We start from the raw sequence: 67,500 nt of genomic DNA, 5'->3' as shown, positions 1-67,500 counted from the left end.
CAGGAACCAATGGGCTGAGAGCTGAGAGCCACAGACAGGAAGTGAGACAGGAAGTGAGACAGGAAGTGAGACAGGACTGAGAGACGGACTGACAGGTTTTTACTTATTTTACTTCCAGCTTTATTCTTTAACAAATACAAGACCTTAAAGGTAATTGAACTTAAATTGTATTTTATCTTAATTTCAACACAGTGATTATTTTCTCTAAATTGTTTTTCTTTCATTTTGATTTTGTTTTTATTTTACATTTTAAATACTCATGTTGTCTTGCATACTTATTATTCTTCTATGCCTTTTCTTGTAACTTAAGGACCATGTATGCTATATGCTAATTAATGCTAATATATCTACGTGCATACATTTTATGTATTTTCAGACTAAAATGGGTAAAATGGGTATAAGTATACATATTTAATAAGATGTCCCTCAGAAATTAACAACAGCGAGCAGCTGTTTAAACATGAAACATATACTTACATATATTTAAAATATAAACTCAAACTACTGACAGAGGATTTGCAGTTTTTGTCCTCCACTGCAAACTTATATAAATGAGAAATAACACTTTAAAATGAATAATTTCAAACTGTTGGATTTACATTGTGTCTCCACTCAGGACAAACTTAACTTTCTGTAAAACACTAACAAAAGTTAAATCACCATCAATTATAATGTGGCTGAAATGATCACATTATTTATTAATTTTGTAACACAGTGCGTATTATAAAGGTGCTGCTAGATGGAAGACTTCTGGGGCTGCATGGATGAAGACCCCCGCCCCCCCCCCCCATGTGTTTGCTCAGGTGAGTTACCTGGTGTCAAGTTTCACCTTCACAATACCTCAAATTTAGAAACAAACAACACTCAGACGAGTCAAAGTGAGAACACAAAGACTCGGTGATCTGAATCAGCTGTGCATTTAATGAACTGTAATCTTTTTTAAGCTAATTAATATGTTTGAATGTTTAGAGTAACACTTTTTAATAATGTCACATGAAAGTCAGGAAAAATAAGAAAACAAGTTAACAAGGCAATGATCGTACTGATCAGCGGTGATGAAACATGTCTTAGTTTCGTTGTCTTCTGTAGTTTTACAGGAGACCTGTGTCTGTCTCAGGCTTGATGAGGACAGTTTGGAAACTGAAGACGTTTCAGGGAAGTGAGAACATTTCTGAAAAAGCGAGGACAGTTTGGAACGTGAGGACAATCTTTCTGGTCCTCACTTTGAGGACATTTAGGGATCGTGAGGACGCTTTGGAAACATTTTGTCTGGTTCTCATGTCTTCAGTCAGTCTTCAACAGTATTTTAACCTTGTTTTATATTTCTATGACAGGACGAACCTGCAGGTCCTGCTGTTAACACTTTAACTCCTGAGACCATAAACGTGACTCCTGATTAAAATCCTCTCTCTTCTTCTGTGGTGCTCGGGCCCGTCTGCTGTATTTACACCACAGTGGAAATGAAATTATCTCTGCTGGAACAGAGCTTGATTAGGAGAAGAAGAAGTAAAAAAAACAGAAACTGAATGATGAGTATTTTCAGGAGGAGCTGATCTAAATACTCTGGCGATGTGCGCATTCAGGCCGTTTACACACAGTTCCTTTATTGTCTGTACGTCAATCATCGTCGTTTTTATTAAACGATTAGTTAAGAAGAGAAAAACACTGCGATTCTGCGGCGGGATCTCCAGGAAGCGGGCGGCGGACTGATTGCGGCGCGGCGCGGCCCCTCGCCGTCGACGGCCCTCCACGGCTGAATGCCAGTAATCATTTGTCTGATTTGATATGAGGAGAAATGAAGCGAGCCGTCGTGATTAATGCTGATTTGGACGGATGGATGTACACCCCCCCCCCACCACACCATCACCAGTATCACCAGTGCCACCCCCCCCCCCCCCCCCCCCCAAGGAGACGACAGCCTGCTGGAATATTATTACACATGGACGGCCTCCAATCAGCTAATGGCTGGTTATCAGACAGGAAGGTGGAGGACTGTCAGATACCTGACCTCCTCGGTGAGAACGGCGGCTGTAACCTGAACACACAGCCGCCATGTTTGGATCCAAACAGCCAGAAAACTGTCTGACGGCCTGCAGACAGACAGAGTCACCTTGATCTCAAGGATTCAAATCAAACCTGAAGAGACGACTGTCCCGAGACAAACGTCCGACTGGAGTTCAGGATTTGAGCCAGACTCTCTGAGAGGAAGAAGCTCCTCTTACAGGCCCAGAGGAGGTTCAGGTCTGTGAGGGAATCAGTCTGATTAAACCAAAGGACTCACCAATGTGTCTATTCTCACTTCCTGTCAGTGGTTTCTGATCTTATGAGACATCTGTTTCAGAGATTTTTGCAGAATGACATTTTAAATATAAAAGCAGAGTCCACTTTCTCTGAATAATCACCTGAACAAACTTCTATCTTTCTATCATTTCACTTATTTTCTGACCTTTACATTTGACTTGTTTTGACTTTTCTTGTTTTATTTTTGAAACCCTTTTTGTGTGGACCTCAGGAAGGCCAGCGGCCGCTGTGTGGAAGCTGACGAAGCTTTATGAAAATAAAGAAGAAAGAAAGAACACCGTGTCAACAGTTTCCAGTCTTTTCGTTTCAATGACAACGGAGACCAGAGAGAAAATAGTTGTTTTGTTTGTTTCTCATGACTTTAACCTCAGTAAAAGTCACCACTGCTTCTATAAAAACTGACATTAAAATTGGAGTTTGGTGTTTCATGTGACCATCGATGCGCCTCTTTTTTGCTATTTTTTACTTTGCAAAACTAAATGTGAAAGCCTCTCTAGTTTTTATCCCCTTCAAATGAAAAACCCTGTTGGTCGGAAATCTGGCGGCGGACCCCGCCACTCAGGAGGATGCACCACTCATGTATTAATCTGCATGATATACTGTCACAACTGGACCTAAACTGTATAAACGTTTGCACCAGGATTTCAGAAGTTTCCAACATTGAATCCTGTTTGTTTTTCATGGAATCAGGTCGATTTATTCATTCAGGGCAGAAAGAAATGAAAATATCACAATGTTTAAGTGTCGTACTACAAACGGTGACTCTCTGTCGATGTTTCCTTCTCACTCCTCTTCCTCTTTACAAAATTCAGATTCCCATGAACCTGCTGGCCGATCAAATCAGTGCCGGTTTTGTTGCCGTTTGTCACATTTCTGGCTCACATGGATCCATCGTTCAGCCTCCGTCAGCTGTCAGCGCCGCGCTCCGCAGAGCGAAATAAACGCCTTCATTTTTTATTCAGGAAACAACTTTGATGAAATTTGCTTTACCCAGTGGTGCTTGAATCAAAGTGCAAATCAGGGACACTGAGAGCCGGCTGCAGGCCGCTGATGGAGATGATGGAAAAGACATCTGATCAAGAAAAATCAAAGTGTGGCTGCCGCCTCTCAGAAGGAGGAGAATAAATTCGTCCTGGCTCCTGATGAGGATGATGATGATGATCTAAAAATACCTTTCGGGTACAGAAGGCCTCCGTCAGTGTTACGTGACAAACACAATAGATTTTAAATACCTTTTTTAAGAACGGTTCTGGCAGATCAGACGATTGTAGGCGTCTCACGTCCTCCAAAAGTCCAAATTAACTCTGATTTATGATCCTGTAGAAGAAACAGGAACTTCAGGACATGTCTCCACATCATTTAATGAAAGGATGATTTCATGCTATTTATGAACACAGGTGTGGGTTCACAAGCTACTGTGTGAATGCTGTTTTATTATCATAGTGACAGCTGGTCTTTTTACCTTCTGTAAGTCTAACAAGAATTAGAAATGTGGCCTGAATGTCTGCATTATTAACACACTAATATTATCTTTAGTTTCATTAAACAGAACTGAGCCTGAGAGGCTGCAGGTACGTCTCTAACCACAAGTTATAAAATAAATCAAAGCATGATGTGGCTGCTGTAGCACACACAGTGTCACTGCAACAAGCTCCACCAAACACAGGCTTGAGTGGCCAATATGGAGCCTGAGAGGCGAAACAGAGGGCAAAAACGGCCGACCAAAAAAATAACAAAAGCTTACAATAATATTTCTGAGAGGCCGAGATAACGTAACATCAACCTGAAACTGTAAAGTGTTCACCATCTCCTACCTTCACACAGCAGTCTCACTGCGATCACTGCACGTTAGAGCTGCAACAGGAAGTGACTTCGAAACTCTTCTGATAATCTATAATCATTTCATTTAAAATAAATGTTGTGGTTCCTTCCTGCTTTTCTTGGTTTCACATTAAAATCAATTAAACATTATTAGAGTTTTGAACTGTTGATTGGACAAAACAATATATTGACGGGCATTTTTCACTGTTTTTTAATCTTTTATAGGCCAGTTTATTAATATATTAAATAATCGCCAGTTTAATTAATAGCAAAAAGAAATCAGCATTTCAGAATAAATCACTGATTAAGACTCTCTGGAGTCACTTTAATCAGAAGCAGCTTCATTGCCAAGTAGGTTTTCACATACAAAGAATCTGCCATGGTATTTTGGTGCATGACAATAAACATAAGAGAAATAAAAATAAAAATCAAGAACTGCAGAAGTCAAAAATCATAAATATACAAGAGGAAAAATTACAATACAAATATGAAAAATAGATTTATCGTTTATAGACGACTGATTCACAGAAACAGAAACATTTAGTCTGTCAAACTGCTCAGCCGACAAAATGAATGTACTCATAATGTCAAATGTTCAAATTAGGGCTGGTGTTCGATGGCTAAGCTAAGCTAGCTTATCGCTGCGCCACTCTCTGCTTGTACTGTTGTACTGTTGTTAGCTTTACAGCCGAACATGCTAACTTTACTTGACACTGACATAAATACATATAGTGTATTTATCACACACGTTAGTTTCCGTTACCTGAATGTTTGTTGCAGGTGTCCTGAACATGGTACCTGCAGGTGAAGGTGGAGGCTCTCAAACAGGAAGTGGGAGAATCCAACTGGTTTCATAGGGAGGGGAACCTGGACTGTACTAAGTGTTTTTAAACGTACATTAAACCACATGTATTGTGAACAAACACTCAATATAATGCAGTCCAGTACAACAACACCGCTCACATAAACATAAACTAAACTAAACTAAAAGTAGACGTCATGGCCGAGCAGCTGTTTCAGGTTGAACAGCAGATTCATCTTCAGGTTTTGTCCACAGCCTGTGTTCACTCAGTCTGTTTCTGTCGCACTTTGTCATCGATACTTCAACTTCTCCACCTCAGCCAAGCCCAAAAACTGTTTTGTAATATTTTGACTTTTTGTTTTTTATTTCCTGTGTTTTCACTCTTTTTTTTTTTCAAATCTCAAATTGAAAATGTGGATAAAAACAGGTGGATGGAAACACACTTAGTGTCATGCCAGGCCGGAATGATTGACAGGCATAGCAACAGTAACTAAGGGAGGCAGGGCTTAGAGAAAAGTGCAAGAGACACTTCCACACTCGTTTCATTTGATTTAAATTTAACATTTTCCAGACTAACATTTTTATAAAGTGTGTGAATCTGAAATAAAATGAGATCAAATCACAGCATCTTACTGTCAGACTGAAGCAGTCCGGCTGGAGCCCCCGTCTGAACCTGCCGCAGTCAGCTCCAATCAGCTGCGGGCTGACGGTTGTCAAAGCAACGGATTGAAAAGGTGTTTGATGTGGGGAAACACAACAGTAAAGCTGCCCTCGCTTATGGGACCGACCAATCAGCTGCTGCCCCCGCTGCTGACATGTGACAGCGCTTAGCCCCGCCCGCCTCAACCAGAGGCCCGTCGGGTCTCGAGACCGTTTAATCTGGACTCTGTGAGTGTGTGTTTGACCGAAAGAAAGAGAGAGACAGAGAGAGACAGGAAGCAGACAGACAGGCAGCATGAAAACAAGATGGAGGAGTTTTCCTGTAAACAGGAGGAGGTCACTCTCTCTGTACCTTTAACTTTCACTCAGATCCAATAATATTTGTCAAACTGCGAGTCAAAGCGTTCCACCCTCTGAGAGTCTGCATCATACAGACTTCACAAAATGAAATTCGGAAGGAATTGAAGGACTTTCAAGTAGGCCTTGTTTTTAGCCCAGCAGTTGTTAATTACTTGTGGCCCCTGCCGGCCTAAAACTCTCGGATCTCCTTTTAGTAATTCAATAGTTAGTTCTTGTAGTAGCGTAGCAAGTGTTACTCTGCTGATGACTCACCCGTACTGTCGCTATAAAAGTCCAGTTAATTCTGTCCATGCTGGACACTTTTCGGTAACGGGCTCATGAAGGTGGAGAGGGATTAAAATCAGTTTTATTCCTGCTTGTTTGGGCCGAGTGGGATAAATGTGATTTCTTCTGTTCACTTGTAGTTAAACAAACCAGCAGGAAAACTGTGATCTTTAAGTTAAAAGTAATTAAAAATGAATGTATTGTTTATTGACCCTGAACTCCACAAGACGAAACAGTGGCTTTAATGTCTCATTTGCATACAATCTCTGGAGGCAGAGAAGAATATTCTTTGGAAAAACTCTTCTCTTCAGAGAGAAAAATGCAATAAATAAACATATAATATTGTTTCTGTGCTTTAAAAATTTTGAAAGCAGCAGTCAGCATAATTACAATCTAATTTCCACCAATCACGATCTAATTGAGTGAGAATAGGAGGCTGGTGGAGTTTTAATGACGGTGTTGTTTTTCCACACAAGTCTAAATTTACTTTTGAAATTACTTTTCAACATAATTTTCAATTAAAGCCGAGAAACACTGGAACATTCTGACGTCAGCTGTGATGACAAGTTTCCCCACAGGGATCATCGTCTCATCACACCTGAAAAACAACAAACTTCAGCTAAACTCAACGACGAGAGCTTTTCACATTTATTCACACACGTTTTAAACCTCTCCGTTAGCTCAGGGCTAATGTCTCTGTTAGCTGGGGGCTAGCGTCTCCGTTAGCTCAGGGCTAATGTCTCTGTTAGCTCGGGGCTAGCGTCTCCGTTAGCTCAGGGCTAATGTCTCTGTTAGCTCGGGGCTAATGTCTCTGTTAGCTCAGGGCTAGCGTCTCCGTTAGCTCAGGGCTAATGTCTCTGTTAGCTCGGGGCTAATGTCTCTGTTAGCTCAGGGCTAGCGTCTCCGTTAGCTCAGGGCTAATGTCTCTGTTAGCTCGGGGCTAATGTCTCTGTTAGCTCGGGGCTAGCGTCTCCGTTAGCTCAGGGCTAATGTCTCTGTTAGCTCGGGGCTAATGTCTCTGTTAGCTCAGGGCTAGCAGCTCCGTTAGCTCGTTGTAGCCGGTAGCTGTTGATCCTCCGGTTTGAAGAAACCCAAAGTGACGAGTATGGAAGCAAAGGCAGACCGTATAGTCATTGTTTAAATTTAATACCACTGAATTTACTCAGTTTAGGCTTGATTGTTTTTATTTTTGATATTCAAGTTTGAATTTTGGTGTTTGACTTTCATTAATCCAATTTGGAACTTTTCTGAGTTCTTAAAATGACCAAATGATTTGAGAAATTTGAATATAGCTTTTGGAAAATTTAGCATTTTTTCTATTTTCTATGTAAAAGCCTAAAAAAGGCTTCAGCTAAAAACAGTGAAGCCTGCAAAAAGTCACGTTTACCTACTTGAAATCTCAGTGACAGAATTATAAACAGATAGATGGTTTTCTTGTTTTGTAAACTTTAATTTTTGGTTTAAATTTCTTTTGATATTTTCAGGAACAACGAGTGGGTTGAACAGGGCCTTTCAGTTTGTAGTGAGCTGCATGTATGTAGTCTTTCCCAACACTGTCACAGCCCCTCAGATCTCCTTTGTATACATTTCCAGATTAGATGGGTTTCAAAGTTAAACATTTCGATGCCAAGTTAAGAGTTAAGTATTGATTCAATTTCACAATTAGGTATTCAGCTGCTTATAGATTCACATCCTTACGGCTTTTCTTGGTTTGGTTAATATTCGGACCAAATGATCGAACCAATAACGGACAGTCATTGTGAACTGACCCTCGAATGATCATAAAACCTCCTTGACAGAAATAAATCTCGTGACTTATTCAAATGGTTTTCTATACGACTGTCTGACTGTAGCTTCACAGCAACGCGTAGACGTGTGACGTCATTCAAATGTCAAAGTGCAGTAAAGTGAGCCGAGGCTGTGGACGGCGTCTGGTCTGGGAACAGTCAGTCCAGTTAATTCTCCTCCACTCTTTTCCTCTCAGATCACCTCCTCGTCGCCTCTCTGTAAAGGTCACATCCATTCGTTTCACTCTTTTCTCTGCTAAATGATTTTTTTTCGTCTGAAACACAGCGAGCTTCAGAGAACACGAAGAGGAAAAAGATCCCTGGATATGTCACTCAAGTAGCGTGAAAAGTATGCAGCCCATTAGATATCAACACGACCGCTGTCTCTCGTGGTCTCTGTCGTCCAAATACAAACCTGGATATGCTTAAACTTAGATCACGTGATGACAGCTGAGCTAAGGAAGGCCGCTTTATTTGATTTATTTGTCAAAAGAAAACTTTAGTTGAAAAGTTTAGTTGTTTAAAGTTATAATCCTTGAGCTTTTCATGAAATCAAACCCCTTTTTTGATATTAATTTTCTGTGTTTTTCAGCAATAGTCAACACATTCAGCGTGTAATCCAATTTTTCGGTGTTTCCACACAAATTGAAAATGCACATGAAAACAGGTGGATGGAAATATATCATATATCAACAATGAAAGATGGCATCTGTCTGTCTGTCTGTCTGTCTATACACATATATATTATATATATAAATATAACCAAATGTCACAAATCACAATTTAACAGTGAAAACAATTGAACGTGTCACCGGAATGAAATTGGTTTCCATTTCCTGATTTCTTCTACTTTTTCTTTATATCATGGTCTGCTAAATGTAACACTGCCTCCTAGTGGACACGCGTGTTATACCCTGTAACATCAGTGTACGTTTGCGTACGTGCGGGATAATTCCATGTCAGGCCATGGTTTGGTTAGTGCCGTTGCCATGGTTACCTGCAGGTTATTACTGTATGTACCTTGAGCTCTGGTTAAACTGTTGAACAGAACTATATTGGAGGTGTTCGGATATTAACAGAAACCTGGGTCAGAAACAGCTCCTGAAAGGTACAAGTTGAAAACATAATCCCCCACCAAAGAATTGCGTTAGCTAATGAAACCAAGTTGGATATGAAGGTAATTCTCAGGAGAAAAGGTTATATTAGCTCTCTAATTTAGCAGCTAGCATCTAGCAGACTGAGATTGGCTGGAGGAGTGGAGTCACCCGGAGAGACGCAGAGACAAAGAGTGGGTTAATTCCCTCAGTGAAGGCCGGAGCTGCATGAAAAACCAATCTGAGAGCTATTATCTTCCCTTCTCTCATCAATTTGGAAGCAGGTCTGATTTGGCCTTAATCGAGCTAATCTCCCCCGCTGCTCCTTCACAAAACTGGCTGCAGCTCAAATCATTTCCCTGCCGGAGGAAGAATATTGGTCATTTTCTTTTAGCACCAGGACTCTTATTAAGAGACATCTCTAATTTTCTCTCTGTCTCACCAAGGGGTTCATGGGAGGAGGAGGAGGAGGAGGAGGAGGAGGAAGGGGGCCGGGTGTCGGCACGTGATTACAGTTACCTAGACGACGGTCCAGCGGTGCCCCCGGGATCATGGCCGGGCGGGGTGATGGAGAGCAGAGGGAGAGCTGAAATTGCATTCCATTAGTGCTAATACAGAGACATTAAGAGTCCGTCTGAAGCACGGCCGCTAACGACTGCGGTCACTAATTCATCCAATCAGCTCGTGAGCAGACGCTTCATGAAGTCATAACGACCTCGCCGCCTCTCCTCGCCGGCTATTACTGAGTGACTGACAGCAGCCAGGGCTTTGTTTTAAAGGCAGTGAGAGAGGAGAGAAAGGCTGCTCCTGTTTCTGCTCCGTCCTCGCAGCAAAGCGCCGCTTTAGTTACAGATCAGCTGCGTTCCTGCTGATCCACGTTAAACTATCAGCGTTCACATCGCAGGTCGTCCTCCCAGGCAGCCACATGTTTCAGTCAAGTGAAATGGAAGTTATATATTACACTGTTTTATTCTGCAGATTGGCATCCCTTTGTTTTGTAGTTTACTTGTATATTATATTATATATATTATATATATACGTGTTGCGTCTACGTTGGTGGAGTGATACATGAAGAGATGCTGCTCAATGTGGCTGCTGTCACACCAACCAATCAGAATACGACAGGAAGTGATGCAAAAAACACTGACCTATGACATTTTTAGTTTGGTTTTTCAAGTTTTCTTTGTTTTCTTTAAATGCGATGGATGATGTGTTTCAGCCTTCACACCATCTGACCAGCTGAAGGTTTCTGCTGAGTTTCATGTTGTTCTGTCCTCGGGGGCCGGACTGGCCACCTGGCAGACCGGCCCCTTCCCCGGTGTTTTTATTTTTTTTCTAACCGGCCCATTGTTTTTTCCTAAATTGACACTTGTCCCAGTCTAGCCCTGTCTGTCCTTTGTCCCTTTTGTTTAGAGCAGTGTTGTATGAATAAAGTTTATTATTTACCTTTCAGTCAAAGTTACGTTATAAACATGTGACAGTTGAGTAATATCTTCTTGTTGGTGAATATCACTGTGTTGTGCTGATGGAGTCAGTCCTGTAGGAGCTGATGTCCAACATGTAAACATGGAGGACGTGTTGAGTTTGTATCAACAACAGATTAAAACAGGAGATCAGCAAACAGAGTTCTGTCTCGGCCTGCGTCTCTCTGCTGCTCAGGTCCATTTAAACCTTAACTTTCACCATCATCGTCCCAGTACAGTATATGAACTGGTTCACACACACACGCACACGCACACACACACACACACACACGCACACACACAGATCTTTGCAGTGTGAACAGTGTGAACGGTTGGTCGGTGTGTCTTCAAAACCAAAGTCCTCTTAAATCCTCAAAACAGCAGCGGTGACACTCTAACCCAAGAGAGAGAGACAGACAGAGAGACAGACGGAGAGAGAGACAGACATGTCTTCAGACTCAGGAACCCCCCTCCCCCCCGGTCATTAATCTGCTCAGAGAAGTTCAGGAAAAGACGACTTTTCAACGTCTTCACATCAGTTTGATCACAGACGAGAACTTAAAGCCACATTTAGCTCCATAACTTGTGCAGCTTCAGGGGTTCATGTCCAACAGGTGAGCCTTGAGCTACCTGTCCTCACGCTGCAAGGCAGTCTGGTCTCGGTCTGGTCTGGCTCCTGTGGCTGCTGGATTTCTTCCTTCATGTATCTCTTTTAGCTAAAAAAGGATCAAAACCAAAACTCAGTGTTTGCAGCTAAACAACAGAACATGTTTATCATGAACCTTTTAATGACCTGACGCTGCTGTTGGCCATAAAATCAATGTTACAGAAACGACTCTCATGGTTCCTGATCTGGCACCCCCGTCAAGGTGTGGCGAGGTTTAGGTAACTAAATCTATGTGGTTGAGGTGGAGGAACCGTGTTCGTTAAAACAGCTTCAGCCATTTCTTCAAAAAGGTCTAAAATCCAGTCAATTTCATTTATTCCAAACTCCCAGAAGCCTTTACACGCTGTTTAATAAGTGACAGCCTCTGTCCTTCAACCCTCGACTCTGAGACAGAAAACCTCCACCAAGACTGCCTCCTGCTCCTACAGCAGTCAGTGCTGGTTACTATAAGCTACTATAAACCATACAGGTGGCAGATCAGATCAGAGATCAGCTCAGAATCATTTCTGTGTGAGTGATTTTGAGGACACAAACAGCGTCATTTTGAAGGCAGAGCTCTGTTTGGACATTTAGTTTGTGAAAGCGTCATTGTCTCATGCTGTTGATCTTATGTCCACCTCCACCTTCTAACACCAGCTAACAACATCACGCTTGTCATGTCTTTATGTCCCGCAGAGCCACTGAAGGTCTTTGTCGGCTGAAGCTCAACACAGGTTGACTGACGGCGAGTCTGGAAACATCAACAGGAAATACGTACAACACGTCACCATTGTCTTTCTTTTTGAACAGCACGCCACATCTTGTCCTCATTCATCATCTATCGTCTCCCTGCGGCGATCAATAACGTTTCATCTGATCTCGATGAAACAACAAACATCTGAGAGGAAACAGCCGCTCCGAGATGAAAAACGACCCGGCGGCAGGGCGATAATTGTGCGGCTCGATTCATTTGTTTTTACTCGTCTGTTGTCTTTTCTGCTGCTGTGTGTAATCAACATGCGAGCGAGCATGGCGGACAGACGGAGGGATGAGGGAAGGATGGAGGGAGGGGTGTTCGTGTTGTCTAGTCTCATTTTGTTTCCTAACAGACACAACTAAATCACTTCGACGTGGGAAAACTGTTGTATTTGTGTGTCGTCATCGGGTGATGCTGCCGCTGCCAACAGAGAGGCTGAATGAAGGAGTTACTACGGCAACAAACCCATCATCCCGCTGTCTGCCAGAGAGAGAGAGAGAAAAGACAGAGACGAGGAGAGAGAGAGAGAAAAGTGAAAGACGGTGAGAGGATGAAGAGGAGGCAGAGAGGAAGACAAAGAGAGAAACTGTGTGAGACGGCGACGGAATAAAAAACAGAAATAAAAAGAGGCTGAAAACAGAGACGAGGAGCCAGAGACAGAGCAGGCTGTCAGGTTTCATTTCAAAAGGAGGAAATAAAACAATAAAAACCTGTAGGTCTATATTGTTTGTAGTGTCGCGGCCGATCGGAGGTCTTCCAGCTGTTCATGTGGTCTTTCTTCCACCCGTATTGGATGACTCTGCACTTCACGAGCTAATGTTCAGTACTTACAGATAAAGCAGTTTGTCTTCTACGTAGAGAGCTGAAAGTCTGGAGGTCAGGCCATGGAAACCCATAACCATGATGTTTCCTTCACCTCCTCTTCTGTAGTCATGTACACATATTGTAGAAAGATGGACATAAAAATATGTCATCGCCAAACATTTGTTTTTCTGGCGTAAAGTTTCAGATTTGGACTTCAGATGTGTTTTCTTTCCTGTTTTGTCAGCATCGACATCACCCCCAGTCTGCGTGGACCTGCAGAGATGTTCACATCTCCAGACTAAAGGTTTGGTCCCTTCCACGCTTCAAACATTTGCTTCCATTCATTTCTAATGAAGCTCGTGTTTCGGCGCGACCTCCAGCGGCTCCGACAGACTCCAGGTCAGAGTTCAGTCGCGTTTCGTCACCTGACTGCAGACTTGCAGGTCATCTCAAGATGTTTGTTTGACGGCCGAGTCGTGTGATGGTTAAAAACACTGTGCATTAATAATAACACGGCACTACTGTACATTCAGGCTGGACTACAAACAAAGGGGGCCGCAGACCCCGAGGGGCCCCTGAAGGCCTGAGTTTCACTGCTCATCAATTAGTTCTGGTAATTTCATTAAATGCAAATTTGTTAGGGACTTTGGACCAACAAGGGGGGGGGGGGGGGTAGTTTTATTATTTTAGTTTATGTTGTAATACTTACTCATCATGCTCAAACTAAGTATTACGTCAGTACAGCACTGGTTTGTTGGGGACTATTTTCAGCAGCGGATGAATCCACATGTGTGAGTCCAGATAAACTGCAGTGTTTTTGTTCATGGTGATGAAGGAAACAACAGTGAGGCTCACTGATGTGTTTTATTAATAATAATAATAATAATAATAAGATATATCAGGCTGTGAAACACACACACAACACTTGTTAGTAGAAATATTCTCTGCTGCTTTGAGTCTGAAGAAGAACAGAATATTAATACTGTGAGTTTATGTAATTATTTTGGTGATTCTGTGTCTAAATGTCCAATAAGCCCCTTTTGAATTTTAAAATTTGAGAGTGAAAAGAGAAGAGAGAGAGATTAAATGATAAAATCAAAAATCAATACAGGAGGAGGAGAAGAAGCAGGAAGGGAAAGAAAAGAGAGTGAGAGTACTGAAGCGAGAAAACCAGAGGGAGCGAGGGACATATGGTGGCTGGTGGTTTGCAGACTTTTCTGCCTCGCGGCGTCGAGCTGACAGCTCGCCTCACCGCTCTGAATAACACGGGAACGCAACATGTAAAAATAGAAATAAAAGGTAGAGACAATAGAAAGAGGCAGCAGCAGCAGAAACACGCTGAAGCCGATCTGTGTGAAACACACTCAGCTGTGTGCAGACGATCATCAGCCCGGAACAAAAGGAGCCGAGATAAAATAAAACGTAGAATCAAATGTTCGTTTGAAACGAAGCAGCAACCAAGCTCTGAAATAAATAAATGGGGTCTTAGTTTGTGTTTATATTCATAAATATACTGCAACATATAATCTTTGAATAAATCACAGATAAAACAGGATTAACGGAAAATCCCAGCGGGAACGAAAGGATTTTAAAAAAGGAAAGTGGAGCAATAAATACACCAAACAGAGCAAACAGACTCTTATCGTCTTTATTATCTGTGCACACGTGTGTCCAGTGTTTACATGGCAAAATACATTCAGATGTATTTAGAAAAGAAAACTGACTAAACAATATAAAACTAAATATTTAAACGATTACGAACATTTTTATTTCATTTATTTCAAAAAGTGTAAACCACAAAAATATGGACATTAAAAGACAAAATAGGAAAAAAGGAAAAAATATAGGAAACAATGTTTATAAAAGAAGATTGATAACAAACAAAATATTACCTGAACATGAAATGTATTATGAATATATATATATATATATATATGATATATAATTGTATGATATATAATTAATAAACAAATGTGCAAAGCAGTTTCATGTATAAATGTTGTAGTGTGGCACTGATCATTGCTGTGTGCTCGTCCCTAAAATAATGAACTTTAATAATAATAAATTAAAAATAATAAAGAAAACATTGTCATAACAAACAAAATACAAAATGGAAGAAGCTGAAGCAGCAGCAGTGAGCCAACGGCAGAACCAGGACAAATACACCTGCAACACAAATCGTGTCTGTTTATTTATCTATTTATATTTATTCTTTATGTTCTTATTCTTTATAAAACAATATGCTTGCTTTCGCCCTGAATTTAATATTCAAAGACGAGAAATAATAAAGACGTGAGCGTCTTTCTTATTTTGAAGCTGCGGATGTGAGTCTGCTGGAACCTGAAGGTTGTCATGCGTGCAGCTTGAATTCCCTGTAGAGCGTTCATTGTACATGCTATAGAATAATTGATGAAGTGTTATATGTAGGTTTCTTTATGGTTTGGTTGCTGCCTCAGCAGGCGGACGCTTAACGAGAGTTTCCACACAAAGAATGTGTGTTTTTTCTTCTTCTGCTTCGGCTGAACAGACTGAAGCTTCTTTCTGCTGCAGAAACTGAAGAAACAAACGTCAGCGAGACGGAAAAGAGACGAAGGACGAAGGACGAAAATGTAAAAACAAAAGTGTAAAAAATAACAAAAGAATAACCCAAAACATCTGACAGTACAGCTGTTTGTAGAACATTAAAAGTGGTCATACAGGTAAATATAACTTACTTATAAAAATCATCTCCGAATGATAATAATAAAGAAGGTATTTCATCTTTTCATCATTTGGATTCTTAATATTTTATTTATCTAATTATTCTTTCTGTCAATCTTATTTTCAAAGCCTTTGTCATATATAGATATATATATATTTATATATATATATCTATATATATATATAAGTTATATATATATATCTATATATATATAAACGGGTCAATTCTGAAGCATCGATTCATTTTTTTATTACTTTATTGGATGTAAAGTCATCAAATTTAAACATATTCAGTCTGAAAAACCCATAAAACACGCAGCATGTGTTTGTTTTTTGTTGTGAATGTAAAGAGGTTCAGAAACATCAACATGTACGCAAATAAGTACATAAATAAAATTAACAATCATTCATTTCAACAACATTATCATAATGTGTGTATTAGTGTAATTATTATTAGAGTTATAATTAAAGGTGATGTATCACAATCATTTTTTAGAATGTATTTATCATTTGACATACTTTTAAGTCACATTATTTATTACTTTTTAACAATGTTTTATTATTTGTTTTTTAAATCATGAAAACAAGTAGGCTAATAAAAACATTATCAGTATTAATATCAGCAGTGGTCATAATAACTTTAACAGATTATTACTTACAAATACCAAAAAGAATCACGAGGCACATTTCAAGTCACATTTGAAATAAATATTATTAATAATAACATTATATTATTATTATTATTATTATCATCATCATTATTATTATTTAAATGCTTTTAATTTGTTTCACATGTGATATGAAGTTATTATGAAACGGATTTTAACACACTTAATGTTTTTAATGCCTGCATATGATGAACAATTATGAAATAATAATAAAGATAAACACATAATTAAATTATATATATTATATACGTAGTCGATGTGAAATATAATGTGTATTTCTTTGCAATTTACAATTTGTATTATTCTCCACACAAATGTGTTTCTAATATTCCATATATTCTGTTCTAACACAGGACCACATATTGTCTGCATAATATATATGTATATATGTATATATATATATATATATACATATATATATATATTATTAATATTAAACAGAAGTTCCAACCATAAAGAAACGTATTAAATGTTAAATTTCAAAACCAGCAAACAAACAAACCCTTTTTATATTCAAACAGAACAAAGATGAAACAAACTGACTTGAACACAAAATGCCTGTAACATGATGCCGCATTTATTGCGTATTAGTAACGATTATTATTGCTGGTATATTATTATTTTATTATCATACAGTATTTATAGATGTTACTCAGGACAGCGAGGCTGCAGCTGCTTTGATTCAGCATCTCATTTACACACATGTGAGAGGTTTCACTGTGTGTGTGTGTGTGTGTGTGTGTGTGTGTGTGTGTGTGCTACATGAAGCTCTGGTGTCTCAGAGAAGACAAGTCAACAAACTGTGTTTAAACTTCACGTTTCCTCTTCGGCCGCTTGTCGTGTTTCACGTTTGTGATTTGAGATCAAATCTGAGGATCTGCAGCTGGAAGACGCTCGTTTCTCTTTAATCGCTCCCCGACGCTCTGAAATAATTCAGTTTTTTGTCTTAAACCCGCCTCCCTCTCTGTCTCTGTGTTGTTTTAATTGGCATATAGGGAGGCTTGTTTGTTTTTGTTGTCTGCTGTTTCTTAAATGTGTGTGTTCGTGTTCATGTGGCCCCCGGTGTCCCAACAAGCACCGCGGTAGGTGTTGGGAGGCGCTTTCTGTGGAACAAACACACACAACAAAACAACACGGAAAACACACACACACACACACAGAAATACACAAGACAAAATAGATGACAAAGACAGAAACACACAAAGACAACAAATACACAAAGACTCATACCATGGGAAATCACACACACACAAATACACAAAACACACACAAATACACACACGACTCAGAGACAAATATCCGTTAAAATACACACAAAAAAAGACACACATCCTCATAGAGAAGCACACACACACACACACAAGCAAATGACACACAAATGCACACAGAAAAAAAGAGTGTAAGTGAGAGACACACACACACACACACACACACACACACACTCTCTCGCTCGTTGCCTCTCGTGGGGCGCCATCTTGTGGCGACATCGACCATCAGACGTCTGCAGAGTTTGATTTGATTTTTCTTCTTTTTCTTGTTAAAATTATGAATTCAGTCACTTTTTTACACGTCTGTGAGTAAAAGTGAAAGAGGAAAAAAATACTGCAATACTGTTGATACAGTGAGTAGAATTACAAGAACAGCCAAACATGATAACATGTACTTCTACTCCATTATACTCAGAGGTAAATATTATACATATATTTGCAGTATATGCATATATGCAGTACAGCTTTAATTACTTTACACATTATAATATTTCATCCCCTTCCTGTCCAGTGAAAACCATGTATCTCCAGATAATATCTAATATTATGTATAGATAATATCTAATGATGTAAAGATAATAGATAATATGTATGTTGAATATATTGAATATATGCACACAGTATAAGCAGTAGTAATGGTACTAATGTAGTAATGTTGTGTACTTCGTAGTAATGTAACACCAGTAGCAGTCACAGTAGTGGTAGTAACAGTAGTTAGGCTTTTCTAGGCTTAGCAGTAGTAATATATGCAGTAGATACAGTAGCAGGATTTACTGTGCTTTTGTACTACTTTTATTATTCCAGCAGCAGCTGCAGTATTAGAGCAGTAGTACTACTAGCTGCAATAGCATGTGTAGTACTGTAAGAGTAATAATGCTATACTAGGCCTGGTAGTTTACTAAGAGCAGTAGTAGTAGACGTAGCACTACAAGAATCATGTTGTATTTGCAGTGCTCTTGTAGTACTCTTGGTATAGCAGTAGTAGTACTAATGGCTGCAGCAGTGACTTTGTAGTTGTAGTAATAATATTAGCAGCAGTAGCAGTAGCAGTAGTCTTCGTACTAGCAGCATCAGTGGTGTAAGTACTAGGTAGGTACGAGTAGCAGCTGCAGTAATAGTAGTTCCTGTTCTTCAGTAAGTATTTGTACCTCACTGTGTGAGGACCTGGTTTCTCGTCCCTGTGTGAGCTGGAGGGGTCAGTGTCTCCGTCCACTTGTCTCTCTGAAGACCTGCGTCCGCCTCGCCACTGAACACATCAACACAAGTTGATTTTAAAATATCTTTATTGAAACATGATCCAGAAAAAAATACATCTTTAAAGTTCCTGCAGAGAGCAAACACTTTGTGAGCACTTCAGGCAGGTTGTTCAGAGCACAGAGGAGTGAAGCCACGCAGGAAACAGTCAACCGCTCAGCACACGGACACACGCTTCAACACCGGAGGCCGACAGCGAAACACACTCAGAGGAAACTTTTCCATCTTCTGCTAATACTGAGCTGAGACGCACAGCAAACCGTTCATCTTTATAGACCAGGATTCTTCCAGCACACTAACCTGGAGGTGTTTGACTCAAAGACACTCGCAGCATCAGACCTGTGACGTTTCACACACCGGCCAGTCGCAGTAGTCCTCAATCTACTTTAGAAATCCAGAGATCTTGATTAATATCCACTGCTGGTGGATATTAACCCCAAAAGGGTTGTCTGGAGATACCCGAACCGAAAAATATGAAGTACTCTCGTCGTACAGAAGTACTAGAAGGAAGTGCGTCGAGGTAAAACTCGGCTAAGGGTGTAAAAGTATACTTGTGTCAAAAAAATAGTTAGAAATACACTTTGTTTCCAAGAATTATGTGAGGTGATAGACACCACTCTCATATCTGTCCCTTAAACAGGAAGCTGGAGCCAAGACACAGTTAGCTTAGCTTAGCACAAAGAATTAAAACAGGGGGAAACAGCTAGCCTGGCTTTGTTCAATGGTGAGAAAACGATTTCACTAACTAACACAGTATATCTTCTGTAAGATTTTCGGGGGGGGGGGGGGGGGGGGGGGTTATATAAGGAACTATTTCTTGCCCGGGAGTAGTGACTTCCTGAAGTCCTCACCATGAGGTTTCCACGCAACAAGCAGAAACCTGCAGGATCCTCCACCCCACAGTTTTCAGAGATATGCGGACCTACAAGCTTTGCATTAAATTGTGGATCTCAGAGTCTAAATATTATTGTTTCAGATGCCAGATTGGTTCGTCTTAGTCTTTGTTAAGTTAAGGTCATTTTTTTTACCGGACAACCAACGCTGTACAACAGCATTGCCTTCGTGTTGTTCTGGCTCCTTACAGATCTCATCATACTTACATAAAAATTAATAAATATATATAAATGTAATCAAACATTCACAGTGTGGTGTTTGATATTTGATTTTCTATAAATAGACATTACAATGAGGAGGCGTGTCAGACCACATCTCACTGTCAACGGGACTTTCCTGTGTCCTCCCGGTCTCCAGTTGGACTCCTGAGTTCGAACTCCCGAGGAATCGAGCTCAAACTTGGTGAGCTCTTTTTTGAGAAAGGCATATAATAAATTAGTAGTACTGTTACCTGGTCACCTGATAGAACCTCACCTTTGCTTTGATAGTCCTTACTTCCTGTATACACCTTGTACTTCCTGTCATCTACAGTTTCTTTGCAATAGATAACACACACACACACACACACACACACCACTGTTTCACCATTTGTACACACAATTACAAAACAAGTATTTCAACAAATGCTTGATAAGTCACCTCTTTACAGAGAGACGTACGAGACAGGTGACATTTCTGTTCCAGGTGAAGCTGAAATGTCAGTTTCCGAGAAGACAGAAGCTTTGACCAGCAAGAGAGAGGCACGAAGAAGACAAGGCCATGAAGGCTTCAGAGAAACAGCCCTTATTTTTCAGATCTATGGCAGTATCATAATAATATAATAACCCTGATACATGCTGTTCTCCTTTGTCTCTGTATGGGAGGAGTTCAAAATGTGGCAGTTCAACTTTGCCTTGCTTATCGGTAAACAGACGTCCTGCAGAGCGCGACGGGAGGCCTTTTCTGAACCATTACTGTCCCCTGAGCAGCACAAAGGGCGATAAACTATAAACTTTTAAAATTCATGTGCAGTGATCACTACAGCCGCCCACTGTGTGTTCCAGTGGAAAAAGATTGTGGGAGGAACATTGGAAAAAAAATGAAAATTTGAATGCTGAAGTGCCAAAATGATTTGGAAAAAGGTTTGAAGTCACGTTCTATGATCTGAAATTTAGAAATGTTCACGTGGAAGCCAGAAGTACAGATAGCCAGAGGGGACGTGTCATCTTCCTTTGCTTACGAAACAATTTGTCCATGTTCAAACGACAACTGTCTTCAACGCAACGTAACAAAGTGATAAGATGAACTGTTGAGATCCCAAAATAACTTGAATAATAATGATTAAAAAAAGGCTCAAGAATAATCTGCGTGTAAGTTTGGTGACGTGGTGACTATTTGTTGGGCTTGTTGGCGAGACACTGTGGCTGGCAAGCTAACGGTGACATGCTAGCTAGTCATAAGAATGCTAGCACTAGAATGCTAACCCCCAAGCTAGCTGGTTTTCTAACTGCTAGTCAGCAAGACAGCTAGATTCAACAGACGTATTTGTACCATTGACTGCTGTCTTGTGACTTCACGCTATGCTAAATCCAGCAGAACAGTTCCAGTTTGTACCGTATGTTTATCAGTAAACAAGGCAACACCTGACCAACACAGTTTACTGTAGACCATGATCAGATATGAGGCTTTTTTCCGCTCTACTGCAACGTGAAGCACATCTGTATCACTGGACACATCTTGCTAGCATTATCTAAAAATGAAAACTGATAAAAGAGTTAGCTGTTTCTCATGACATCCACCTATCGTTATATTATCTCATCTTAGATAAAGCCCAATTCTAATCTGGCTTCTTCAGCTAACGTTGATGTTTAACGTTGAACCCAAAGGCTAGCTAGGCTACGTTTTGAGATAAAGATGCAGCACATTCCAAAAAGCTTCCATGGTGATGGTGGCCTTGAAGTTGTATCCCATACAAAGCTAGAACAGCGTGTATTTGGGCTATACGTACAGTAGATGTGCTGAGAAACTAACAACATTCATTTACAGAAGACGCTACGAAGCATTGAGGCGAAACTCCTGTCGAACTGAAAACAACAGACACACCTGCTCTACGGTATCTTTTGAAAACACAGACGAGTTTCCTCTTTTTTTTTAATAATAATTAGTAACTGTTTTCTCAGAAAAAAAGACTTGACTGTTCAGACTGAGTGACAGACGGCCATTTTGTTGTTAAACCACAGTTGGCAACACCCACTGAAAGGGGAGCTGCTACCGTCACCTCACTGTGGTCCAGACAGCCTTTCATGATTTGTGAAATTAAAATCTCACAAAGATTAAAAAAGTAATTAAACCTTGATGATGCAAAAACATCTAAACACGTCTGTCAGTGTTGGGTTAGCAACTGCGGTCGCAGAGTTCGGAAAAACAGAACCAGAAAAATACAAACTCAAATATTTTTCTGTTGTGGTTTTTGGTTTTTGCCGGCACTGTTTTTTGAGCGACTGAGGATTTTCATTCCAAAATGCTACATATCCATTTTCAGAAAACAAAGGTACCGGAAACATAGAGTACTCCATTGTCATAGTAAATAGTTTTTCATGGATGCAATCAGGTTATTTGTGAATAACATGATTTTGGATATCTCCTTTTGGAATGAAACCCCTGACTTTTCATTACTACCCTACAGAAGAAATTCAGGAACTACATTTGTGAACGTCAACTATACATGCAAAAAAATACTTTCTGTCATGGCTGAAGATACGAAGCGAAGATGGCGCTTTAGATAGTTTTGTTGCTCACCGTTATTATTTTCACTGTTGATTAATGTGTAAATTATTTTTATCGTCTAAGCATTTAAACATGTATTCTACATATGGTCAAATGTAAAAGAAAGTTATAATAAAATGTACGGCGGCTCAGAGAGCCTAACAGGATTCTACTACAGCAAAGTGGTAGAAGAATCTGAAAATTAAGTTTTGATAATGATCTGCCTCTTAATTTAGAGCCGTGGCTTATTTCCGTAACTTGACTGTAATCATCAGTGCAAAGTCTTATATGTAGAAAAGTGATGATTACAAGAGAGGCACAAACTGGGAAGGTTCGTGTTTTCCTTCTTGATTTTTCTGATTGTCTCAAAGAAGAAGTGCTACTTTGAGCCTTCTGATAAATAACTCTGTGGGTCACTATGGGAAACTATGGAGGTGCATTGCAATCCCCAAAGAAAAAATGTACATTTTTGTAACTAAACATTTCATAATTAGTAAATCTGCATATACACTAAGATCCATATGTAGAAGTTATGGATCCTTGTTTTGTAATTACAAGATATGGTTCTTGTGATTTTGATGTAAAGATCTTGTGATTTTCTCATCAACACATGTATTATCTTATAATTATGATTCAGCATTTCAGAATTAAAAGATCCATATCTCTTAATCACAAAACCCATATCTTGTAAGTATGAGATACTTGTTTCGTAATTACAAGGTATGATCATATTTGCTCCGACTGTTCATTTGTAGTAACCAACACAAATACAGAAATCGTGAGATTCTTACCTCGTAATTACAAACAAAAGATTGTGTAAGTATGTGATAAATCTCAGATTAGACATTTAGATACATCAGTTTCACAAAGAACTTTACAAAACAACGATCTCGTAATTACGAAATAAAGTAATGAAAAGATCCTTACTGTGTAACAGAAAGAGATAAAATAATTATGAGACGTTAAGTTGAAACAACAACTTCCTAATTACAGAATAAAATAGTTATGATTACGAAACAAAACAAGATTGCAAGGCTTCTAGCTGAAGCTAACTTTTCTCATAACTAGGAGATAAAGACGAAGTAATTATGAGATGTTCAGTCATAATTATGACACTTTATTCTTTTAGTGAATGCAATGCGCTTTCATAGAAAATAGCTCCCTAATATCCTTCTAGAACGACCCTTTGGTTTAATGGGCTGTGAAGTATGCAGTCAGTGAGGTTGTTTTCATGATGTTTTGTTATTTTAGTGTGGATTTAACTGATCTTTAAAAGGCCTCCCCACTTGTTTAAATGTTGTGCTTTCCTTCATTTTGTTTCAGGTGCTGTTTCTTGTCTCATGTTGGAGATAAAACTCTTCACATGTGGCCTCAGAGTTCACTGACCCTCTCACTGAGGGTCTCTAGCTCCTCCTCCTGCTCCTGGTAACGCTCCATCCCCTGTCCGCCGTCGCCGCGGGGACCGTTGCCGAGGTGCGTGGGGAGGTCGAGCCCGCTGAGCTGGGCGTGGTGATGCCAGCGCAGGTCGTCGCTCTCGTGGGTGATGTAGCGCTCGTTCATCCGGGACTCCAGGTTCCTCAGGTCCAGCCACATCTGGTAGTCCTGGTGGTGAAAACAAACACAACCTCAGATCCAGATGGCCCCAGAACTGTTGTCAGTTGGGTCATCCGTCTGGCCAACAGATGAGGGTTGTAGGCAGAAGTCTTTTGACAATAACAGGCCAAATGTGGATGTTGATGGTCCCCAGAGGATGAATCGATCGTAATGATTTTGGGGACACCCTGACCTTTCCTGTAGTGCCACCATCAGGACAAAAACTCTTAATGGTCCATTTACTAGCTATTTAAAGGCTTTCAACCATATCTCATGGTCTTCCAAACAGAAGGAGTCTGCTCTGTTGACATCACCTGACCTCCGTATGGAAGTTCAGTCATGTGACAACAGCTGGCAGTGTATAGGGAGAAGAGATTCACTTCATTCACATCTTTTTGACAGTCAAATCAAAATAGTGAGAGCAAACCAACACAGACAACAGAAAACACAGGAAACATCAAAGACACACCCACTGTCCACCCTGTCCACCCTGTCCATCTCTCATTCTGTCCAGGCTTCACTCTAGTATTTAATTATTGCTTTAATTGAGCTTCCTCTTCCTCGTTCAGTGTTTGCCATGTGTCCAAGTGTCTCTGCTGGTTGAAAGAAGGTCTCTCTCTCTGATGTTTCCTCTCTTACTCTAATTTAACACTTAGACACATTCAGAACTGATTTAAAATGAAGGTTTGGTTTGATCAACGTCTTACCTGTAACCAGGGGTGACTGAGGGTCTTGTCCACACTGTATCTCTTCCTCATCTTAACTTGCAGGAGGTTGTTAATCAGGTCGATCGCTGCGAGGAAGGAAAGAAAGAAGGAAGGAAACAAGGAAAAGGAAGAAGTGATGAGCCAGAACATTTTGAGGTAAAGCGAGGGTCGAGCGTCCAACAGAGGGAGGGACGAAGGAGGAGGAGGAGGAGGATGTAGGGTCGGGCCCCCCCTGCGGTGAGGGGCCAGTCAAGGCTAATGAGCAAAGCTAACATGATGTTAACATTTCTTCAGGGGTCAGCGGTCTGAACAGCTCTGGGACCCCGGGGCCCCTCAGGTCTGCAGGGGCCTCCATCGCTCGGCATTATGCACATGAATGGACGACCACACCGACACCCCCCCGAATCTGTCCGTCAAACTCTCTTTCCACGAACTGCCTGGACTCTCAGATATTTCTCCCCTCCCTCATTCCTCTTTCTCACGGGAGTCACATGACCCACTTTAATCTGCCCCCGAAGGGTGGCGATGTCAGTCCATCCAGCAGAGCTCAGAGCACCAAATCTGCAACTCCTGAGATCCTCCTGAACGTCTTTCTGCCACTTTGAGTGTGAGCAGAACATGATTGGATGTTTAATATTCAGTCTGTGTTCATGAAACTCAGTGATATTTGTCGTCATAGCAAAAAGTGGAGTTTCAAAAGTGCCCTAACTTTAACTTCTTTATTCAAGTGCCTCCATTAAAAAACCTGAGTCGTGTTTTCATGTGGGCAGAGGAAAAGATGAGTTCTATAACAGAAGCCCTTTAACGTGTCTCCTTTTAAAGTGATCTTTGAAAATGCAGATTTGTTGACGCACCAAGAGTTTATTCTCTGACATTTAATCCTCCTGCGGCTGACAGAAACGACTTTTACAACATTTCTTTTGAAGCGCAGCTGAAGCCGCTCTGGCGGGATGAGGAGGTGGAGGGGAGGTTCAGAGCGCTTCGGGGATCCGGCCAAGGAGCGAGTGAGTCAGGCTGATTTAAATCTGTCTCGTAGTCAACAGGACAATTCCAGCCAACACACACGGCGGACGCATTTAGAGACAATGACGACAACAACATGAGTCACGCAGCAGCAGCAGCAGCAGAGAGCGGCTCGAACCGACTTCAAGGACGCGTCGGAGCTCTCGTACTGCAGCAGGGAGGAATAACAACCTGTGCTGATGTTGGAGGACAGAAAATAACCACAGAGTCACACAGAAAGGTGAAACACAGCATCATCTTTGATCAAGGCACCATAGGGGGTGTTTACACTATTTATATGTGTTGCTAGAGGAAGGCTGATGCGTAGCTCCATTACAAAACAACCCGTTACAGAAACTGTAAAACACCGTCAGTTTGACAGACACGAAACTCTTCTGGTGGATTCATCAGTAAAAGTGTGCGTTTTGAGTCTTATTCTGGTTTTGATCATAGTGTTTACACGGAACAACATCATCATTTTTGCTTTATTGACTAACTACTATGTATTTTGATGAGGCACCTGCGAACATGGCAGAGAATGATCTGAAACCTGAACCAGGTGTTTCATGCCACAGCACCCCCAGAACTCCAGCTAGCTTAAAAACCTGGATGCGGTGTTTATGTGCGCTACTCCTAACCAGGATACCAGTGCACATGCTAACACAACGAGCCATTCAGCTGAAAATGCTTCATTGATAAAAAGACAAAGCTACAAAAGTACTGTGGGCGAGCGTTCAACTACAAGTCCCAGAGAGCATTGCTGAATCAAGTTGGGGTTTTGGATCAAATTTAGATCCATTCAGCGGCTGTGGTTCAGTGTTTGGTTCTTGATTGCTTTGTTTTCTTTCATATTCAAACTTCAAGTCCTTCCTGTCAGTTTGTTATGATGGACGGCTCTAGATACTATGACACCCATGAGTCTCAGCCTCCATTGCGATGGAGAAGAAGCACTTTGTTGTTTGTCTGCCAACAGACTGACTGCAAACCACCACAGACCTTTTATATTACACCTAATTATACATTAGCTAAACGATCCTATACTGTTTTGGCAATTGAGAGATTAACAATGATGGCCTGATAATAAGAATGAATTTCCATTTAGTTTCAACTCGGTTCATTCAGCCTGGCACTGCGTTCATGTCAACCGTCTTCTTGATAGGAAGGGGGGTCATTTTTGTTTTCTTCTGTCCAACCAATCAGCAGTGATTGAAGTATGGGTCCTGCTGACGCCATTGTTAATGAATACAGAAGCTAGTGGCTGCTAACAGCAGTTAATGCTTGTTTCATGTTGATTATTTCTTTAAATTGACTTACAACAACCTGTGCAGCTGCGTTGTTGTTTCTCATGGATGTAGCCAGAGAGCTAACTAGCTATGTATGAAGGTACGCCTGAGGTATGGCTATCGATTCTCACTGGCCTCTGTGGTGCTGAGAGGTTCAGCAGGGTCTTGTTGTGGACCGCAGCGGAGGTGGTGGCCCATGATGTTACGTACCTTCCTGGGAAACTTTCTTCCAGGGATGAGGAGGGTACATGAAGGCAGCGTTCTGGATCTGATCGTTAATATCTTCATCTTCATTGAAAGGGAACGTCCCACTGAGACTGCAGAAGTTTTATATAGAATACAGAAATTATATTTCAGATTTGACAGATTTAACCTGTAATTCAGTTTGAGTTAATAATCATGGAGTGGTGTTATTGTCTGTTGTGTTTTGTTTGTGACATTTTGCAGAGGAACACAAAAATATAAAACTAATAAAAGGATGTATGAGCTAAACAAAGAAAGAGCATTAAAATCATCCGTCCCGCGAGTCTCCTACCTGACGTAGATGATGACTCCGACCGACCACATGTCCAGAGAGCGGTTGTAGCCTTTGTTCCTCAGGACCTCGGGGGCGAGATACGCCGGCGTGCCGACCACCGAGCGCCTGAACGACTTCTCACCGATGATCCGAGCGAAACCAAAGTCACACAGCTTCACCTGAAACGAGAGGACGGAGGTGTGTGACACGCAACATCTGCTCACAGCTGCTAACAGTTAGCTAACAAGCGAATGAGCCAACTAGACAACGTTAGCTCCTTAGCTAAGAAATCTGTAGAAGCTCATTTAGAAGCTCATTAGCAGCTGCAGTGTTGGAAATCAATTCAAATTTCTTAAAAAATTAAAATAGTCAGAATACAATCTGGATGTGATAGGTGCACAAAAATTAATTAGCTTGCTAGCTTGAGCTATTTTAAACCCCCCAAACTTTTGCGACCAGTTTTCAGTAGCTGTGGCCCCATTAGAACCACAGCAGGAGGAAGACACGGGTCAAGGGAACGTCTTAATTAATCTTAACCATAAATTTGAATCCCATCATCATGTTGGCTCTGCAGCAGTTTGGATGGACACGCAGGAGGGAGGATGAGTGTGATGAAGCTGCCGACAGTGAGGAGCTGTTGGCTGCGATCTTTGCAGGATGATTCACACACACTCAGGAGAAAGATGGAAGTGATCAGGGAGACGTTGGCTCGCTTCACGGTCATGTTGTGATGAATCAGTTCTCTTCAGCATCGACTCTCAACTGCTGCTCACGTCTATTTTGGGTTACTGTTGTTATCGAGACCGTCGTTCCTCATTCAAACGTAGGTGGACTGACCCTGTTTTCAAGTGTCAAACCTCCAGGAAAGCAGGTTTTTGTTTTTCAGAGTTATTCTTTTGATTGACGCGTCCCATCTACTGCACCTGGACTTCCTCTTCTACTTCGTGACAGCATGTTTTCTTCTGAGGTGTTGTAGCTGTCACACTGGATGAAACCTATTGTTGATGAATAGTATCTGGACACCTCCTGGTTAGGACATATATGTCACATGTGGACACGTCTGACAGCAGGTTGTCTCCAATGCTAACTACTGCAAAATCCAAAAAGCCGTGTTTTTCCAATTATACTTCTATACCTGTTCAGGAAACAGGGCACAACATGTAAATGAGACAGCTTTTAAGTTGCTGGAAGGTGTAATTGTTCTCCTTTGATGGATCTGCTTCCAGTCTTTGTGCTAAGCTACACGTGTCCTGGAAAAAGATGAAACTGATCTCCGTACTTTAATATCTGACAGCGAACATTGTATTGTTTACGGTCACCAGTCGTCCCAGTTTGTCAAACTGCAGACTCACTTAGCTAGCTTGCTCCCAAGCTAACGTTGATGCGGCAATTCCAGACTACCTCTTTAAGACATTAGCATTTTGTTTGTTTCCTGATATTAGCAGGAGTAGCAGGCTCTGCAGATGATGCACAGTAAGTAAAGTGTGTGAGGAATCCTGAGCCCAACAGCCGGCCTGATGCATCATTAGAGCTAACAGTTAGTGTGTCTGACACAAACAGCTATTTCTGGAGAGGAGACTGGAAACTGCAGAAAGCTGCTAATAGTTACACTGACAGCTAATGGACTGTCTGTGCCTGTGGTTGTTGTGTTTGCCCGTATCTTCCTCTATGTATATATACAGATTCTGTTTGTGTATCGTGACCTTTCTGTGCTGCATTCACTGTCTTGTATCTTGCAGCTCCGAATCGGAGTCCTCAGGTTTCTTGTTTTAATAATTCTTGTTGGTGTTTTGTCAAGATGCATCCGGACTTTAAATTTAAAATCTTTACATTGGACTTTGTGTCACTGCCATGTACTAACTCTGCTGTCCTATAGATCCTGTCACTCCCACCTGCCCTGCAGTAACCCCAGTCTTCCCGCCATTCCCCGTCACCTGACCTCCCCGCGCACCTGCACACCTGCTCCCACTTCCCCATCAGCCCAGTAGCAAATACACCGGCCCACTCCCATTAACTCCCCTCCAGATCGTCTGTTGTGCTTCTGCCTGAGCGTTCCAGCCCTTTTCCCTGCCTGACTTGTGCCTGTAATGACCTCCTGTCTGCCTGATCCCTTGTTGGATGAGTTCACCTCATCTCCCCTGCCCGCCTGCCTTTGACTTTCGCCTGTTTTCAATCTCGAGTAAACTTTTTATTTTACCACCCTGGTCTCAGAGTCCTGCTTTTGGGTTCAAACCTGAGTCTTCACTCACTTTGTCCATGATCCATCACTCTTCTATACTCGCTTATATAGGCCTGGAAACTATCCCAGCATGCATCACGCAATTTCACAAGTGTCCAATTTTGAGCCAAATATTCTAGATTTGAATTTGTCAGTTGTGTTCTCAGAGTCTGATGCTCTGAACCCCCCCCCCCCCCCCACTTCACATGATTCTCTCAGAAAATATAAATAAATACGAGAAACTCAAATCAGAAAGAATCAAACGAAGCAGTTAGTACACTCCAGCTAATCAATACACACTCACACACACACTCACACACACACACACACACTCAGCACCTGTGGAAATGAGTCTGCAGAAGCCAGCAGGACGTTTTCAGGTTTAAGATCACAGTGGACGATGTTCTTGAAGTGAAGGTGACGCAAAGCCACCAGGATCTGAAACACAGCATTTAATAATAATTCACTATAAGATGTTTCATCAAAGCAAATCTGATTGGATTAAAATCGTGTTGAAAGGTCACCCTGTTGTTAAAATCAGGTCACCTGTGTGACCAGGAACTTGGTGATCCTCTCAGGCAGCCGTCCTTTCTCGCTGGACAGGATCATCTCCAGCATGTCTCCGTGGAGCTTCTCCATGACGACGAACACCCTCTCCGGCGTCTCAAACATGCAGTCCAGGTTGACCACGCCCGGGTGGTGCAAACTCTGAGGGAGGAGGAGGAGAAGTGAATCTCAAGTTCTGCCAGCTACCAGCTGCTGCTGCTGCGTGAAGGTGGAGCTGATTTGAATGACTTTATATTCTGCTGGTAGCTTGTGAATTTACCCGAGGATCAATAAAGTCTGATCTTAACCTGCAACAATAGATCATAATTAGTTTTTTATTACATTTTGTATTATTAATGTGAATCTACAAAGTAACTCAAGGCATCAAATAAATGTGGTGGAGTAAAAACTAGAACATTTGCCTCTGAGATGTAGCAGAAAATTTAAATACTTAAGTAAAGTGCAGGTACCTCAAAGTTGTAAAGTAAATTACAAAGTGCAATCCTAATAATCCCACAGGTCCCCCAACAGAACAGCAGACGTGAAGTGAACAGTTTCATGTGCAGGTGTGTTGTTGCAGCAGCAGCTTCTGCAGGTTGAGCAGCACTGGCAGATTACAGGATGTCACACCCCTACAGTGTTGCCACGGTAATGAAGTCGTTCACGACAGGAAGTCACACTCCCTGCCAACAGGCGTGTGTGTGTGTGTGTGTGTGTGTGTACCTGCAGGATGGCCACCTCGTTGCGCAGCTGACTCTCCTGTTTGGTGGGGAAGCGGAGTTTGTCGATGATCTTGATGGCGACGTCTCGGCCGGACTTCCTGTGTTTACCTGCAGGAAAACACACAAACATCAACATCACGAACAGACAGCTGTTCCCAGTACGTACCTCAGTACATTCACTCAGGTACTTTGTGCCTCTTTATACTTCCGCCACATCGCAGAGGGAAATATTGCACTTTTTGCTGCACTACATTCATCTGACAAATCTTTTGAGTTTGAGGATGAAACAGAAATATTAACATTTTTAACTACGTCTAAATATTACAACTTTATTCTCCAAATATTTTGCAGGATTGTTGGAAAAGACATCTGAGATTCAGACAAAAAAAGTCACAATAAATAACATTATTTTCCCAATATTAAGACTTTTCTATCCACTTTATATTCTAAATCTCACTTTGGGGCCTCGGTCAGCCAGAATAACTGAATGATGTCTTCACTGTGTGTTTTACCTCCGTAGACAATGCCAAACTGTCCTGAGCCAAGAACCTCGTCTGGGAAGATCTGATACACCGAGTTGATGTCCTGAAGAACAGAGGAACAATTCTGAATATAAGTTCACATCAATCATTCAATAAATTTCAAGTGAAGAGTCAAATTCAGGCGCTGAAATAAAGCACATCACTGAGATCCTTTAAGGAGGAAGTGTGAAGCTGCTGCACCACTCTGAGGACAAGGCTCCTGGTCCTGGTCCAGGTGCAACGCCATGTTTGGACACAGAACATGAATCTGAAATAGTCTCAGGTTTTAAACGGGACTAAATGCACTGATGCTCCTAAAAGCCAGAAGCTCACAAGCTGTGAAGAGTTTTGGCTGAGACAGCTGTGAAGTTCCTCTGATGGAAATCTGCTGTAAGTGAAGTGGAGGAGGGCGAGGCCGGCTGACAGAAAGTGGGTTCAACAAAAAGGTGAATTGCATCAATTGATCACCTGACGGAGGAGCATTTTGTACAGGAGAGCCCACTGTGCACCTCCCTGAGTGTAACTACACGGCGTCAGTGATCTGCCACAGCTTTGACACCAAAACTGCTAAATATTTTCTCCTTGTCTGCAATCACGTCTCCCGTTTCTCCCCTGTTAGCTGACAGCCTAATATCACACCTCAAGCAAAGAGGACAGAAATACAATATTATAAACCTCCTCCCCCTTCCCCCGAGCTCGCTGCCTAATTACCATCCGTCACTATGGAAACCGTTTGGCTGAGTGAGTAATCACAGTAATCTCCATTTGAGGTGCTTGAAGACGTGCTCACCTTGGAGACGGCGAGGTGCACGTCTGCATGGAAATGGGACTCGATGTTCTCTGCAGTTACATTTGCATGAATAGAGTTTGCAGACATTTGAGCCTCATGTGAATCTTTATGATGTAAATGTACAGAGAGTTCGATGCATGTCGACCGGCGCCAATGCAAATGGGTGAAAAGTGGCAGAAGGCAGGAGGAGACATAGAAACAGTCCAAACAGGATGTAGTTTGTGGAGGAAGAGGGCTGAGACACTCCTCATCATCTTAAAGTCATGATCACTGCAGATAAATCGATCCATCGTCAATACGTGACACAAAATTAAGTCCAGAAACGTTGAAACAGTCATCGTTTGTCCACCAGAGAGCAGTGAGGTTTATTTTTCAAATCTATGTTTCTTGGGTGTTAAAATAACTCGTGTTTATTCATGTTGTCAGTTGTGTAAAGAACATTAATATTGGCTATAAGCTGCAGGCCGACCCACCACCCCAACCTCCACCACCTGACTGCCTTTGCTCCACGACTACTTCCTGAAAGATGGCGCTTTAAATCAGTCAAATATTGTCCTGCTTTCTCTGCAGCGTGGTGTGATTCTGTCACAATGAGCACTACAGACTGGGACCAGGATTGATTGATGGGATGTTGAAGTACCTGTACACAATATACACAATGTACAAATGTCTTCAGTATCAAGTACAATCCGACTTTTTAGAATGCTTAAATATTAAATCTTGTTTTCCAGATTGCAGCTTGTTTTCTCAGACGATCTGATGGCAGATAAAACAGCTGTGTGGTGTTGTGATGGTTCTACTGAGGCATCTTCCTCCCTGATGCCCACTTATGTTCATTCATCACGTCTCCGTCTGGAGATGCTTCTTCCTCGCGCTGCATCTGCGTCGCCGTCGTCAGACAGTTTGTTCTTGTTGACAGAGTTTAATAATGAGGCTCCATCGCTTCATATTAGTTGTTGTGTGATAGATTAGCAGTTTATACTACTGCTTCACTACATTTCAGAGGGAAATATTGTAGTTTTCACTGCATTTATCTGATAACTTTAGTATCGTGTGTGTGTTTCTCACCACGTTCTCCTGGATCTGGCAGTTGGAGACAGAAATACTGATGGAGATCTCCTCTGTTGATGAGACGCAAACATGAAGAGTTAAAACTGCAGGAAAACATTCAGAGATGAAAAACACAGATAAACAATGACATTAAGAATTAAACTTCAAATCACACACATCCAATTTTACAACAAAAAAATAGTGCAAATTAATCAAACTTCACCTTTAAAAAACAGTTTTGGGTCACAATGTTGCTTCCGTTAAAGAATAATAACCTCAGTGCAAGTCATGAATAATGTTATAAATCTGAAGCCTGTGGCCTTCTGGAGTTTGGCACAGTATTATTTTAGTGTACTTTCCCCACAGGTGAACACACAGAGTCAAAGAAGGCACTGAGACCACAGTGAAGTGTTAGTCATGATCAGTTTGACGTCAGTGGAGGTCTGAAATATCTCTGATGGGTTTTGTGTGGGTGTTGACGGCCCTGAGGGGATCTGAGAGTCTGCAGGAGAATTCAGCTGCAACGTGAACATGAATACCTGAGCTGGAAATGTGTGAAGAGTCCTCTCACAGGCGGGATACTGCTAGAAATACATTTATATTTGTCCAGTTTCATTCCAAATAGATTCTCTGCCGCATGAAAGTCCTGTTGTTATTAAAGTTAGTGAGAGGACAGAACAGTTCCTTTAACCTCTTTACATCAAGTATCCCCCTTTTATTTCCCCTTACGTAGCTTAAAGGCTGGAAAACTCACAGTATCATGATACATGATGTGTATCATGTTGTTCCGGCTCTCCATTAAAGCTTCATGATGTTTCATCAGCGTTAAATATTCAAACCTAAGACTCCATCAAGTGTAAGTATTTTAGATGTCTTGGTCATTATTTTACATGCAGAGATGGATGTTGCTGGTATCTTTTCTGTGTTTCTGTGAGGCTCGAAACTGAAACATGCAAAGTTGTACGTAAACTTCTGTAGTATAAACAGATACAGCCACACTAACATGTAAAAAATGCAGATGCAGTTTTTAAGGTAGTAAAGGGACTCTGGTCATCAGGACCAACAGCTATACAGAGCTGGGTGTCATCTGCATAGCAACTAATATGAATGTTGTGCCCACCAATGATGATCCCTCATTGTACCCAACAAAGACACAACTGAGCCTTGTGGCACTGTAAATGTTCATTCTTACTTTGAATGAGAAGTTTTGAATTGAGACAATAAAGTTGTGACTTGACAGGTTTGACTGAAACTGGTTTAGGGTTTAGACCCCTAATCATTTTTCCAACCTATCAAAATAAAGTCGGAGGCAGTTTGCTACTGACCCGGGATACAAATTCATGTGTGAAAGTTTACCCAAAGTTGAATTCAACGCAATTTGATGTTCCATAAAATTAATTGAATTTGATGTGAACGTTCATGGTCAACAATGTCACTGAGCTTCATCATTACAGCTTTATCTCCAAAAGATAACCTTTTAAAAAGATTCAACATGCCTACAAAGAACCAGATTTAAAGACGTACTCCTCTAAGTAAGAACATGTGTTAAACTGTATGAGAGCTGTGATGGTGTCTTACTGTGTCCACCGCGGTGAGAGCTGTGGGAAACTCCTGTAGAGACGGCCGGCATCAGAGCGTGCTGGATGGCCATCTCCCACATCCGAGCCACATCCTGCCCCACCCCGCTGACCTGGAACCAGCAAGTGAAACGAGTTTTAGAGATGAGATCTCCACGGTTGACGGGAGGAGAACGAGAGTTGAGCTGGACTGTCCGGAGGCGGTGACAGAGAAGAGGATGCTGTCCAAGTTGGTTAGCATCCTGAACAACATCTCCCACCTCCTCCATGACATGCTGAAGGAGTTCCACTGAGGAATCTGGACTGGGAGGCTGAGGTTCCTACTGGACTGTAACTGGACTTTATAATTACATTTTCAACATCTGTGTGGTGCAATCTTTTTAACTTTTAAATGAACTTATAATCACATTCATTTTGAACACTATGCTTGACAGGGCATACATTTTTATTTTAGTTAGTACTTGTTGGACATTTGTTTTTGCTGTTCTTTGTGCCGTGTGCTCTGTTCATGCACTGCTATACTGCTATTCATCCGTCCCTCCATCCTCAGAGCTTCATATTATTCACCAGGATGCTGCTGCCGGTCAGAGAGGATTCAGCTCTTTGCAGGTTCTCTCCGACGTAGTAAACCAGTGATGCCGTGGCGATCTCAAAGCAGTGAAGATTGGCTCCATCAGGAAGCAGAGTGAAGGTCTGAGCCGGTTCCAGAGATAAGATCTCTGACAGAGGGATCTCCTGCAGAGACGGAGGAAACCTCTCTCAGAAAAGACTGATTACAAAAACCTGTTGCTGGTGCAGTAAGTACATTTTTGTGTATGTACCTGAAAAGGTACAATGATGTACCCAACACAGATCTCTGCAAACAGAAAAGCAATACAGAGAAAATATTGTGCTGCTTTTAAATTGTTTTTGCATTTTTCAAGTCACAATCAAATTACACATATACACACATATAATACATTTGTCTGCTCTCTTCCAACATGAACCAGTCATTTATTAAACTGCAGGAACTGAAAGGACGGTGAGTTTCCTTCTGTCTTAAAGTTAAACGTGATTTGTAAACTTCCAGTCGCAGTGAGTCATAGACACCAGTTACATTCACAGCCTACTGATTTCACACAACAAGGAAACAACTCCAAACACACTGGAATTATGAACATATTTCCCCAGAAATCAGTGAGCTCGTCTTACCTTATAGTATTTACTTCCTGTGTCGTTCTGAAACAGCGTGATGCATTTACTGTCCAGCCGCCAGTAATGTCTCTTCCTCTGAAACATGGAGACGGAGAGGAGGAAGAAAGGAGGGAGGAGGAGGAGGAGGAGGAGGAAGGAGACAGCAGGAGAGGAGAGAGGGAAAGAGTGAGAGCGACAGAAGACGTGGAGAGGAAAGTGGACACAGAGAAAGAGAAACGCTGACGTCACTCAACAGAATCACATTCAACTTGTCTCAACTTTTCACACAGAGCTGAAAGATCCAGAGCAGCAACACCTCCGACTGCAGAACTCTCATTTTATTACACTTCTGAACTTTAAAACTCCTGAACGTGTGTCTCAGTTTTGAGGGCAGATTTGCAGTGGCAGAAAAGGAATAAAATAATACCTTTTTATCATCATCTTTCTGTCAAATAATTTGACTAATTAAATCATCTTGCTGATATTAATAATAAGCCCAATTCTCATGTCACATCTACTTATCAGCACATTTATTTCTTTATTCAACTAATAAGATAAAATAAATGGAATAACAGAATCTGACTACAAACTGTCAACGCAGCACGGCCACAGATAATATTCATCTTCATCTTATTCAAACTAAAAACAAGGGCAGGCATGTTATTATTATTATTATTATTATTATTATTATTATTAAGAATTATCCTAAATGTTTGTGGTAATAACTGTAAACACATGAACGTGTTTGATCCTCAATTTTCTAAATATTAAATTCCATAACAGCCAGCCAATCAAACACTGTGAGCAGCAGCAGTTCAGCTCTAGTAGTGAAATATCTGCAGTGATGTCAGTGAACGCAGCTGAACTCAGTCCGGGACACTCTGTCCTGTCTCTCACGTCTCGTCCTTAATGGATGATGAACAGTTTGGGGCCTCCCCGACTCACAGACCTGCAGCGTCATGCAACAAACAGACAACAAAGACTCCCTCCGTCTCTGTTCCTCCATCACAAGAACTTCTCTGTTACACCCAAATAAAGTTAAAGTCTGTCTTTAAATAGAACACGTTTTTAGGTTGATTTTCTCTCAAAGCATTCACAGTAAGTGACGTCACGTCCATAAAAGCTGCAGTCAAATATCAGCAGTAAACTAGGACACACGTCCACAAAGGTGCTGCAGCGGTGCACAGCTGGTCTACGGACTGTGATCAAGAACTGGACCACCTGCTGTTTTTATGACCGCAGACTGGATTAACCTCCGCAGGTCCGGACCTGCCTGTCCTCCTCCGAGACATATTTAGACGTATTAATCTCACTGTGATCTTGTCCTGTTGTCCTCTTGTCCTCTTGTCCTGGCCGCTCTTTGTGAACTCATGAACACTTCTCACTGAGGCAGACGATGATGACGGTTATTCTCTTTATTTTATTGATGGTCAAGCAAACAAATTGTGGTGGAAACACTTGTTTTGCTGCTTCATTAGTGTGTTTTTCAATCAATATATGAAATGATGTTAAATAGACAGGAAAACAGGCACACAGGTAGACAGACAGGTAGACAGACAGACAGGTGAAGTACCAGGGTGTCCTTGCTGGTGTAGTGAACCATCCAGCCCTCCTTCATCACGTTGCTGCTCTTCCTCTTGGTGTGTTTGACGGACTGAACGACTCTCATCAGAGGGATGTTGTTACTGGTGGACGGGCTGCAGGAGGCGGGACAAAGCACAACCTCTCATCAGTGTGTGCATGTGTTTGTGTTTCTGTGTGTGTGTGTGTGTGTGTGTTTCGGTACCTGATGGCCCGGTTGGACTCGTCCAGGTCGGGGTCGTGCAGGTCACAGAGGTCGCTGGGCCCCGCCTCCAGCAGCAGAACCCCCTCTGATGTCAGCGCTTCGTCCATGTCGTCCAACAGGCCGCCAACTCTGTCGACATCATGGTCGTCAAGACAACCCTCCACCGTGACGACATCTGACTCCGCCCCCGGGCTCAGGAGCTCTACAGGACACACAGACTCAGTTGAGGTTAGAATCAGAGGTGTGATCAGGTGTCAGTGAGGGTCCTCACATGTATAGTACAACCAGGCACGTGTGTGTGCTGAAACTTGCCTCCATTTTTGGAAACTTCTCCCAGGCAGTTGTTTGGCACTTTAGGAGCACATCGTTTATGACAGTTAAATTTACAATCTGAGGAGGAAACGAGGAAGAGGAGCAGGTTACAGTCCAACCAGGTGAGCAGGAGCCTTTAATGTCTTTATTCCAGGAGGACACTTTCACATTGTGACTGTTGTGCACACTGCAGCGTCTAGGTGGCGCTGCAGAGGCTTTAGAGTTGTAGTTTAAAAAGCAGCTCACCTTTACACTGCAGGCCCTGTCTGAAGAGGCCTTTCAGCAGCTTCTTGCAGTGCTGGCAGACGGTGGGTCGGGTGTACGAGTGGATCAGGAAGGTGTGAGGAACTTTAACCTTCGACAGTAAGATCTTGTCCAGTTCGATGGGACGGCCGACGTACGACTGGGAGCTGGAGCGCCGCTCTCGACCGGGGAAGTAATCTAATTGGTTCTTCTGCTGTGAGGAGAGGCGGAGACAAAGAGGAGAGCTCCTGACATCGTCGGACAGGTTCAACCAAAACACTAGATGGTTACTGGAGTAGATTCAAGAGTTTACATTATCACTGATGCTTAGAACAAGGTCAAGATGGTGAGTTACCTGAGAAAATAGCAGGTAAACAACAGTGTTTGGCTGCTGGTCAGCATTCATTTTCCACCATGATGAGTCAGGTGATAAAACTTTCAGGTTCAAACAAGTCAAACAAACTCTTTCCAGCCTTCAGACCCAAAAGATATCTTTCTTTATTCTCTGAGTTTTATTGTGCTGCAGATCCTCCAAAATGAGAGTCAGGACTTTGAATCAAGCATCTGATGGAGTCATGGTGGTGCTACAACCATAATAATCGAATAAACCGATGGGCGATGCAATGAATTAAAACTGAACATTAGTCGAGGATAATAATAAACGGCAGATTAAAATCCCATGTGTTAAATAAATAGAAGCATAAATGCGGCACAAGTACGATGCACAACCTCCGTTTTTAAAACGACTTACCTCCATGCTGGGACTGACTGGAGACTGGACAACGAGAGGACAAAAGAAAGAAAGACAGTTAGCGTGGAGTCTGAATGTTCTAATGAAAGAAGATACAGACAGATCTTATCTAACTTTTGGTTTTGTGTGAGCCTGCTGTTCAGTCGGACTTCATTTCCACTGCATCATACAGCACGGATCGTCTCGACTCGCTTGGATCTGTTTTTTTTTGGTTTTCCGTTTCTAAAAGTTGTGAATACTACCTGGTACTGTTTTTGGATATCACCTTGATCGAGGTTCCAAGTGAGCTGAACCGATACTAAGAGGTGGAGTTAAAAAAGACCACTGATTGGTCAGAGAGAATCTTCACGTGACGTCCTGCACAAACCACATCGTGGTCTATTGACCGAGCTCCTCTGAAAGATCCAGCGAGAGTGTGTGTTAGTGTCACGTTGATGTAACGGCAGTTTCAGCTAAGAGTCCCGGCTGCATTGAGGGGGTGCTATCTGCAGAGAAACGAAATCAAGAAAAGCACCAGGTGCCAAAAGCGAGCCGAGCCGAGCCGAGCCGAGCCGTACCATGCAGTGGAAACCAGCCTCCATGTTAATTAGCCACATAGCACTAATAAAAAAGTGGTGAACTGGGGCGAACTGGTCTGCCTGCTGGCTACCTGGAGATTTCAGTTCTGTTATCAGATGTTTTCTCTTCAAACAAGACTTCAAACAATGAGCCCGAGCCCCGGTCTACTGACCAGTAAAGCATCATCTGTGTAGTGGGGGGGTGAGGGCTCAGCAGAGAGGGGGCGGCCCATGTTTACCAGCCCCCCCGTCAGGGAGACGTTGGACGAGCGACGCCTCCTCACTCCGCTGCAGTTATTGGGGATCTTAAAGGCACAACGCTTGTGATAGTTCAGACCACAACCTGGACAAGAAGAGAGGCGACAGTATCTCGTTTGTCTGACCCAAACATGAACAGACGGGTGGAAAGTCACCAACAACAAGTTGTCTTTGTGGGTCTCAGAAGCAGAAAACTACAGTAGTATCAGTGAGAAAGTACCTTCACATTTGAGTCCCTGTCGTACGAGTCCCCACAGCATCTCTCCACAGTGGTCGCAGAAGGCCGGAGCTCGGTACGAGTGAACGAACAGACAGTGTGGACGGATCTGGAAGTCCTCCACTGTGGCCGAAGCTGCAGAGAATCCAAAGACAGGAGGAAACGAGAGAATTCAACAACCAGAAAATCAAGCAATCGTTTATTTAATCAGCCTTTTAACAGCTCTGCAGTTTAAATCAACAGATTAAAAGTCTTAAAATGTTGAATCTCGGGGTGGAAGTTAAAGAGGAAGTGCTTGGAGTTTCACTTCAACATACGCTTCAACTCCTTTCAGTGCTTACACCTCAACTGAAACTCCAAAGATATGAAGTGTCACCTGAAATGTTAGCATGAAACGTAAGCACTAAAGGAGTTGAAGTGTCATTTACAGTAAAAGTTGAGAGGACATGAATGTTGGTGTATTAATATTTTTCAGAAATATATGCTGAGATGTTTTTATGTACTCAGGTCTCTTTATAAATCTCAATCTTGATGGCAAGTTATTTAAGTGAGTATCATTTGAAGTTCCAGCCCTAAAAGGAATATGAATCATTCTACCAGTCAATGAAGTAATCGAACTTCAAACTGGTCCAGTTCATCGGAAACACCAGAGGAAGAGAAGCCCCCTCTCACACATGTTGACTCACCAGAAACATTTTCCGTTTGTGCTGAAAGTTAACAGAATGAATATGATTCAGCAGTCTAGTATTTAAACCGGTCACAGACTCGGTGGTACGATGTATTATTCTGAAGCGATTCCTCTTTTCCTGGTTTTACTAAATGCTTTTAAATCGGAGACGAGCAGCTGCCGATCCGGGTGACTGGGCCGGCGGCCATAATAGCCATCTGAGCCCAAACATCCTCCAGCTGTTTTCACAAAAACCCAGTTGGGAGCTGGCAGCACCGAGAACTCCTGCTGACGAACCCACAACACCGAAGAGGGAATCAACCGGCCTTTGTGAGCAGCTTCAAACATAAAACCACATTTCTCAGTTTCACTAATCTCACAAGTTTAGAAATTCACACTGAATCACCTTTGGGACAATCGGAACAGATGGAAGACAGGTAAGGAACAAACATCTGGTTTTAGGTAAGACCACTGATGATAACTACACGGCTCGTCAGCTGGATTGTATTTATATTTTTAGATATTTGTGCTGATAAGATACTTTAGTTTTAACACAGAAATGATATTATTTTTCATCCCTCACTTTGAGAAATATAACATGTTGGCTGAAGGCCCGACAGACTCATGGTAGACCTGCACAGGTGTCTTCAGTCATTGTGCCTGATTCGACCTCTCATGTGCTTCAATAACATTTCCCCTCACAGTCTGTTAGCTTTGTTGCACCTGCTAGGGCGAGAGCACTTGCACCTTTCTCTTTCTCTTTGGTACATGTAGTTTGGTGACCCCACATAATTATCAGCATAGATCCACCAGCTCAGCCTGACTGGAGGTCTAATCAGTGAGAAGAAGTGAAAACACCTTGAAACACAAGCAGGAGAGCAGGAACCTTGTCAGGGGAAAGATTACTGACCTGACGTCTAACTGTGACTCCACTTCAGTAACTTACATTAATACTTTCAGAACAGAATCTGGAGGTTCAGGTTTAACTTCGGCTCTCCAGATCAAAAGTCTTAAAGAATAACAACAACCTGTCAGTCCTGTCTCACTTCCTGTCTGTGGCTCTCAGCTCTCAGCCCATTGGTTCCTGCTGAAGACGTGAATCTTTAAAAACTCCAACATATAGTTTCATGTTTAAAAGGCTCAGTCATTCCCTCAAACAGCTGCTCGCTGCAGTTTTCATCAAACTAACAGGAGGAAATAGTGCATCTGTTGGGGACTATTTTCAGCGGCGGATGAATCCACATGTGGAGCTCTAGTGAGTGTTTGGGGCAGCAGGACGGTGTGTGTGTGTGAGTCCAGATAAACTGCAATGTGTGTGTTCATGGTGATGAAGGAAACAACAGTGAGGCTCACTGATGAGTTTTAATAGTAATAATAATAATAATAATAATAAGATATATCAGGCTGTGATACACTTGTTAGTAGTTAGGTTCACTGCTGCTTTGATGAGAATAAACATGTAGAATATCACAGAGCCGTCCTTCAACTCTCCAGCGATGGGGAGGGAGAAGAGGGGAGGGGGATAAACAGAACAACACAGACAAAGAGTAATGAATGGGTTGTTAGCGGGTATTTTGTAAATGTTTTGGACGTATGAGAGGCTCTTAGCGGTCGCAGATGGACCGAGTGTTTGTTTGGTTGGCCAGCCGGCTTGGCAAGGCATGATGGGTAGTTTGGGATATCGTTTTTTTGCTCCCTTTCTCTCTATGTCTCTCTCTCTGCATGTATTTCTGAATCTCTCTCGCCTTTTCCTTTTCTTTGACTCACACACACACACACACACTCGCCCTGTGCTGTGGTCCTCCAGTAGAATACGGCTCTGATTAGACATTCTGCTGCAGGAAATTACCTCCATTTATTCAAATTATTGTTTATGCCTTTTGTTTGGAGGGCCAACATACGTTTGGAAGTCTGAACAAGCTCCCGAACTGTTATTATATGCTTCAGAAAATGACGTGTGTGTGTGTGTGTGTGTGTGTGTGTGTGTGAGGGTTTCCTAGGTAGTCCTTGTCTGAATATAAATGCCTGTGTTTATGTGTGTGTTCTCTGTGGTGGAATTAGGAGCATTAAGGAGCGCTCGCTGCTGGCTTGTTAACCCACAGCCAGAAAACAAACACTGCGGGAGGAGAAACTGTAAAGCAGCAGTGAGGAACAGTCGGATGTGGTGTGCTCGTAATTACATTTGTGTTTTAGCTGTTGAGCTCAATAACAGGAGACTAAACTTTAATTATGAGATATCAACATTCAGCTGTCAGTTTTTATGAATCTCCCTCTAAACTAACACAGAGGAACTTTGTTATCGGTTTCACTGTTCATCTTTTTAAACTCTACTAGCTGAGATTTAAAAAGTTCAGAGATGATTTAGTTTTAATTTGCTCTAATGAATCAGACAGTTACGCGTCTGTCGTTTTCCAGCGGACACAGACGCTGCAATAACAGCTGCAGGTCCAGTTAACAAAGAAACATGTTGATTCAACAGTTATTATTTCTGTAAGTCAACTCACATCTCATTCATCTAGTGTGTGAAACGTAGCCCTTTCTTAATCCTACCTTTAAAGCCCCGATTGCTCGATTGTTTCTCCGACTGGGGAAACAGCCGTCGACGAGGACGACACCAGACCAGAATCACTGAACAAGTCGGAGATCTGGGCCGTTATTCAGAGGTCTGGAACCAGGTTAAACTGCTGCTGCTAACTGATTGCTAAAGCTATAAGACTAATTTGTTAAATTAAGACCCTTTTAAAACTAGAAGAAATGGCTGACGCTCTGCTGCCTGGACTCCAGCAGTCCTGTGAAGAATTCAACAGTTTAATGATACAAACAGCTTCCAGTGGTGGACTGCAGACCTGCAGACCTGCTGAGACTTCTTAATGTGGCAGGACTCAGCCCTTCAGTTCGCCAGTCAGGATGTTCGACAGCCCGAGCGGTCTGGGAAAAGTTCCCACGTCCACCATCTCAGGACGGCTGCAGGGTTGTACAGTCGGTCGTTTGGGGTTAACAATATTACGCAGTGACATTAACAGCATTACATCCGTTAAACGTGGGTTTAATTACCCTGAATGACGCACTTTGGCTGACTCGAGGCATCAATGTTTGTTTTTCACCAACGTTTGATATTATTAAGCACCAAGTCAGATATATTGCAGCTTTGGGAAAAAAATCATAAGTAAGTCATAATTACAATTTGGATGTTTACCCGAACACTATTTACAAGTTGGTAAAGTAAATGTACACCAAGTGTAAATCTGAGTACATATACATGTATGTACATGTGAATATTTGTATTTTTTTCTGTATTTCCATTATTTTTTAATTTGCGTACTATTGAATTTTAGTGTTTGTCTTCATAACAAAATGTAATGAAAACAATAAATCATAGGAACAGTAGGGCAGAGAAGCGAACTCCCATCATCCTCGGGGTTTATTGTGGATCGTAAACAAACCTAATCATCATGTGAGCTGATTAAAAAACAGGAGGAAACAACAGACTTTGTCAAATGGTTGAAATCACAGCCAATAAAACCTGTCTGGAATTATCAGGATGCTTTTTTTTTTACAGTTCGTTTATGACCAATCAGCTTCCTTGACTGGAGCTGCCTGTTAAACCGTACAAAGTCAATTTCCTGTTTGTTTCCTCTACACTTCGAGCTGTCGCTGGGACTGACAGAGAGCTGTTAACAAAAGTGTTTTTAACTGATTATCAGCATCCTGACAGGGGAGGAGGAGGAGGAGGGAGGAGGAGGGAGGAGAAAAGGTAGAGGGGGACGGGGGGTGGGGTGGAAGAGGGGGGAGATGAAGAGTAAGAGAGGGTTAATGAAAGATGGTGGGGTACTGTAAACAAGGTGGGATCATAATCAGGAGGGAGAGGAAGAGGACAGGGAATCCCTGTACTGACAGGAGTGAAATGACTCTTCAACTCCTTTCAGCATGTTCACTTCTGAACTGACACTTCAATGTCTTTAACTGCTTAAATGTCATCCATGTAAATTTCTTTCAGTGCTTCTGTTTCAAATTCTTTCAGTTTAAATCCAGTGCTGTATTGCAAACTACTCTTCAACTCCTTTCAGTGCTTCAATTTGATTTGACCACTTGATTTTCTTTCAGCTTCTGTTTCAGCTGCCACTTCAAGTCCTTTCAGAGCTTCAAGTGACTTCAAATGAAGTCCTTTCTGGACACTCACTTCAAGTGACACTTCAACTTCTTTAAGTGCTTCAACTTTCAGAGCTTCAACTTGAGCTGTTACTCCCACAACAGCATCTAGAAGAAGCTCCAAATGCTTTTTACAACAATCAAGCTCTTGTGAAGTTGTATACGCAGAGAGGAAAAATGCAAACACCTTCATTAAAACACACACACACACACACACACACACACACTCTGCACTGGGTGGTGACAAACAGACAGGAAGTTGTGAGCAGCTGTTAGCGCGGCGTGAACACCTGAGTCCTGAGCTGGACGGCAGCCAGACACACGAGTCTGACACCAAACGGAGATGGAAGATCTTTATTAAACACATCTGGATTCTTGTTGGTGTTCATCAGGCGCACCAGCGGGTCGATGCCTGCAAGAGCTTACCCAGAATCCTCCTGTTATTTGACTCATTGTTGGTTTTGGTCTTTTTATCAGATCCGTTACTTCAGTAAAAGTAGTAATACCACCATGAGAAAGAAATACTCTGTTGCAAGTAAAAGTCCTGCATTCACAACTGTACTTAAGTAAAAGTAAATAACTATCAGCATCAAAATAAAAGTAGTCATTATGCAGAATAATATATATTATATTATTGGATTATAGTTATTGATGAATTAATGTGTTCATCGGTTTAATGTTGCAGCTGGTGAAGGTGGAGCTCATTTTAATGGGTAGCTCAATAAATCATAATCTATAATAATGCATCAAAATGTATTTGTTGATCAGCAAAGTAATCAAATAAATGTAGTGCAGTAAAAAGTAAAAAACATTACCCTCTGAGTTGTAGTGGAGTAGAAGTATAACATGGAAATAGTCAAGTAAAGTACAAGTACCTCAAAAATGTACTTAAGTGCAGTACTTTCCACAACTGGATTTGTTGAAAATAAGAAAAATACATGTGTCTCACAAGATGTCTCACATTTCTGTCACCTCATGGGTGATGCTCTTTTACACACAAACACTTCGACTTCACTTTGAATATATCCTGTTTCCACTTGTTTATTACGTTTGTTTATAGATGTGTATTTGGCTCTACAGTCTCTACATGTTTTAGCCAGACTCAGAATCTTATCTTATTGCTATATTCTTACAGTATTGTTTGGTATTTTATTCTTGTATCATTTTAAATTGTCTGATTTTATTGGCCTCATTGTCCTGAAATCTTTATATCATGACGCTGGTTCAACCATGTAAAGCACCTGTGTGCTGTATAAATAAAGTTTCTTCTTCTTCTAATTCTTCTTCTTCTTCTGTATCATTTCAGGATACATTCAAATTATAAGGAGGGAGTCAGACATGTTTGTTGCTAATCTGATGGATGCTAACACGCTAGCACCAACATAAAGGCATATCTGGGAACCAATATGAAGACAGAACAAGTTACAGCCATCAGGAGAGCGAGACCCTGTGAAAGCTCATCAGATGTGCTGTTGTAATGTCAGCTACAGGTCGGTGCTGCTGTTTTTTAGCCTATATTTGTTTGAATTTAGTCAAATTGTCTCCATCACAGCAGCTGAATCAGCTGTTAGCAGCTCCTGTCTGCAGTGTCCTCATGGACGGACAGACAACCATCACTGATCACTGAGACACTGAAGGAAAGTTAAAAACAGGAGGATTCTCAGGCAGGTTCTGCAGCGTCTTTCTCTCTGAGGTCTGAGTGGATTTCTGGAGGTTTATTCTGATGGACATGTCAGAGACAATGATGTCCTCTGGAAGTGGACGTCACAGTGCGTGTTCAGATTTGACTGAGCTATGACTCTGAGAAGAAGGAGTGTGATCTTTGACCCTGGGGAGGCTTTAGTCTTTGTCCTGCTGAATGTCTCCATGTCCAGAACAAGGAGTGAACTTACAGAGGAGCAGTGGATATTTCATCCCCCTCATCTGAATGAGGCTTCAACCTGCCCCCACCCCTCCCAGCTGTGATGTCACCATCCAGCCTGTCTTACCTGACAGCACAGCCTCCACCAGGTCTCCCTCCTGGATCTGAGAGGCCGAGCGCAGCAGCTGCAGCACGTTCTCTGATGTCTGGTCATGACGAAACAGCAGGATCTTCTCGTACATCCCATAGAAAACACACTCTGGTATCTGACGGAGACAGAAAACAGAGCAGTGAACAGACGGAGCAGAGCGGGAGACAGTCCAGCCGTGTCGAGCGACCAGAGACATGAAGACTTCTACCAACCGCTCGACACAAAGCTTCCTGCTGCAGCCACAAAGAAACCAGACCAAAAGGTTAATGAAGTATTTCATTGGATTAAAAATCTGTCAGAGCCGGAGAGGAAACCAGCGGAACAACACGACACTAAGCTCCGTCACAATGTCACTCCTCTCTTTTCTTCTGTGGTTCTCATTACTATCTAATCTCCTCAAATGTGTTTTATTTTATAAATTCTTAATGAAGCAACTATTAGTTTATCTTTTATTACAGTGAATTGTGGAGTGATGTAGTTGCAGCTGATGATTTAACAATGGTTTAGGGGATGTCCACAGGCTTTGAGGTTTTATCAAAGATATACCAGATGTTTTCTAACAGTTGTTCTTCATCTGTTGAGACGATGAAGATGATGCAACCAGGAGAGTTCACGTTTTCAGGTCTTGAAACAATAATCACAAACATTGAGCGGGTTATTCGTATTGTATACTGGCTGTAAGGTGATCACACAGGCATGTGAGTGTTGTGTTAATATACTATTATTAATTACTAATAATATTAATATATACTGTGAGAGATAGAAGGAAACAGAAACAAGGAGCTTTGATCTTCATCAGCAGATGAATAAATCATTCAAATTATCATCAGGAGGTGATGGACAGAATAATCTAACAGAATCAATTAATACTAAAACATTCATGTAGTAAATTTAGTTGAACCAAACCAAAGTTCATGTTATGAAACTTCCGGTAATTAAGTGACAACTTCAGACTGCAATCACATGAATCACCTGATATAACAGCTGCCTGGCAGTATGATTACATCATTAATTATACAGTTCATTATATTCATTTGGGACATTTTGGATTGTTGAAATTAGACATAATCTCACAAATATCCGACTGAAAGTGAGACATTATCCTGTCAGATGTATGATCATACAGATGTGCCGTACAGCTGGGGATCAAACCCTTCGGTGGAGTTCTGGTGCTTTTTTCTTTTCCTGCCACAGAAAACTGAAATCCACTCTGACTTCACCAGCAGGACGGAGCGAGAGGAGAATCACTTTAAAACAGATCTGAGGTCATTATCTAAAGTTTAATTGCTCAAATTGGTCCTCACAGAGGCAGAAGAGCGCACGCACACACACACACACACACACACACACACACACACACACACACACACACAGCGGAGTGAAACCACAGGAAGTTAAAGGTGCAGTTCGCTGTTATGTTGAAGATCGATGAGGCGTCGCTGAAATGAGCAACACATCGACCAACTGCAGAGCACTGCTGAGACTATCGACCACACACACACACACACGAACACACACACGAACACACACACACACACACACGCACACACGAACACACGCACACGCACACACACACACACACAAACACACACACACACACACACACACACACACACACACACACACACACACACACACACACACACAAACACACACACACGCACACACACACAAACACACACACACACACAAACACACACACACAAACACACACACAAACACACACACAAACACGCACACATGAACACACACACACACACACACACACACACACACACACAAACACACACACACGAACACACACACAAACACACACACACACGAACACACACACATGAACACACACACACACACAGAAACATACAAACACCAACATGAAACAGGAAGTTGTCCTGTAAAGAATTGAATCGTTACAATGAACTGGTGATAAATATTACAACAGCTACTACTACTACTACTACTACTACTACTACTACTCTATGCAGTCATAGTTTTGAAACCAAAATACTAGAGGTTCTCAACCTCCGGCCTGTGGACCAGTACCGGGCCACTTGTAGGCGGTAATTACCTCGAACTGCAGTTTGTCTTTGATATCTTCTTCTTCATCACTTCCTGTCGCAGCCCCAACAACAATATACTCAGTGGTGGCAGTAACTAAGTACAAGTACTTCACTTAAGTACAAGTCTGAGTTACATGTATTTTACTTGAGTGTTCTAACTTTTTTCTCCACTACATGTATCAGGTACCTGCACTTTCTAGTTACTTTGCAGGTGAAGAATTTAAAAACCTATAATGACAAAACATATATAAAATATATATACAACGCATTGTTAAACTACCCAACAGTATGACAAATTAATAAAATGATCTGTACTGCAGCCAGCTACAATGTTAAACTGCTTCTTACATGTTAATGACTTAAATAATAACTTTAACAAGTACTTATGTACTTTTACTTTACCACCAGTGAATGAAGGAGGACCTGACAGGAAGTGACTGACTTCAGCTGCTCCACAAACAAAACTATTACTATACAAAAGTTTGGGAGCTCTTGTGTTGATTTGCCTTCTTTCTGATAGTCTGTGTGTTCAGTACAGAGCTGGAGTCATGACGTGGTTAGCCTAGCTTAGCATGAAGACCGGAAGCAGGCGAAACAAAGCTAATTAACATCTCGTTTGTTTAATCTGAACACAAACAGAAACTTAAAAATGTGGTTCTTTGTGGTTTTAGAGCTGAGATGAACAAGAATATCTGCAGGAGAAGAAGAAGAGGAGGAGAAAGAGGAAATTAAGGAAGAATAAAAGGATGAGGAGGAGGATGAGAAAGAAACTGAACGTGAGGAAGACAAGAATGTAACAATGGAGGAAGAGGAGGGAGAGGGGAAGGAAGGTAATCAGGAGAGAAAAGGAGGAAGCAGAAAGAAGACGATGAAGAGGAGGAGACTCACTCATTAGGCCTTCACCCCTCTCTCTCTCTCTGCCTCTCAATAAGATCCTCAACAATACACTTCATAGATACATCTTCGTGTGTGTGTGTGTGTGTGGTCACCATAGCAGCAGTGCTAGTCTTGTTGTCATGGCAACAAGAACTCAAGGCTCCTCCGTCTCTTTCTATTCTACTCAGTTCAATTCATTACTCTGTACAGAATGTACGACACCACACATCACACCGCAGCGCCCTGACCGCCCTGCAAGGCATTGTGGGTACTGGAGTCAGAAGGGCTCAGCTGACTGTTTGCTTTAGATCTGAACGTGTCGACTTGTTGCTCTGCGAACATCTGTAGACCAGTTTGTGATCAAAGTGTGAGCTGACTGATGTATTGATAAGTTCTGATGTCACTTCCTGTCTGGCCTCTGGTCCACTTACAAACAGACGATGTGTTCATGTTGGCCGATCTCTCTTCGGGAGTTTATTTAGTTTTGTTCACTAAAGTAACGTTTGCGTCCACAGCAGCCGTAGCAGAGACACTGTTTATATATAGAAATATTCTTTCAGTTTGTTTGATGAGGAGATCAATACTGACACACACACACACACACACACTGTTGACCTACTAGCAGAGCTCAGATCCAGTCCAGTCCAACTCTCTCACCAGACCAGTATGCTACTGGTCAGACTGGTTATCTCTGATAAACTTGTCGACGTTGAACGGGTCGACACCGTGTTTCAGATCAGAGTTCACCTGCTGTCTTTTGATTACAACCATTAATATTAGTGTTAATAAATGATTGGCCTCTGTGGCTTGTTTTGGATTCGTGCTGTAGAGAGAGACATTATAATGAGCAGGACTCCGTACTGAACCCCAACAGACGAAGTCCAGAAGAAAATAAACTCTATTCTTATTTCAGCAATCCTCTGAACTCTTGGAGCTGGTGGATATTTGGTGTATAACACCACTAAAAGACCTTTTTCGCAGCAGACGCGTTGACACGTCACAGCAGGAAGAGCTCAGCTGTGACCAACATCAAAAAGCTGCATTCCCTTTAGATGAGCCAGTTGCAGGACCCCTCCTTCTGTGAATGCTTGTTGGAACTGAGCCCTCGTTAATGTTATTGGTGCTTTTCCCGCCATGACGAGTCAAAAGGTCTGTTGAACCCGGAGCAGTTGGAGGCTTAATGTGAGACACAGACACACAGAGGCTGATCTCTGGACAGATTCACACAGAAGACGTGCAGCTGTGTGTGTTTCAGTTATTTAGAGAGATCAGATGTTCCGAGTGCACAGTGAAGACAAACGCTGCCTCGTGCACACACAGGAACACATCGTCACTCCAGCTGAAAACCAACGTGAGCTGACTTTCAAGGAACAGAATCCTTCGCCTGCAGCTTCAACATGACGATCGTCCAAACACCAGTTACAGTGATGCACCGGTCCTCGCTAACAACACATAATGGGGATGAGAGAGGGCTATCACCATGACGACAGGACATGCTGCGTGATGCCATTTATAAAGGTGTGTGTGTGTGTGTGTGTGTGTCGTCATGTGTGATCATCATTATTTAGTGACATCAACAGTGACAGCAGCAGACAGTTATGTCTGTGTGTGTGTATAAATATATATATATATATATATATATATATATATATTATATAACTGAGGCAGAACTCACTGTGTGTCAAACAAACACACAAAGACAAACATAACAATATAAAAATAAAGACTGAACAAACTAAGCAACACAATATGTTTTACTTTTCCCAAAATCTCACGTTCAGACTCAAACCAACAACCTGTCAGTCCGTCTCTCAGTCCTGTCTCACTTCCTGTCTCACTTCCTGTCTGTGGCTCTCAGCTCTCAGCCCATTGGTTCCTACTGAAGACGTGAATCTTTAAAAACTCCAACATATAGTTTCATGTTTAAAAGGCTCAGTCATTCCCTCAAACAGCTGCTCGCTGGAGTTTTCATCAAACTAACAGCAGGAAATAGTGCATCTGTTGGGGACTATTTTCAGCGGCGGATGAATCCACATGTGGAGCTCTAGTGAGTGTTTGGGGCAGCAGGACGGTGTGTGTGTGTGTGTGTGTGTGTGTGAGTCCAGATAAACTGCAGTGTGTGTGTTCATGGTGATGAAGGAAACAACAGAGAGGCTCACTGATGAGTTTTAATAGTAATAATAATAATAATAAGATATATCAGGCTGTGACACACACACAGTACTTGTAAGCAGAGTCTGAACATGTTGACAAGAAGAAACATGTCGAATATCAGACTTTAAAGAAATAAGGAAATAAAATGGTGAAAGAACGAGGAAAAGAGAGATGAAGAGAAAGATGAATAAAGAGACATGAATGGATGAAAAAAGTGGAGATGAAAGAGAAGAGAGAACAATGAGACACACACACACACACACACACACCTGTTCTCTCCTGCTTCATTCAGTGTGTGTGTGTGTGTGTGTGTGTGTCTCATAATGGCCCTCAGAAGGACACTTCACAGCCGCAATCATCATCAGTTGCCAGGCAACAAGGAGAAACCGCTACCGACAGAAACACAGCACACACACGGCTTTATTATACTATTAGAGTGGCAGAGGTGTGTGTGTGTGTGTGTGTGTGTGTGTGTGTGTGTGTGTCCTCCACAGAGCTGAAGCTGTCCCACTGTCTCCTGGTGGAGTGACATATATTCTCTCTGTCATCACTGTTAATTCGTTTTAGTCTTCTTGATGAAAATGTAAATTAGCTTTAGTCACATTTTAATCATTTGATGTTTTAGTCTGCAGAAAGACATTTAGTCTAGTTATTCTCAGAGAAATGTTTGTCTCATTTGTGTCATAAGTGTCATTAATGTCTTGGAAGCATTTTGAGGCTACAGCTGTCGCCATCTTTGTTGTGTACAGTTACCATGGTTACTGGTCTTTGGAAAAGGAACCGTTTACCTGTTTACACACAGTGTCCATGTGACTGTGAACCGCTCTCTCTCTCTGCGGCGTTCCTGCTCACCTAGCATTAGCATTAGCATTAGCATTAGCACAGCTACCTGTTATCTCCACTGCAGAGCAGCAACTCATTCACAAGCTGGATTCACTGAAACACTGGTCACTGGTCACTGGTCACTGTTCACTGGTCACTGGTCACTGTCTGGGTTCAGCTTGAGAGGAGAAGATAGACGTCGTGATATTTATTTAGTGAACATCTAGATTCAGATGGTCACCCTGAACTGACTGGTTCACCCTCAGCTCCTGGTTTATCTGTCCTGGTTCTCTCTCGGCTCCTGGTCTATCTGTCCTGGTTCTCTCTCGGCTCCTGGTCTATCTGTCCTGGTCCACCCTCAGCTCCTGGTTTATCTGTCCTGGTCCACCCTCAGCTTCTGGTTTATCTGTCCTGGTCCACCCTCAGCTCCTGGTCTATCTGTCCTGGTTCTCTCTCAGCTCCTGGTCTATCTGTCCTGGTCCACCCTCAGCTCCTGGTCTATCTGTCCTGGTTCTCTCTCAGCTCCTGGTCTATCTGTCCTGGTTCTCTCTCAGCTCCTGGTCTATCTGTCCTGGTCCATCCTCAGCTTCTGGTCTATCTGTCCTGGTCCACCCTCAGCTTCTGGTCTATCTGTCCTGGTCCACCCTCAGCTCCTAGTCTATCTGTCCTGGTTCACTCTCAGCTCCTGGTTCTCTCTCAGCTCCTGGTCTATCTGTCCTGGTTCTCTCTCTGCTCCTGGTCTATCTGTCCTGGTCCACCCTCAGCTCCTGGTCTATCTGTCCTGGTTCTCTCTCGGCTCCTGGTCTACCTGTCCTGGTTCACCCTCAGCTCCTGGTCTATCTGTCCTGGTCCACTCTCAGCTCCTGGTCTACCTGTCCTGGTTCACCCTCAGCTCCTGGTCTACCTGTCCTGGTTCACCCTCAGCTCCTGGTTCTCTCTCAGCTCCTGGTCTATCTGTCCTGGTTCACCCTCAGCTCCTGGTCTACCTGTCCTGGTTCACCCTCAGCTCAGTGCACAGAGCTCCGTCAGTCTCTGCAAACTAACCGAGACGAAGAGGAACTTGTTTGGTTGAGTTTCTGAAAACATTTATAGAAAACTATTTCAAACACACCTGTTTTCACACACACACCTTCTCCTGTTAATCAGTTCATTTGGTGCCATTTGAAGTGTTAAGTGCTGCATGTTGCGAGCAGTGTCACAGGTTTGGGGTGTGAATGGGTGTCGAGGTGACCTGCTGTACTATAGACTGTACAACCAATAAACACTTTCATCAACAACCTGTGTGTGTGTGTGTGTGTGTGTGTGTCGCACTGTGTCAAGCCGTTACCGTCCTGGCTCTCAGATTTCAGGTGTGTGTGTGTGTGTGTGTGTTGTGTTCAGGTGTAAAAGTCTCACTGTGGGGAAATGAGGTGATTTTCACCTGAAATGAGACGATTAGTGAATTTGAACAGAGATAATGGACACGTCACACCATGAATGTGTGTGTGTGTGTGTGTGAGGGAGTGTGACTGGGGAAATGTCCACACTAATGTGTCTTTTTTAAGTCTGTTTCCATCTTACATTCACACTAAGCAGGAGTTTTCCACCATTTGTCCTCCAGAGCGAGTGAAGAGAAAAACGGAATATTCTTCTCGTTCTGGACGGTCCTGTTTCCTTTCCTGTCGTTGCTAATCCCGCCGCCGCCCAGTCTCCTCCCGATCCCGTCCCGATCTCACCTCGATCCTGTCCCATTCCGGTTCTGACACCACCCTGATCCTCTCCCAAGCCTATCCTGAATCCATCTCCACCCAGTCGTCACCCCGTCCGGATCTAGTCCCTTTCTGTCGGGTCCCATTCCAATCTTATTTCAGTCTCATCCCAGTCCACTCATGATACCATCAGTCTACCAATCCCGTTTCCTTTGTTCCTGATCCTGTTTCACCCCGTTCCAGTCCCATCCAGGTCCCATCAGGATGACACCCCCCCCCCCTCCTGCAGCACCATATGTTTAGTACATTTACTCTTGAATTCATTTCATATCAGAGTAAAATGGGCCAATTAAAGCTTCATACAAACAACAGAAATTCAATAAAGTGAGATTATAACTAAACTAACTAAATCAACACAAGGAGATAATCTTTCCATGCATTTTGACATTTTGGTCAGATTTAATGTTGAGAAAGAGAAACTCACATTCATAACATCATCATTGTTATTTGTGTAAATGAGACAAAAACAAGCTCACATTCACAAACTATGTGAGAAAGAGGACATCTATCACATTCATAAAGACACTGACTCTGTCTGTGTGTGTGTCTGTGTACTTTAATTGCGACGCTTGGCAACAGCTTCAGTTCATGAAGCAAAAGCCAGAAAAACAGAGAAACCCCTGCCGAGCGAGCGAACAAAGGCAGAATTCATCTTGTTTCCAACGAGAAGTGACTGAGCCTCAGAGTGAGTCACCACACTGACTAACACTGGAGCAGATCGCTGCTGTCCAGGCTCACATACTGTACACCTCACACATGGAGGGAAACACTGCTGAACACACTGCAAGCCATCGCAGAAATGTTGTGTGTCCATCTGCAGAGAGAGTGCCAATACATCTCAAGTCTCCCGTCAGCTGCATCTCTCAGCATCATGGAGGACACTGCAGCAGTCCTGCAGGAGACGCCTGAGATGCAGCACCTCTAAATCTGAGGCAGTCTTACACCGTCTCCACCTGCTGTTAACATGCGATCTGATCACAGGCCTTTGCATTTACACCTGGTATTAATTAGCATTCTTGTCGACAAACATCCCCGATGAAGCTAAGCGACGCAGGACACCTGCAAGGTACCGCTGCTACATGCAAGATGGAGGAGAACGTGATAGCTGGAGCCAACCGAAGGCGTCCAATGGCTTCTTTTCAGTAGCCTTGTTAACTAAACTAACGTTACTCATACGGAGAGGAAGCCTTACAGACATATTACCATTCAGGCATTTTCAATCTCCTTTTCCAACCTGCAGTCAAACATCTCACCGTCACTTCAGCAAATTCAAAAGAACAACAAGGTGACTCTGTGTCGTGTCAAGCAAATACGTCACTTTTTAAATCCATCATTGGTCTGATTTGATCCGTGGAAACACAAACACAAACGTGCTGCATGAACATTTAGTTCCTGAGGTCAGTTTCTGGGAATATTTGGTCGAAACAGACACCACCCTGATGGTGCGCGGTGTTCTGGAGAAGAGTGGTGTGATGTGTTTTAACTGCCCAACGTGAGGGTCCAGGAGGTCAAGTTATGTCATTGACTGAGAGTGAGTGTTAACTCAGACAGCATCGCCTATGGCACTGCACATTATCCATACATTATTGACTGCCCCCCCCCGCCCTCCCACACTAATACATGTACCGTCCCTGCATGTGGGAAAATGTCAGCTACACGTCACCAGACATTTTAATCACTCTTGATGACATGCGACCATTTGCATGAGGTTGATACGTGTTTTCAAAGTTCTGATATTAAAGGCTCATACAACCTGCCGAGCCTGCAGGAGGAACGGTCGCTGTGTTTCATGCTAATAAACCAACGTGACACCACTTTCTGACTGGTCGAGGTGGCCAATCAGATTCCTGAACCTGAGCCTAACACACACACACACACACGCACGCACACACACACACACACACACACACACACACACACACAGGATTAGAAGCCAGATCACCAACTGAGGAAATCAGACAACGATAAAAAAAATACAACAACATCTGGTTTACTAGATTTCAACCACATCTCCAGCCTTCTTGCTCAGTTTTCATCACATGGTTCGGCGGTCGCATATGAGGGAGGGCATCATAACACTGTAACATGTCACGTGACACTTCCGTCACATGACAACTCCGCCATCTCCATGACAACTGGACGAACTCCATCCACTGATGAGGACTGCGTCCCTGTTAGACCTAACATACTGACTCTAAGTAGGTTTTTAGTGTGTTCACGGTGGAAAAGTCACCAAATAAAGTTGAATTCAGACTGAAAACGGTTGATTTTGTGTGAAAAACAAGATGTCTGTCAAGTTTTACATCATGTATGACATCACTTCCTGTTAGCGCAGTGTTGATATTTACCTGCTAAAACAGTGCGACGTTAGTATATAGTACTTATATTATAACACCAGGCTGAGCAGTGCTTTGCTGGTCTCACACAGCATCACCTGATGGGTGCGGCTGGATGTTGTTACACCTGTGGTTACACCACACCCACCGGTGATGTCATGGGGTCCAGGAGTACACCTGTACATCACTGGATGTCAGCAAAGACTTCAGTGACTCTTTAAACAACTATTTTCAAGGTCAAGAATTCATTTTCACCATCAATACCTGAACACTTGTTTCGGAAGAAGTCCACTGACAGTACGGGGCCTTTGAGGAGGGTCCGGTCTTTAAGAGGGTTCCGCAGTTGAAATCTAGTTTAAGACCTTTATTGGTTCAGATTTCGTGCTCATGACGCGTACTCCTGAACTGCCACGACTGGACGCTGATTAAGCTCTGAAAGGTTTCTTCATCAGCCAACTGTAATTTCTTTTACTTTGCTTTACTTCTGTCTTCACTTGCACTTCACCCACCGATTGGAAACAAATCAAACAGAGTTGAACGTGTGTTTGTCAAACTGAATTTAGTTTCATGGCAAAATGACTGAATCTTCCTTTAACGCATCAATACTCAACACTGAAAGCTTCATGACAGAAACTTTTGGCACATTATAGCAACTTTTACAGGACTCAGAGGGTCTGATGAGGACTTGGTTTACACTCTTGGTTACCTTCTGGTCCACGATGGAGCACGCCACCTCCCGGACCTGACTGAGGCTGAGATCTGCGGCGTCCAGCAGCACCGGCTCCCGGCTCAGACCGATCTGGATGTGGAAGGAGATCACACCGCCGCCTCCTCCTCCACCACCTCCTCCTCCTCCTCCCCCGGCGCCGGTGTTGGTGTTGTTTGTCCCCCCTGAGAACGGGAGCGGGCTGGGCGCACGGATCAGCGGAGGCGCACTCATAAGAGCCTTTTCCCCGGTGGTTTCCACTCTGCCACGAAACAACCGGGAGTCACGACGATGATAAAGGACCGCGCGGTGACTGGATGGGGAGATGAGCGGCGGAGCGGGAGCCACAGGTCCAGGTGGAGCAGCCACAGGAGGGATTCAAGCTCGGACGCACGGAACTCCCCAAAGCGTCAGAAAAGCGCAAAGACAAGAGTTTCTGACAGAAACGACGAGTGATGAAGTACAGCAGAACTAAGAGGAGCCGCGGACACACAAACAGAGACAGCATGTGGAGACAGAGGGACCCAGAGGAGCCAGAATGACTACATGACTGGACCAGAGAGCAGCGTGGAAACCGGTGATGCGGGTGACAGAGCCATGGACGTCAACAGTGGCTGGAGAGGAGGGGGAGGGGGGGGGGGGGGGGGGGCTCCTGGACTGATGGATGATGGATGACAGCAGCACAGTTGGTCTCATTTACAGTCTTGAATCTCACCTGAAAGACGGAGTTTCACTTCCGAATGTAAATACTGAGAAGAAAGATTTTTATCTTGGTGAATAAACTGCAGCTCTTCAAGACAGAAACTTGTCATTAATTCATTATTTTGGGGTTAAAATGTTCCATTTTTGTTAGAATTAAACATTAAAACCTTGACTTATACAGAGTTCTGGATCAGGTGTAGCCCCCAATGCCCCCCCAAAAACACTTCCCACCATCAGACTCCTCAGACAGTGTTTTAAGAATGATTTGGATTCTGCACATTTTATTTATTAGGTTTGGATCTGCAGGTTTTATTTAAACTGTTCATTTGAGAAAAATCCTTCTGCTTAAAAACTCAATAATAGTTGGACCAGATTTCACAGGATCCCCTCAGGAACTGACCTTTTTATTGATCAACATGAATCTAATTCTGCTGGAGAAATACAGGACTTTACTTTGTTGGCTGAAAGTCAACTTAAACTAGTGGAATCAGCCCCCCCCCGTCCTCAGTGGCTCTGTGACCCTGATCTGGATTAAATAGACCCAAAACATGAGAACAGATAGAAAAGTTGAAAAATAAAAAAGAACTGAAAAACAGATGGAGGGACATGTTGAAGGACGGACAGAGGAAGACGTGTGTTCACTGGTGGATGAAGTTTTGACCTTTTCTGTGGAGCAGCGCCACCAGGAGGTCGTTCCTAGACTCTGAGTCGATGCCCACGTGTCTGATTTGTTGGTTTGATGTTTCTGCTGTTACAGAAACGACCGAGCCAAGCAGAGCAGAGCGCTGTAGGCGGCATTAATGACGGGAACATCATCCTCCGGGAAAAACTGTGACAGAAACATGGCAACAAGATGTTGTTCGTCTCATATTTTAACTTTAGCAACTCCATCTATCAATTCTATATCTATAATGATAGACAGATGTACCCACTGCTGAGTTTATGACACACACACACCTGTTGAATGTGAGCACAGATTCCTCAGAGCTGTCGGCTCAACACAGACAGACAGCGAAGTGTGTTGGTTGCTAGGAGACACACACACACACACACACACAGATGTATACACACTTCTTCCAGCCCTCCTACACTTCAACCTTGCCTCCATTTACTTCCATTTATTATCAAGGATGATGCCAGAACCATGGCATATGGTGTGTGTGTGTGTGTGTGTGTGTGTGTGTGCCTGTCAGGTCAGCAGGTCAGTGTTTGGATGAAGAAGACAAACAGCTGTAATCATAATAATAATAACTAAATATTGTTATTAAGATTATTAACTTGCTTACATGCAGAACAGGTGAAGATTTAGAGTTCCTTCGTCCACACAGCCTTTGTATGTGTGTGTCCCTCCACTGTCCTTCTGTCCTCTGGTGCCGTCTCCTGCTCTGCCCAGGTGTTCACCCTTCAGGAAACTTAAATGCTGTTCAGGAAGTCGCTGGTTTCAGAGACTGTAGACGTCGCAGGGACTATTTAAAATAAAGAACTTGTTATTTTTATGTTACTTTAGGTGCCGTTCATTTGCTGTGGTCAGTTCAACGTTTAGTTTTAGAGGCGATACTGAAGAAGGAACCCACATTTATGTTCATCCTTCCATCCAAATTTGTCAGAGATTATTTAAAAAGGTCAAATCATATTTCTACTGTGTTTCACCACCTGAAGAGCCAGAAAACTGTTGTATGAATCATTTAAAACCAAAATTAGACCATAAAATGATTCATATTTTCAGTGATAATGAGTTGGGATGTGTTGTAGTGTTATTTCTGTGAACCATGAAACAACTTGAACTGTCCTATAATAACATGAGTGATTATTGCTACAGATTTGTACGTTTTCATAAGCGTCCTGGCAGTTTTATACTTGATAAAATGATAAATCAGATCAATCTCATCACGTCCGTTAAAGCATCAGGATCCACCACGACTGCAGTTTAGTCTCAGTATCTTCATAAATGAGGCCTCAGCATGATTTGAAAGATCATCTGCAGACCACCTTCAGGATTAATCTGAGAGTCTGTCTGACAGATTAACCTGGAGGAAGTGATCTGAGTCAGATTAAACGTTGGTGACGTCCAGTAATAATCCCATCAGAGGAGCCGCTAACAGTGTGGGAGCTCTAATAATCTTCCTGCTTCATCTGCAGTTTGACCGTCGTCACACAGAAAGCTGTAAACTCGTATCCGTCGTCCTCTCAGTGATTCACTCTGCCAGAGTTCAGCTCCTCGTGGATCCACCCAGGCTGGAAATGTGCAGAGTAGTAATCGTCCTTATTTATAGAGTCGTGTGTTAAAACAGTATGATGATGATGATGATGATGAGTCAGAGCAGATGAAGCGTCATGACGGTAGAAGTTTATTCGTCAGCAGCAGAGACGGAGAGGAAGAGAGTCCCGACCTCTTGTGGTCTCGCTGGAAGAAGCTTTATGTTCACACATCAAGACTCAAACATGACAGTGTCACTCAGAAGTACTCAGAGGCTCGTCAAGGTGTTTCCCATAATGTGGGGAAGTCAACGGGGGAGTCCTTCTAAACCTGGACCCTCTTTTTACGTATTTGGGGGTCCAGATGACTAATAGGTACAAAAAGGGGGTCAGTCTGACAATATTATGGGAAGGATCCCTGCAGAGAGAGACCTTTGTGAAAGAGGAAGCTCTGAAATCTAGTGAGAGGAAGACGACGGTGGAAACAGAGTTCATCGTCGCTTTAACTAAAAGGTCTCTCTCTGCGGGGACACTTTCAGTGGACGTACGTTTCACGGTTTCTCCCAAGGATTACGTTGCAGGAGATCTACTAGACCGACTCCACGACTACTACAGTGAACATAATGTCCAATCAGAGCTGAGTATGTAAACGATGTTCGATCCAACACGACGCTTTGTTCCAGTGTGTGAATGAACCGTTGCATCCTCGTGAAACAGGTGCTGCCGGAAGCTGCGTGATGCAGTGACTCGACAGACGTTTGTACCATGAACTGATCATTATACACACTCAGTGGCCACTTTATTAGGTACACCTGCAAAATCTAATACAGCTTCACCATCAATTCCACTTTTACAAAGACAAATACACAGAATGCTGGAAGGACTGAGCCCAGGACAGGACAACGTGTCCAACAGGACATCAGTGTATGTATGTGATGGTCGGGGGTCCAAAAGCTTCCTGTCTCCTGCCGTCAGTCAACGTTAGCTTCTTTAACCATGAACACGATCGCCCTTTAATCTAAATCAAGTCGTTTAAAGTCGAACCGACACACAAAACTACGTCAATACTGACATATGTCAGTATTGTCAGTATCACAGTAAAGAGCTGAGCTCATTTGAAGTACTTTATATACTGTCGGGTACTTTCAGCACACTCCAGCGTTTTTGTCCACTTAACGTCCATTAAAACATCTGTGACACTCCCGCTCACCCCGACATGTAAATACAGTCAGCAGTGTGGACAGTATGGAGTAGAAGTAGTAGAAGTAGAAACACTACCTCTACTAGTTGTAAGCTAGCAGTTTACAGTCACATTCCCTTTCCTGTCCCTCCACTGCCTCCGCCGCGTCCTCGCTAGGCTAAGCTAACAGTTAAGCTAAGTTTAAACGTCTTGGTCGTGACTGACGGTGGAAGTCACTTCCTCTGCTTTCACTTTCAGCGGGTTAGCTAGAAATGAGAGCCGTCTGAGCTGAAACTGGAGTTCAGTTGCTCTTTAGAGATGATTTGCTTTGTCTGCTGTCGTGCTCAGAGGATTCTATAATGAACAAATCGTTTCTCACAACGAGCTGAATTATTGCTCTCGATCGACCAATCGGAATCAGATCAGATTACTGGTGTGTGTGTGTGTGTGTGTGTGTGTGTGTGTCACAGCTCCTGGAACAGTACATTCAGCTCTTTAGGATTGCAGGTCAGACAATAAACGAGCCTGTTGCCATGGAGATCCGTGTATAACAGGGTGTGTGTGTGTGTGTGTCGGGGGAGGTCATGGTGTGTATTAGTGGGGGTGATTATTATCCTTTCAGCGCTGCACTTCATTCAGACGTCTCTCTGTGACTCTCCTCCAACAACAACATCCATCTTAGTGGATCGCTGAAGTCAGGTGATCGCCCACTGAGAGAAACAGCCAATCAGCTGACTGATCAGACGGATGATCTGCCAATTAGACATCACTTAGCTGTCGGGATTTATGCTAAATGACCGTCTTTATGATTTATTCCGGTTTGTTCTTCCTGCTTTGGACCTCTTGGCTCCAAAGAATGTAAATTTTAAATCTTTAAGCTTCGATATAAAATAATATTTCATCATCTTTGTGTCACAATCACACGTTTCACTGTCACATATGGAGGGAAAGTGTCAGTATGTGTTTGTTTCTCTCATGTTAATGTGCATCAGATCCATCGTGAAGTTTGGGCATCTATACTGTCATTCTGTATTATATTACCATCATATTACTCTGTTCAGACAGTGATACAGTCAATATACTGTATATCTGTCAGGATGTTTCAAGGTTTATTCAGTTCTTTAACAGGGAGAGAAACTGGAAAGACGAAGAAGCCTGCACGAGTGTCGTCACAGACTGTGTTTTATTGTTTCATGCCGACGAAGTTTAGCTGAGTTAGCTAAGTTAGCTAAACTGTCGCCATCTTGGGGAGGGCCTGCCATCGTCGGGGGTGTTGTTCCTGCTGTCCCTCCCTGCCGTGTTGCTGTGGACTGGGGGGTGACGTCTACAGACAGGGGTGGTGCTGCTGGACACCTTTTTATATGAGCTCAAGCTTGCTTAAACTCAAACTAAGAGTGCACTCAGGTTTACACAGACTGAAGACTTCAACAGGTTGCCCCCGGGGTCTTTCTGGTTTGTTTTGTCTTTGTTTTTTTTCACACGGGGTTTCCCTGTGTTGAAGTGTGGAATTCCTGCATTCAGTTAATACAAGTCTGAAACTGAGAGACTGTTTGTGTTGTTGTTTCTCTGTAACAGACTCACTCATATTTCCACAGTAATATTATTTGGGTTTATTGATAAATAATAAATAATCAGCCTACTCATTAGTTTGTAGAGAGAGTAGAGAGTGTGAGAATCATAGGCGTCACAGAGGACCATCTGTTCAGGTCAGATACATCCAGAGTGTTCCTCTCTGCCTGAAGACTGAACATAGAAAGCAGTATTTGTACACACATGTAGGTTCAGAGTTATTGGAACTTCTGATCTGCACATTTTAAGAGAACTGATCGCTTCCTTTGTCATCAGTTAAGATCACTCCGCCAGTCTTAACCATCACCCTGTTATGTAGTTCCCTATCTAAATGAATGAGCAGAATACAGTATACAGTGGGGTCCAAAGGTCTGAGACTAAGATACTTCAGTTTTGCATTAGTTTTGAATGTATTTGATGTGTCCCCCTTCTGCTTTAATGGCAGCATGGACTCCATAAGTTTGTGCCAAACCTGATGACCCATGTTTTCTATCTCTCGGGGAACTAAGCTTGATGTATTGATCTTCTGATGGTGTGGTCACTGTTGGTCTGCCTGATCGAGCCTTTTAGAGTTCCATGCACTGCCCCCTTAGAAACCTTTAATCCAGCCATGATTTGACTCTGAGAAAGTCCCTCTTTGCTCACAATAACAGTTTGACTTCTGACACTTTCACTTAGTTGTGACGCCATGTTTCCCACTATCACAGTGCTGCTTAGTGAGCAATGACCTGCTGGAAACTTGAGGCGCAGCCATATTCAGAACAGGTGAACACCGGCTGCAAGCTGAGTTCACTGAACGAGCCTCTGATGAGGAGATCAGATCCACCTGAGAGTCATGAACACATGCTTCAATGGACGGACACAAGTCAAAGACATCTGACCTTTGGGACCTAAAATGGTGCAGAATCAAAACATTTCGTCTTCATTCTACATGTCGTAACTTCTTGTGTTTCTAAATGTTTCTGAATCCTCAAACTGTGTGATTATTTCCAGGTTAACGTAAAAATATTTGAGATTTTCAATGTGGTCTCAGATATATATATATATATATATATATATATATGTGTGTGTGTGTGTGTGTATAATTACCATTAAATAAATTATGCAAATGATTGAATTAGGAAACAAATGACAATCTACAAAATAATTCTTAATTGACTCGTATACAGCGTATTGATGTTTTTGAAATGAAGTTTCCTTCAGAAACGATCTGTTCAACAAATCAGCTGATTATAAAAACAGTTGTCTGAGTGTCTGACTTTTCAGAGTGACTCCTCTCTCTCCTCCAACAAGCCTCGCTGCAGTGAGCGCGCTCAGATCAGACTTTCTGCAACACCTCGACACACACACACACACTCACACACACACACACTCTCACACACACACACACTCACACACACCGCTCAGTTACTCTCAGTTATTCACACACCATTGTGGCAACACGAACACACACTGTTCATTCACACACATGAACAAACGGCACTCCGACAGATTTGACACCCACCACCCGTTGTTACATTTTTACAGCCCCCTCCTCCCTCCATGGGTGCTATTCCCGTCACCGTGGGGTGTACGAGATGCTGCAAAGTGTTAAAAAGCCGCCGTCTCTTCCCAGTAAACTCGGCGTCGTTGTTGTTGCATGTTGTTGTGCAAATGTTTTGAGGGGAAGTTTGCAGACGGCGGCGCGTGGCGAGGTACAACAGTAGTCAGAGGGCAGCGGTGGGAGGGGCTGCAACGCGCCGCAGGAAACCCAAACGTGTCAGTCTGCAGGTCACAGGTCACGCCTCCTGCATCTTACACTTTGTCTTAATTACTTTCACATTTTCTGAAATTGTACCTCACTTTCACAAAACATTAAAATCACAGACACAAACATTATTGAGACGCCATGTGTGTTTGTTTGTTTTCCAAGAGACGGAAAAATATCCTGATTGTTCTGAATCGGAGCTTCTGCTTCAGCCGACGGTCGGTAAATAACTCGAGAGCCAACGAGTCTCCGTTTCTTTTAATGACATCCTGAAGAAGCCTGATCCCAGACCGGGTCTGCTCCTGTACACATCGACCAATCAGAGCTGTGTAGATGATATTAATTATTGAATTATTATTCTGTGAAAACAGTGACAGGAAGATGTCTGGCTGCGATGGACGCAGGTTGACTTACAGAAATAACCATTTCTAAATCAACAAATGCCTTTGATGGATTCATTCATTGATTGTTGTGAAGGTTAACTGTTGCCACGGTGACCGCTGCTTCTGTTCAGACCGAAAGTGACGTTGACGGGACGGACACACGCCGACATGAACAACAAGTGTTGATTCAATCCAATTACCAGCTCATTAACACGTCTCCCGGATAAATGAATGAACACGACTCCACGTTGTGTTTTAGAAATAATCAGCTGTGACGAGGTGTTAAAACACGACTCCTCCATGTTAGAAACTCTTCGTCAGGGTGGAAACATTCAGTCTTCCAAGGAAACTTTCCTCCCGAGAAAAAGGACAGCGGAATTACGACGGGAGCGAAGGAGGAAGTCATGTGATGTTGTTGATGTCAGGCTGTAACCATGACTACGAAGCCCCCCTCACTTTAATGAAGGACTTGTTTGAACCCAAACCGTTTTCCCTCAACCGAACCATGACGCGTTTGTGCCCGAAGCTGGCCGTCACGTGTCGCATCAGAAAATCGACGAACTGATGAGTTGGACTTGTTGGTTTCAGGGTATCTGGACTTCTGCTGCCTGAAGACTCAACATACAAACCTGGATTCGTACACACATGTAGACACAGAGTTATTAGAACAGAAAGATAACGAGGACTGACAGAGTTAGTTGAATTTGAGAACCGATCGCTTCCTCTGTGATCAATAACAGCCAAATGAGAGTCTCAGATTGACTGAAGCATCTCTGACTTCAACACGTCCAACATGTTGATCATTGAGTTTTCTGTCACCTGATGTGTCGACGTCTCTGACATGAAGCTGGAGTCAGAAAGGAGAAGCAACATGTAGAAGAACAAGCAGTGTGTGTGTGTGTGTGAATGAACCCGACAGCCTCCTAATAAACATCTTATTTGTTTCCAGTTTGTCTGATGTGACGGCGCCCTCCTCGGCTCACTCCTGAAACTGCGTCCTGAAACACTGAACACACACACACACACACACACACACAGATATCTGCATGTCTATACTAAGTGAGGACCCCCAACAATAATCCCTTTCCTCTAAATGTAACCCAGACCTAATGATCCTTGATCCTAAAGCCAAATATTACAGTGGAACTCCAGTGATTTCCCACATGAAAGTGTGTTTCCAGGTGTTTCCAGGTGTTTCCAGGTGGTCTTGTGCAGTATAAAGCCTTCGGTGTCTCAGAGGGAGCTGTGAAGTGGTCTCAGACCAGACCTCTGTAGCTGCTGCTCATCTCTGCTGCATGCTGGTGGCTCCAGGCTACGTTAGCCGCTACTAGCATAACACACCTGAATCTCCCGCCCAAGTGTTGGCCGTGGAGGTGCATTGTGGGTAATGTAGGAACCAGGTTTTGACCTGGAGCCGATCCCAGCATGCGGACATCTTTAAAAAGACTCACCTGTTGGGCTCCCCGGTAGCTCACCTGGTGGAGTGCGTACCATATTAAGGCTGAGTCCTTATCGCAGCGGGTCTGATTCCAGCCCCGGTCTCCCCTCTCTGTATCTCCTGCCTTCCCTGTCAAAGTGAAGCACCCGTCCACCCGTCCATCCCGTCCATAAGTCTGTATTTTATGTCCGTTTCTTGTTATTCTTTATCGCTCTTTAAAGGTGCTTTATAAGTAAAAGTTTTTAAAGCGATTTCTGGAACTACTGCAGATATTTGAATTAAATCTGGGACATGCTGTACATCACAATGTTTTGCCACGTGTATAAATGAGGAGCTGCTGATTGCCGTCGTGTTAATTATCTGTACGAAGGCAGCGATCGTGTTGTGATGATTCAATCACGTTCATCATATTGTCTCAGCAAAGTAATTATTTTCTCCTAAAGGCAACAACAATTACAAGTCCTGAAGTTTCTGAATTACTGCAAACACAATTTGCAACCTTCACCCGGGGGCGCGCGCACACACACACACACACACACACACACCATGGTGAGTATCAGGGTGACGTTGACGCCATGCTAGCTGTTTCCCCGGTGAGTTTTATGTAAATATTGACGAGTGTCGACGCCTGCAGCGGAGCCGCA

The 67,500-nt window shown here is 42.7% G+C and overlaps 1 protein-coding gene across 1 annotated transcript; it reads right to left on the bottom strand.

Moving 5' to 3' along the window:
* Positions 1-23,659: 23,659 nt before the first annotated feature.
* prkd1 (protein kinase D1) lies at positions 23,660-57,875 on the bottom strand. Its single transcript, XM_070920105.1, has 21 exons — positions 57,642-57,875; positions 46,916-47,054; positions 40,115-40,246; positions 39,810-39,979; positions 39,080-39,103; positions 38,332-38,542; positions 38,086-38,163; positions 37,774-37,975; positions 37,561-37,684; positions 36,006-36,083; positions 35,382-35,549; positions 34,816-34,927; positions 33,256-33,308; positions 31,389-31,461; positions 30,878-30,984; positions 30,155-30,316; positions 29,948-30,046; positions 27,409-27,569; positions 27,084-27,190; positions 24,589-24,674; positions 23,660-23,890 (listed from the first exon to the last, which is right to left on the bottom strand). Exons 1-21 carry the CDS (start codon positions 57,873-57,875, stop codon positions 23,660-23,662), a joined length of 2,751 nt encoding a protein of 916 aa, XP_070776206.1.
* Between the last annotated feature and the right edge of the window lie 9,625 nt (positions 57,876-67,500).

Source organism: Enoplosus armatus, chromosome 15, assembly GCF_043641665.1.
Source record: "Enoplosus armatus isolate fEnoArm2 chromosome 15, fEnoArm2.hap1, whole genome shotgun sequence".
NCBI lineage: Eukaryota > Metazoa > Chordata > Actinopteri > Centrarchiformes > Enoplosidae > Enoplosus > Enoplosus armatus.
The sequence above is the reverse complement of the archived record's forward strand: the minus strand, read 5'-3'. Positions and strand labels throughout refer to the sequence as shown.

Coding starts and splice junctions, on each gene's coding strand:
- prkd1 (XM_070920105.1), bottom strand. CDS start 57,875: ATGAGTGCGCCTCCGCTGATCCGTGCGCCCAGCCCGCTCCCGTTCTCA. Junction 39,980..40,114: donor ACAGGGACTCAAATGTGAAG/GTACTTTCTCAC, acceptor CTTCTTGTCCAG/GTTGTGGTCTGAACTATCAC. Junction 23,891..24,588: donor TCAGTCACCCCTGGTTACAG/GTAAGACGTTGA, acceptor TTTCACCACCAG/GACTACCAGATGTGGCTGGA.